General features: G+C 41.0%; 1 protein-coding gene and 1 long non-coding RNA gene across 3 annotated transcripts; one reads left to right on the forward strand and one right to left on the reverse strand.

Moving 5' to 3' along the window:
• Positions 1-6,013: 6,013 nt before the first annotated feature.
• On the reverse strand, positions 6,014-9,905 carry LOC136004887 (uncharacterized). The gene is made up of 2 exons (XR_010608610.1): positions 7,209-9,905; positions 6,014-6,268 (listed from the first exon to the last, which is right to left on the reverse strand). It is a non-coding gene; the product is annotated as an uncharacterized LOC136004887 (long non-coding RNA).
• A 239-nt stretch (positions 9,906-10,144) lies between these two features.
• Positions 10,145-43,527, forward strand: WDR36 (WD repeat domain 36). Of its 2 annotated transcripts, XM_065661829.1 has the most exons (23): positions 10,145-10,323; positions 11,328-11,355; positions 13,791-13,891; positions 14,364-14,481; positions 15,372-15,504; positions 17,150-17,204; positions 18,014-18,146; positions 18,975-19,150; positions 19,733-19,853; positions 21,959-22,024; positions 23,011-23,094; positions 24,115-24,269; positions 24,929-25,043; positions 26,245-26,410; positions 26,695-26,803; positions 27,565-27,644; positions 33,844-33,951; positions 35,115-35,212; positions 36,683-36,825; positions 37,467-37,583; positions 37,816-37,897; positions 40,688-40,875; positions 42,715-43,527. In XM_065661829.1, the coding sequence occupies exons 1-23, from the start codon at positions 10,177-10,179 to the stop codon at positions 42,862-42,864; spliced, it is 2,673 nt and encodes an 890-aa protein (XP_065517901.1). In that variant the 5' UTR covers positions 10,145-10,176; the 3' UTR covers positions 42,865-43,527. The 2 variants fall into 2 exon arrangements, with proteins under 2 accessions (XP_065517901.1, XP_065517903.1); XM_065661831.1 differs by lacking the exons at positions 10,145-10,323; positions 11,328-11,355; positions 13,791-13,891 and having other exon boundaries at positions 14,368-14,481; positions 15,377-15,504.
• Positions 43,528-71,895: the final 28,368 nt, after the last annotated feature.

Below are 71,895 nucleotides of genomic sequence, written 5' to 3' on the forward strand. Positions count from 1 at the left end.
AACATACAAATAGTTATAACTTTAAAATGCCAAAATGATCTGGCTCTAGCTGCTCATTTTTGTTCAGACATTGAACAGACATACGCTTGCATTAGTAAGCAGGCATTTCCCAGTAGCAACCTTTTGGAACCTGCTTATTTAGTCTGTAAGAACAGTGCCCCTCTGTTTAGTTTAACCTAGGAGACCTTGCTCCTATCTGCAGCAGAGACTGACCCCCAGTTCCCTCTTAGTCCTGGTTGCCTATGAGCTGGCACAGGGCAGCTGCCATCAAACAAATATTTGGCTTTTAATTTCCTGTGGGTCAGGACGTTATTGTCCATGGGTAATTCTCAGTAATTCCACATCCCACAACTGCTGTGCCACGGGCAAGGAGGCAGAAAAAATCCCCATGATTTCTCTTTCCTCAACCTACAACCTCCCTCTTTTCTGCTTCATTTTGAGCAGAGCCCCCCCACCTTCACCCCGTGACAGCAGAGGATGCATATGGATGTATTCAGCGGTATGTCACACAGGTGTTCTTGTTACATGGTCACCCATCAGGCTGTGTACAGCACAACGCTGCCATGTGACTCTCATCATGCTTCCCATGGGTTCTAAGGGGTGACATTTCTGTCACTCTGAAGGAAAGAACTTTCTCCCTAGCAGCACCACTTAAGCACATATCTAAATTCAAAGTCTTACTTGCTGGTCTATCCCACTTTCCTGTCTATTCTATTTACCCTGCTTTGAATGCCTGGAACCTCCACACTATAGCTGTCAAGACTCTGCACAGACCTGAGCTCTTCTTTACATAAGCACAGGGTTTACTCTCCCTGCTAAATTAAACTCATCTTGGGTTCAAGATCTGTTTTGATGCCTATACCACACACTATGTTTCTCATCACACAGAATTCATGTGGGAAATGTTTTGCTCCAGCCAAGCATGACTGCACCCAACCAACACAAACTGCAAGTCTGAACTGGTGCTTCCCACTTGGCAGTAGGTATGAAAGTCACAGCATCCCTGTCCTGGTTTAAGCCCAGACAGCAGCTAAGTACCACATAGCTGCTGGCTCACTCCTCCTTCTCCCTCCCTAGTGGGACAGTGAGGAGAAACAGGAAAAAAAATAAAACCCATGGGTTGAGATAAGAAAAGTTTAATAATGAAAATAATTAATAATATAGTAATATTATTATTGAAATAACAAAAAAGAGAGAGGAAAAACAACCCCAAAAACAAATGAACAAAACCCAGCAACAGTGATGCATAGTGTGATTTCTCACTACCCGCTGACCGATACCTAGCCAGAGGCAAGCAGCAATCGGTCCCTTCTGGGTAACTCACCCCAGTTTATATACTGGGCATGACATGCCGTGGTATGGATTACCTCTTTGGCTAGCTTGGCTCAGGTGTCCTGTCTCTGCTTCCTACCAGCTTCTTGTGCCCCTCTTCACCAGCAGAGCGTAAGACTGAGAAGTCCGTGATTGGAGTAAACATTACTTAGCACCAACTGAAAACGTTGTTATCAGTGTTGTTCCCAGGCTGAAAGTCGAAAACACAGCACTGTACCAGCTACTAAGAAGGAGAAAAATGACTGCTACAGTTGAATCCAGGAGGTTTACCTTTTCAGTAATGATAATAGGATACGCACTTTTTACCTGGACTCTCTTTAGCCTCACACAAACTACAGGTTACTTTATCCAATGTAACACTCCAGTGGCTTTTGGGATGGACATATCTTGAAGCATGCTACCAGGCCAGCTAATGAAGGAAGGAGCAGGATGGAGGGTTCTGGCAGGAGAGAAAAGCTCCTTTTCCAGGGCCTAGTTTCCCCAGGAGCAATTGGCAAAGAAGCCACCACCTCTGGAGGGCAGGCACAGCCCCTCACATTGCTACTCAGGGCTCCCAGGGCAGGTGGAAATGCTGCTGCTTTCCCACGTGCAGGATGGCCTCTCTCCTCTGTTGGGCTGGCAAGGGAGGGATGGAGGAAGCTTTGAATACAGGAACGAATAAACAAACAGCTGTGTTTTCAGCATAGATATTCCTCCAACTCTCTCAGGCTGACAAGTAGCGCGGTCCAAAACTGTGTCTTGTAAGGTGCTGCATTGTGCTGTAGCTTCCCTGGACTGTCTTAAGAGCACAGGTCATTTGCAGCACCAGATACAAATTCAAGGCTACAAGACGCAAGGAGCCTCTAACACTATTTGGGATGTTATTCAGGAAGACTTCCAGGTAGAAGGCTTCCTAAGGGGATTGAGTATCCCTGGGATATGCAATAGCTGAGCAGCAGCATCGAGGATTGCACTTCTGAGTGAAGGTGCTTTAAACCAGGAGTAAAGTGAGAGACATCTCCTTAGCTGTTGTTAGCAAGAATTTTCAGTTTCTTTCCCTGAGGCTGTACATCTATTTGTTTCTCTACTTGGAAATCTTTCTTGGAATAATATAACAATATTATTTATACAGAGCAGATTTCTGGCACACTGCTCAATTTGAGAGGGGAAAAGGGGGGAGGAAATCTAGCTAGATGTTCCTTTGATAAAAAATAAAATATATTGTAGCTGGGTACAAAACAGATCAGATGATTATGAAGAGGATTAATTCTGATCATTTCTGCAGCCCCAGAAATACAACAGCTTAATCCTGTTCTGATTTGAACCTTCCTAGTACTGGCTAGACCTCCTCCAAATTTTTACCAAAAAGGCACAAAGACACAAGCTTGTCAATCTTGCACTTCAGACAGGAATGGCAAGATAAGGAGCTGTTTGTGATATTAAGGTTAAAGATGTTCCCCATAGTGAATGTGATACCTTAGTATTATTACTGCTTAATTTAGAGTTCATCTTCTCATTCAGTCACACGTGATTAAAATAATTTAAATAATTTACTTATCTTACTAATTACTGTAAGAAAAAAATCTTAGAAATTTATCTTTTTCTTTACATTACCCTTTATTTACACCTATAAGGTCAAATTCATAGCAGTGTTTGTCTGATTGTATTCCTGTTGAGCAGTATGCAACTAAAATGTTCAGAAACATTCTATAAAATCATCATTGTGCAACATTAAAGTAGCAACAAAGTGCATGGAAGAGCAAATATAGGAGAAGGAACAGAGAACTGTTGTTTTTTTTAAAGATTATCAGTTGTGTATCAGAAAAATGAAATGTTATTTAGCAATCAATGTTTCCAGTTGGATATATGTCATTCTTCAACTTCTCCAGAAATTGTGCATCCAGTGACTGATCAAGGGCAAGGATGTCCTTGCAGTTTCACTGCTTTCAACAGCAGTGAGACTGACTTTCTCAAGAAGCCAGAGTTTTTAATTCACCTTGCTGAATAAGGGCCTCAGGGTTTCTCCCTTGACAAACCACATCATTAATCTAACTGGGTTTCTAGTGAAATAATTCTTGGATAAGAAAAACCCCAGACACTTAGTGAAATATTTCAAACATAGGGAACTGATGTTTCCCGATCTTTTCTAGCTAAGAAGTCATTGACCAACTCAGCTAAATGTGACAGCTTCGAAGCTAGAGTTTGAATGAAAAATTACTTAGGAGCAAAAGCTTAGTTGAGTTTCCTAACCCTGCTTTGGTGATTCAAAAAGTGGTTTCATATGGTCAGGCTTATCCAATCGTAATTATAGACAGTGGATGTTCAATTCTGATGCAAAATTCATTATACTCCAGCAGCACACTGAAGGTTCTTTAGTTATCAGTTTAGAGTGATGTCTTCAATTGTTCAGACTTTGTACGCACAAGGGACTTGACTGAAGTACTTCCATATGCTTCTTTTCAATTTCTCCTTGAACACTACATTTCAAAGTATGGAGGCAGTAAGTTACAGTGTATGTGTATTAAATTTGAGAGAGAATAGTGGAGCTAAGCTGAAGTACTTCTGAAAGAAAGGGGGAAAAAAAAGATGGGAGAACTGTTGTAATGACCATTAACTCAGGAAATGCACGCTACACTTCAAAGAAAGTTGAACATGTTAATAACAACATGAAAGCCTAAGTATCCGGACATCCTTAGATGAGCTAAAAATCCCCAGAATCATGGTGTGGTTCCAACGCTGATATTTTAGTATTTGTGAGGAAAAAAAGCAAAAAGAAGAAAGGAAAAAGAAAAGCAAACCAAACCACAAAATTTTCTGAAATAAAACTTTTAACAAAAAATATATGAAAAAAATGTAAGGTCATTGAGCTACCACTATGCTATCTGTATGAAAGGAATCTCTAAAATCATCTTCATCTTTGCTTAATTGGAGGGATTTTGAGGGTGGCAATCACACCCCCAAGCTGCTACAGGCAGTGGGGTGCCTTATTTGGCTTGGTGCTGTCACCAGAGATTAGAAAGTACTGGGCACCACAGAACTGCGTGGTGGCTTCTGCATCCATGGAAGAGCCAGCAGGGAACCCTTCAGCCACAGCCTGATCCATGAAAATGTAAAACTGAGCAGTATTTGCCCAGGCAGATGGAGGCTCTCCTGGGCGTGTGGCTGCCCGGAAGCCTGGGCAGGTCACAGACAGGCTGTGTGCATCTGCTTTGCCCTGGGCATGCTGCACTAGGCACTGGGGCTGTGATCTGCACAGTATGCCCTGCACACCCTCAACCACTGACCTTCCCATCTCCCCACCTTCCCTCGGGTAATCATCTGTCTCCCCCATCTCTCTTTTCCAAATACATGATTTCATAATTTAAGAAATTCCCAAATCCTACATATCCAAAGTATAATTACATTAAACATCCTCCATACAGTGGCAGGATGTAGCAGCAGTCAGGTATTTTAGGAAGAAATACACTGTGTATGTGTACAAAAAGTGTAAGGTTTGCCTTTCAGCTGCATGTACTAAGATGTAAGAATCAAAAACTGACTCAACAAATATAAGTCAAACTGATGAATTATAATGTCAGTAATACAATAATATTGATTAGAAATGTCTACCAAATTCAGCAACTTCTTGTTGGCAGCTAACTCTTCCTCTCTCACAGTTCAGGCTGGCAGCAGTCCCACGCACACAGATACCATCTTGACCTGCAGCAACATAGCAATAGCTATTTCTCAATCCCATCTTTTTGCTGCTCAAGCACAGCCACAAATGTGAGGTCTTCAAGACAACCAGACAGCAGGAATTAGAGAAGAAAGTAGATGTGCTGTAAGTATAAAGGTCCATCAGAAAAAATGCCTCTTATAATTAATTATTTCTCTTAATGGAAACCACTTCAAATTCCGTCAAACTTGTGCTCAGGTCAAAAGGTACTGTCAGAAGTGAGATCTCACCATTCTTATAACTGAAACAAAATTTTTTAATTGCTACAATTATAAGAACGGACAGATTTTTCTGAATTCCTTAAAGCCCTCCCCTCTCTCTCCCCTTTCCTCCCCCCCCCCTTTCCTTCCCACTTCTCTCTCTCTCCACTCCCACTCTCTCCCTCCCTCCCTCCCCTCTTCCCCCTTCTCCCCCCCCCCCCCCCCCCGCAGTCCATATCTAGGTAATAGAAGCTATATCTCTAACGAAGTTTAAACAGAAAACAAAATTTAAAACATGTTCACCATAATCTGCCAATTCTGAGAATACTGCTGTGTGGGAATTAGAGACCATCAAAGTGGATGACAGACACTTCTTATTCATAAAACTTTTCACATACAACAAAGTCATTATAGGAAAGTAAGTGATTTTTTTTTTTGTTAATAATCTTTCATTTGAACTTACAAGCATGTTTTGAATGTCAAAATATATTCTATAGCTATGTAACTTTCTGGTTCTTTTAAAAACTGTATTTTTCATTTGCTGATCTGATTATATTGCTAGTGTCTGCTGTCAATTTTTTCTACTGCTAACTTCAGAGGCACAACTTCAGAAATAAAAGCATGTGCACATTAAGTGACAGAAAAGAATTTCAACCCAGTGTTATTTGCATTAAACCAAGCTGTACCCTTTACCTGTTCACAAGATTATTACATCAATTTCAACCCAGTGTTATTTGCATTAAACCAAGCTGTACCCTTTACCTGTTCACAAGATTATTACATCCTGTTTAGAAAGGACAAATAAACAGCTTTATTTAACTATTCATAGGTTTGCTATGTCCCGTTTAGTGGAGATAAATGACCAATGGTAAGTAAAAATTAACATATTCCTAGTCCTGAAGTCCTTCCTTAGATCAATATTACATTGAATTCAGAGCAGGAACAACAGGCATTTTGTTGTTTATGTTTCTGGTTTCAGGAGTACAGTAGGACTTTTCTCATGTAACTTCCTCTATCCTAAGGTGCATCTTTGGTTATACAGCTGTAAAACAAGAAAAACAAAGCTAGTTAGAAAAATTGTTTTTTTTACTATCTTACTAAATTTTATGAAGCCTATTAGCAAATTCTGACAACAACAACAACAAAAAAAAAAAAACCACCACAAAACCAAAAAAACCCACACAACAAAAACCAAAAAACACCCGGAGAAAGATGAAGGCACACAGCTTTGCAAATTAAGATAACCCCATCAGCTTCTGGAATACCAGAACAAGCCGTCCTTTAGGAAAATGGAATTTTGTTGATTTGTTTGGCAACTCTGTGAGAGCGATGAAGGTAAGACTGTCTCTCGGGCTAGGCTAATGCTCAGAGCACCTGCGTCTCCATTACTCCAATATCTTTTAAGGCATCAGTTTCAAAACGTCGGGTTTGAGTCGATTAAGATTTGTATACGCACACGCATACACAGTCACAGGTCTCATGACACGCTCTGAACGACCTCCACGCCCGTTCTGCGTCCCGCTGGAACCGGACGGGACGGCGACGGGCGTCTCCTGCTATCCCACTCCGACCCCCCGGGCAGGGTCGCAGGCACCCGGCTAGGCTCAGAGATTAAGGACGGAAAGAAAAGAAAGACGGTGAAAAGGGAGAGGCCCGGGAGAGGGGCGGGAGGCGAACCCTCTCAAGCAGACAGGCACACAGTATTGATGTATATGCTTTGGCTCGTCCCCAGCTCAGCTGGCCCAAAAAGCCCTTTCTCCCGCGGCAGTCCTCTTGGGCTTCCCTTATGACTTATGCCGGAGAAGCACTCCCCGAAAACGAACATGAACTTTCTCTGAAGCTGAGCTTCAGAGCAGCCGGCACAGCCGGCGGGGGGAGGCTTGGCGTACCTCCGCACTGTGAGTCCTGCGCCTCCCAGCTCCCCTGCCCCGCAGCGGCCCCCGGAGCACTTCCGGTGAAACACTCTCGTGGGCAGCGAGTACCTGGTGGGGACCGTGGCGTCGGTGCCGGCCGCCCGCCCTCGGGGAGAGGGTTACGGAGGCTTCTCGGGCAGAGGAAAGCAGCATGTCCATTCCTTCTCTCGCCAGCTCCCTCCTCGTCAGTGCCTGGAGCAGTCTAGATCCCCGCCCCGGACATTTCTCAGTGCCAGGGGCAGCCTGGATCTCTTCCCCGAGCATCCCTCAGTGCCTGGGCAGCCTGAAGCTGGCATCCCGGTCGACAGTGCCGGGTCATCTGGCTGCCCTGTCAGCCAGGCTGTTCCCACAGAACAGCGTGTGTCCCTCGTCTGCACTCCCCGCAACTTGCGCAACCAAAGTGGTTCCTCGGAGGAAGTGGTTTGTAAGGTAAAAAACATTCACTTTCGAGGGGGGGAAATAAAAAGTGTAGGTGACAAGGGGAAAAGAGCATTATCCTCCATCCACTCCTGCACTAGCATGTCAAAGCAGTGCCCTACAGATGCCCCTGCAACCTCAGTACAGAGGGTCTGAGCAACCACCCCTGTGAAGTCCATTTGCAGTTGTCCTGAAGCGTTTTATCTCACCTTTTAAGAGAAAATCGCGTGTTACTGTAATAATTGTCTCCGAAGGTGTCCCCAGTGCAGTTATGGGGAGGGCTATTCACACTTGTCTTACGCAAGATTGGCTGTTGTGGAGCGATCAGGTTTGTTTTGTTTGGGGTTTGGATGCTGCATTTAATTGTTATTCATTACCTCAGCTTTCTTTTCGAACCAGTGACACAACTTCAAGTCTGAAGTTCTGGAAAGAGGTGCATGAGACATCCAAATGAGACCCGGTTATGGAATTGGAAACCTTCATTTCCGTAGGCGTTCAGGTACATATATGAAGCCAGCAACGATCTGAAGCCCAGCAGGAGAAAAACAACGTGTAAAGACACCATGGATACTCATAAGGGTAACCAACCAGTTTTTCTAGTGCTCCAGAAGCACCGGCATCCCAGATCTGTTCTCCGTGCCTTGTAGGGTCACGCAGCGGTGCAGGAGAATTAACTTTTGGCTTTTTCTTACACAGTCTTTTGTGGCTTGATCATCTTTCTTCAGATCGCCGACCTATCACGGGGATACACCTACAATTTCAGCCTCTGTAACCATGACGAGATACAAGAGGATCTCCTAAACGTTTTGGATCCACACATGACCTTTAAAAAAGAGGTTGGTGGTTTCTCTGGTGGCATCGGAGGGAAACTCTGGACGGCACTGCCTCCACGATTTTACCCTTGACCGCCGGCAGCTACTTGCTGAAAATCTCGATTAGCAAGCCGGGAGTTGGCTAGTTTAGTAAAGCGGTGCCTGTGAAACAGGACGGGGAAGTTATCTCCTACTCTCCTCCGGCGACCTTCTTAAAATGTGCTTCGCTGAAGCTGGGACTGGCAGGGACGGAGAGCAGGAGCCCGGGCGGCTGCTGCCAGAGCGCTATCCGATTCTTCCCGGCGCCTTGCAGACCTGTAGGACTGAAAGTCGCTTGTGTAATGATTCACCGACGCTGAAGATGTTGTCACGGTTGCAAAGGTGACGAGCGGTTTAGAAGCTAATGGTCCACACGCTTAGCGGCTCCCGGGACGGCGCACAGTGCGAGCAGCCCCGCAGCGGGCCCGGAGCACCCTGCAGCAGCCCGGCACCGGCTGCCCGCACCGCCGATGCCCGCACCCTGCACGGCCGCGGGGAAGGCGGTAGGGATGTTTGTACCGGGGTGTCCGAGGCGACGGCGACGGCCGTGGCTTTAACAAGCATCCCCTGTTGTTGTTTCCCTCCAGGAGCTACAACTAGATTTTCATACCTGCGAGGACGCGCCATCCCCGCCCGCGGGCCCGCAGCAGTCTGAGGTTCGCCCGGGTGCACGCATCCCCAGGCAGCTACGGGGAAAGAGAGAGAACAGGGGTTTGAGGGAGGGAGGAAGAAGGAGGAAAAGGGTGGGAAAAGGGGGAAAAGGGCTAAAGAGGGAAAAAAGGGGGAGAAGAGAAAGAAAGGGGGGAAAGGGAGAAAAATGTGAGAAAGCGGGGGGAAGGAGGCCAGGATGAGCAGCGACGGTGGGGTCCCGGGAAAGTGCTGGCGGGAGAGGGGTGTGAGGCTGGCGGGGCTGGGTCCGCGGTCCGGGGCGTGACAAGCCGTTTGCCCGCAGGGCTCCCGGCGGGCGGAGAGGGCGGGCCGGCTGCTGGAGTGCGCCCTAGTGAGGGCGCGGGCCTGCGGCGACCGGCCACCACTGTGGCCAAGCACCCTCTACGTCGTGCAGCGGCACTGCCCCGGCTACCGGCTGCCACAGGTGGGTGCGGGACAGCGTCTGGGGTGGCAGGGCCGCCGTGCCGTGGGGAGCGCCGGGGGCAACAAAGGCAGCTCCGCGGCGACGGGCGGCGGTCCGTTAACGCATGTGCGGTGGCAGGGCGGCGCAGTCGGGAGGGCGAGCCGAGGCTCGTGCGACGAGAGCAAGGCACGGGAGCTGATGGCGGTGTGGAGAAGCTACATGAATTTGGGATAGGTGGCTTCGTATGGGGTGGCTTTTTTGGTTTTTTCCTTTCACCGAACTTTGCTGAGTATTTATTGTCCGCCGTTCAGTCGCCGCAACGAAGTCATCCTGCGGGTTATATAATTTACTAAAAGAATGAAATAAACCAAACAACCTGGGTAGCACAGAGGCTGTTCGCACCCCGGGGACCGGTACACCGGGGCTGCCTGGGGCAAAAGGAAAGAGGGAAGAAAGAATAAAATGGAGGAGACGTGGCTGCAGAGAGCGTTTGCAGAGGCGAACGCGGGCAACAAACCGCTGCCTGCCGAGGAGCCCACCCCGCCATGCAAACCCGCGTCAAGGGAGTGCTAAAAGAGAACAGGAAGGGGGCGGCTGACTGCGGGGTGTGTGCGCGCGGCGGAAGCGGGGCGGAGTACAGAGCGGAAGCGGGGAGGATAGTCGGGGGACACGCTTCCGGCGGGAGGACGGCGTGGTGATGGCGTGTGCGGGCAGTGGTTTGTTTGCCGGGTTCCGCGTGCTCGGCCAGTTCAGTGGCCACGTCCCGCACGTCCTGCGCTACCACAGCCGACACCGAGAGTTCTACCTGGCCACGGCCATTGGGCGTAGCGTTCACACTTACAACGTGAGTAGGCGGCCAGCGCTGCCCCGTTCCTTTCATCGGCATCCTGCCGGACAAGACAGTGGCCGGCGCTGGGCCGTGCCGCCGCCTTTTCGCCTTTACGCCGTGAGGAGGCCGCCGGTAGCAGTCCTCGGCGGCGAGCGGCGCTGCCCGCGGGAAGGGAGGGAGGAGGCGAGCTACAGGGCCCAGGGTGGGTGTGCTCGGCCTTCGTGTGGCTGAGGGCCGCCCGCATGCTGAGACTTTCCCCTTGTCGCTGGGTAAAACCGAAGCTCGCCTGTAGTCTGGATAGTTGTGAATTAGGGGGTGGGATTCCTTGGGCAATCTGCTAAATCAATTCTATTAGATTCCATTAGGTCATATGAAAACTCGTAACAGATAAGCATCTTTTAAAGATAAAAGCTCCTGGTGTTAACTCATTTCTTGCTGTACAGTAAAAGCATTTTCAGATACAAACAGGACAAAACAGAATTTAGTGATTATAGCAAACAGGACGGTGCCGGCAGCCTAGATCTTCCTTCATGTGCCTTTCTGGTATGCACTTAGGGTTCACTCAGTCCTGCCAGTCTTGTCCGCAGGCTGAACTAAAACAGTGATGGCTGTCACTAGGCAAAGATGATTGTAACTAAAGCAAATTTATGTGAACAGATGATAACATAATGTGGTGGTAGAAAAAATAAACTAGAATCAGTGATGGTGTGAAAAGAGTTTTTCCTAGCTTTGCAAGGTGTTTAAATATGTGATTAGTTTCCTGTGTGTTAGGGTATAGTATATCAAGAAGCACAGCTTAGTGTTGCTGAATGGTCTTCTGGCAAATGTATTGTCCCACTCGTTTTGACTTGCTGTCTGTGAGTTTTCCTGTAAATGCTGTTAAACTAAGATGGATGATTTTTCTGTCTTGTGAGGCATGCAAATTACTTCTCTAGGTTGGTTCCTGGAGTTTTGAATTTCTGTTTATAGCAAATTCATTGCAACCAATCACTAAAAATTGCCTAACATTTTCATTGCAGGTGAAGAAGCTTGGTATTGTTGCTGTGAGTAAGTAGGCACAAATTGTTCATTCCAGTATTTATTTTTTTAACACATCTGACATTAGCACTTGATTCTCAACTCAGAAATGCAAAACTGATTGTAGTTATGTACTAATATTTGCACAGAAAGATGTTGAAAGGACTTTGAAAAATACCAGATATCCACTTGGAAATAAAACTGCAGTTGCAATTGTAATTAAATTCTCTTAGGGATATACCTTGTGAACCTCCTATCCTTGTCATCTTCTTCCAAGAACACCCCTAGGTCTTAAGGAGTGAGCAGTGAGTAAAGCTAAATTTCAGATCCCTTTTTGTTGTTTTTGTTAAAAAACAACATTATTCATTATTAGAAGGACTTGTTACTGAAGGAAAATTACAGGAACAGAACAGGTGTGGATGGGACTAGAAGTCTTCAGGGGGTGTTAAAAACTGGTTGGACTGCTGGATACAAAGGATATGAATTGACATCCAGTTGGCAACAGAGCATAGGACCCTAGGTGTAAACAGCACGGCCCATATTGTTCAGCACCTTCATCAACAGCCTGAGTTAAGAGTCTATGTGCACTCTTAGTAAAAATCTGCAGACAATACTACATTAGGGGGAGTAGCTGATACCCAGAATGGCACAGCTTCATCCGCGAAGGTGTTGCAAAATGCTAGGCCTAAGCCAACAAAACTGGCCAAGTTCAGCAAGAACAAGTGCAGAATCCTGCACCTGGACAGGACAAGCCAGGAACCGACTGGCTGCATAGCATCATGCTGAAAAGGGCCAGGGGCTTGAATGTGGACCAACAGTGCAGTAACTGAATAAGGCAAGCCATGTACTGGGCTATATTGGGGTGTGGCCAGCAAATCAGGAAAAGTTGTTATTCTCCTGCATTTTGTGCTGGCGAGGCCACGCTTAGAGTACAAAAACCAGTTAGTGTGGTTCTTCCTGTTGCCACTGCACCCCTTTTCTTTCAGGAACTGCATAGTATTGGGGCCTCCAGCACACAGTATGAGAAGAGACATTGAAAGAACTGCATTTGATCAGTCTTGTGAAGGGAAAAATACAGGGCAACCTAGAGGCAGCCTGTTTCCTGAAGGGCAGTTACAAAGATGGCGCTGCTGAATTTGTAGTGGTGATAGTAGACAAACAAGGGGCAACAGGCACAGGTTGCAGCTTGAGAAGGTCACAGTAGCAATTAAGGAAAATGATGCTAAGTGGGAACCGTATTGTAGTGTAGAGCTTTAGCAGTCTGCTTCCCTGAGAACTCAGTTGGGCATACCTGCAGTTAAACCCATGTAGTACTGGTGATAATCCATGTGTTTTGGGGAGGTTGAACTAGATGATTTGCAAAGGTCCCTTCCAGCCAACATTTAGATGATTCAGTTAAGATGCATTCTGTCTTGCAAAGTAAGGTCTTTACTTGTGTATACCACAAAGTTTTATACAGACCTCATAAAGCAGAATATTTTCCATTAACAGAGCATCTGTAAACTTGAAAGTCAGTGACTATCATACAACCAGGACTAGATTTAGAAAACCAGCAGTTACAGCTGTAAACACATTAATGTAACTTCTGTTTTCAGCTTACAAAGGCATAAAAACATTGCATATTCTGTGAAATCCTTTTCAGTGGGCTAGATCCTCTTACAGACATAATAATTTGATTTTTTTTGAGAAATTAAGTTGTTTACGTACAAATTTGTGATACTAAAAATGAACAATGTGATTCTCGTGTAGTGACATTGGTTTACTGGTGTTACATGGTTGGTGCTCTGAACTTCTTAATTGGGATGTGCCTAAAAATGTCTTGGCCTAAGCAGACTTGCATGTGGCTCATGTAGAGTACTGTACATGTGGTCTTATCTTTTGGGACCACATCAGCAGCTTCTCAGTGTGATCTGGAATTTTGACTTTTACCATTTGAGCTAGTAAAGCAGCAGAACACAATAGGTACTCTTTCTGAACCAGTCACAAGATGGGAGTAAGAGGTATTACAGCAGTAAATTCCTGCTCTTTAATCAGGAAATGAGTGAAGTAGTGGGTCAGCAGCTTAACTTAGTAGGCATTGCTAGTGCTGAGACTTTCATTTATTATCTCTGTTCTCAGTCCAAGTAGGCTGTAGGACTCTGACAGTCCACAGAAATGCTATGTTGCCATAACTTCTTTATAAGCCCTCACGAAGCTGGCATGTGCCTTTACTTAGAGTGATAATTCAGTAATTTATGAAGTGTTTTTCAAAAGAACCACCTTATTTATTGATCTGTTGTTGTTCTTGTTGGTGTGATGTTATTTATGGTAAAAGTGCATTAATCTGAAATACGCCTTTCTCTAAGAAATTCAGCCAAACGTTAGGAGAGCTTTCTTTGTGGGTCACCATGCTAAACAAATAAAATCAGGCTTTCTCTTGTTATTAACCTGAAACTTTTTCAAATTTTCTTTTCTTTGATTAACAGGTAATGCTTTGCCACAAGACATTACATGCTTGGCAGCAGACCGCATGTTGATATTTGCTTCCTATGACAATGTTCTCCATGCTTTTGCCAGAAACAAAGAGGTTTTTATTCATTTACTTATTATGTAGTAGTACAAACAGTTATGTTCAAGACAGTTAATTTTCTACAAAAGACATACTTCCATATATGTTTAGTATCTTTTAGACAAACAAAAACTGTAGAAGGAAGAATAAAAAGCTTAAAATAGAATGCAGTTTCTGACCTTTGTTTTATATATTCATTATAATAATAAAGTAGCTACTTAAAGATAAAAAATAATTAGTTGCTGAAAAATAATTCTAAATTCATATGAATTAATTACAATAAAAATAATTAAAATACTTAAAAATATTTTTGTTAACAGTTTCAAATATTAGAGAAAATTATGTTTCTTCCACTTACAGTTGTGTGGTCTTTACATGTATTTTATTTAAACTTGTTGCTGACATGTGTAAGTTGTCCTCAAGTATTACATTAGCATGGCATGCTATCTGAATAGCTTATATTGAAAACGTTTGTAATTTGAAATTGTAGGTGGTTCATACATATGAAGGTCACAAGGCAAGGATACACCTTCTGCAGCCCTTTGGTGATCATGTCATCTCTGTGGATGTTGACAATGTTCTTATTGTTTGGGATACACAGTCAGAAGGTGAGAGATGCTTTATTTTTGTCAGTACTTTGTAGGATAGCATTGGTAACAGTAATGTTAATTTTTTTTTTTTGAATGTGTGTAGTCAGAAGTAGTTTATTCTTTAAAAAGAAAAAATATCCTTCATGATAGTGCTCTTTGAGCGGTAGTCTGAAGTCCTACCTCTTCAATAATTTTTCATTAATGAATGCTGTACCACAGAGGTGCAGGATCTCACTTATAGAGACCCAGTAAGGTTCCATATATATGCAAAAATATATGCTTATATGGAAGTGTCATTTTAGTGTTCCAGTTTCTGGTAAAGAGTGTTGTACAGTAACTTTGGCACCATCTCTGGAATCCTTGACATTTACCAGTCTGGGTAAGACTAAATTCTTACAAATCATCTTATAATTGTGTCAGCATCTTCTCATGCCGTTGTAAAGTGCCTTAGGAAATCGTGCCTTAGTGCCCTGAAATTTTTTCTTCAGAAGTCATTCTCATTGGTGTGACCAGTGTCATTTCCTGGATGCTGGGTCTTGAAAGTGGCTGGAGACAGGCTTTAGAGATTTGAAGTTGCTATGACAAACAAAAGGCATGCTAATCACTTGAGGTGTTTTGCTCAGGCAGGAGCAGTCATCCTTCAGAAAGATACAGATCACTGCAGTTTTGCCAAATCGTTGTGTTAGGTAGGCTTATAGGGAAAAAATATACCTTCAAGCCAACAGATGTTACAGTGTAAAGAAGTTTAGCCTGCGCTGTTATGCATTACCTAATCCTTTAATGCAGGAAACACCAGTAGCATTTGTACAGAGTAAACTTCAGTTCTGCCTTTACATTTGTGAAGGCGTGACAAACATGCGGTTTGGTAGGGGATAGCAACATTAACATTGTTCCTTACTTTTTTGCAGAGCAGTATCTTGAAATGGATTTTGATAAGGCCACTTTTGCAGTTTCTGCAGTTCTGCATCCCAGCACCTATTTGAATAAAATTCTCCTTGGGAGTGAACAAGGGAGCTTGCAGCTGTGGAACTTAAGATCCAAGTAAGATTCTTAATAACTTGGATACAGTTCATGCTCCAAGTATTTTCATATGCAAAAAATAATACTTTTTAAGTACATGGAATCTTTTACTGAGTCCTTTGGCACAGGTTTTCAGTTGGTCTATCTCCAGGAACAGCGACTGTTGCTTCTCCCTGAATTCTGATGACTTTAAAGTTGTGAGGTGTTGACTCTTCCTTCAAAATGTCAGGGATTGTTCAGGATTGGTTTTGTTTGTTTGTTTGTTTTAAATTGGTTTTAAATTATTATTATTTCTTGGAATTGCATAGCTTTCACTTGAAAATAATTAGAATAATAGTAAATGCATGTTCAGGCCTTCTGCCTCCCTTCTTCCAAGCTTAATTGTTTGGTTGTTGTGGGTCCAAGGAAATGCTGCCAGGTACTGTGCAGGTAATTGGTCCTTGTACTCAAAGAAGAGGTGTGTAGGCATGTAGCTGTCTCTGAGCATGTCCCGGTAGAGCACCATCCATAATGGCAGTATTTCGTGCCTTCCATGGTCAGATGTTTTTCTGACTTGTAAAAGTTACAGCTACTGAGAACTTACCGGCATGTTAATGTATGTACTGCAAATAGGTGTTAACTCAGCTTGCGTAGTTCAGTGTTTCAATCTCATAGCTGTAGTCTCTCACTGATACAGCTGCTATTTTTTTTTTTTTGCTTGTTTCATATTCTAATGTTTTGGAGATGCTGTATCTGCTATATAGGAATAACCTAAAAATACAGAAAAGTTAAATGTATTCATAGTACTCTTACATCTTTTCAATGCCTGTCACAGCAACTGAGATGCAATACATCCTAGGTGATGAAAAGTCTTCATTAATGGATTAGTTTCTCTTTTAATTCTGTAAAAACTTATGGGACTTTTACTGCTCTTTTGGCAATGTCGCTGTATTAAGCAGTGTCTATATTTGACTATTTATTTCCTATACAGAGTATGTTATAGATAGGTGTGAGCAAAATTAGGCAAAAAAATAAATAGGAATATCAAGGGGGAAATTTTATGGTCTCTGGCAAGAAAGGAAAGTGAGAGGTGGTAACACGTGGCTGCTGGCAGTCTTTTAAGAATGGCAACCTGTAACTGTGATAATGACACACTTTTCTAATCATGTATGTTCTTAAACACTGTGTCCATAATTTCACCCTTAATAAGTACTGCATGGCTGCCTTGTCAGTGAACAGTCCTGCTTCATGCTTTGGCTGTCACCATTTCTAAAAGAAACAAGGTGCTTATAATATGAGTTAGTGTCTTCATTTAGGGAAGTTAGTCTGCAAGTGAAGGATTTGTTTTTACTAGAAGTTGGACCTGGCTTTATATCATAATGTTAATAATTCTGAAGAGGTGTGTTCAGAGCAGAAATGCATGGGAAGCAACTGGCATAGAAGGGTCTTCCTCTTTATGTTATGTTGTTACGTCATCTTTGTGGTATTAATGCATGGTGCTAACTTTTTCCAATAAAAATTAACCATAAGTTTTATTCTTCACCTTATTTATTAGTATCAGAGTTCTGTAACTTATTTATAAGGACAGAAAGCTTATGTACTTTTCCTGTGAGTGCATATAAAGCAGCCATTTTGTTGTAGGGAAAAAAAAAAGTTGATGTATGTTTCTTCTGTGTTTGTTTTCCAGCAAACTCTTGCATTCCTTTCCAGGATGGCACTTTGCAGTCACTGCCCTTGAACAAGTTAGTATTTTTGGTATCTTATTTTCTTACATAACTTGTCAAGAATAGAAGACAAAATACCATTGTTTAAAATTATAGCAATAAATATGGCTTACATTCTCTCAGGTAATTTTAATAACCCTCTCAAGCATTTTACTCATTGAAGAGGGGTAGACTTGAAGGCTTGTTATCTGCCCTTCCTCAAGCTCTAGTTTTGTTGTATTTAGCATCTGCTCCTAACATCTGTAGTCCATTCACTTGATGTAGTGAATTCACAGAAACAGTTGGTTTGTGAGATGCTTGTGTGTCATATAACTTCTGTTGCACTGGTAGTTTTTTGCTAAATTTAATTTGCTTTGGAGGTTAATAAAATGTAGATTTTGCTGATTTAATGAAAGGTGCTATAATTGTATTTACTGTATATTTTGTATATATATAAATGAATTAAAATTGATTGGTAGCATTGATCAGAGCTCTGAAAATGGTTTGCAGTTATCCTGGATAAAACTTGCAAATACAGGGCTTCTTGCGGGGTGACTGATAGTCTATGAGAACTGAAAATGTAAAGTCGGGTGTTTTTTAAAGGAGTTCCAGCTTCTGGAAAAAGAACTGTTTCATCCAATGGAGACTTGAGCACAAAATCTTGCATCTCCCATTTTTTGTTTAGGTCTGTCATGTGTTCAGTCATGTATTAAGGTGATGTATGTAGAAGTTATTGTGCAAGATGATTTATTTGGTTTTTTACTATTTGTCCTGGACTTAAGGTACATTGTTTCGTAGCAACAAGCCTTTTCTTTTTCATTTCAGTTGCTTTGCTGTTTTTCTTGCAGGCTCCAGCAGTGGATGTTGTTGCAGTTGGTCTTGTATCTGGTCATATCATTATACATAATATTAAGTTTGATGAAACTCTGATGAAATTTCAACAAGACTGGGGTCCCATCACAGCAATATCTTTTCGTACAGGTAAGTTATAGCGTTTTTAGTGAAATTTGTATAAAATTACTAAAACTAAGTGTAAGGTATGAAATTATGTTCTCATGAGCATTTCCGAATGAAGATTTGGGCTGAGAGTTTTAGTATTCAAAGGCTGCAGATAATCCAGAGAAGTTGCCTGTAAGTAAGGGAGATCATGCATCTTCATCAAACTGGCTGTTTTTATAGTATTTTCTTGTGTACTGACTCAGTGCACAGGAAGCATGATGTACAGTACTCTAATTAGATCTTTTCTAATCTCTCTCGTCCTGTCTTTATATTTAGGGAATTTAGTGTAAATTTACTGGATTGTTTTGAACTTTTGTACACATTTTAGTCTTTGAGTACGCTTCTGAAATTTATTTTTGCTGTTAATTGAAAAGCTCAAGAGGATTTAAGAAAGGGACTGATAACTTCCACAGTCGTGACACATTAGCCCTCACATCCTGATGCATGTAGGCTAATAAGCTTGGGGAAGCATCTTGGGTGTAGAGTGACTTTTGAAAATGGTGCAGGTACAATACCTCTTGTGCTTCCAAGCAAAACCTCTAGCATCATCTGCTAGACTTAGACGTATTTGTTGTTAAATGGTTAAAAGAAAAAAAAATCCTGTTTTTATTATCTGTGAACTTTAGTATCTTTTCTGCTTGAAATACTGGAATAATTCACTTAAAACATACTTTTAGAATCTGCTTGAGAGTTTTTTTTTTTCCTCGTGATTGTAGTTTTTCCTTGCATCAGTTTTAAGATGTGAGAAGTCGGCAAGGATGAGCTGAATGTCAGTAAGCAAACCTTTTGAACTTTGTTATTGCTGAGCAGATGGACACCCAGTAATGGGGGCAGGTAGCCCAGTTGGACACATTGCTTTGTGGGATCTAGAAGAGAAGAAGCTAATGTGTCAGATGCAACATGCCCATTCCACAGCAATAGCTGGTATGTCATTTGTCCCTGGAGAGCCACTGCTTGTTACTAATGGTGCTGATAATGCTATACAGGTAAGTTGCAACAGCTGCTCCTATCTGCTGTTACGTTTTTCTGGCAGTCCTCCAAAGTTGGATTGAAGCAGTTGTCAAAAACATACAACAAAACTCAAGATCCTGAAGTTGCTGGCTGTCAGTTGATCTGTAGTAGGGCAGTTTAAATATTTGCTACCATGATGTCAGTGCTTCATTTACTGCTTTGTGATAGCCTTGAAGAACAAAGCTTTGGATCCACTTTTCCAGAGCCATGCTTTCCATCCTGGCATACTATCTTTAAATCTTGATCTGTTTGCTTTTTTGGTTTTGGGTTTTTTTTTTTTAAATGTTCTGAGTCATGAGCAGTTGCTGTTGATAAGTCCCTTGTGCTGCATATCCACTGATGCCATTAGCCTCTGGTGGAGGGACAGAATGAACAGTGGGAAACATTCAGCTGCTGTGGTAGGAAACCTCCAGAGTTTTTTAGGATCAAGGAGGAAAGCCAGTGTGTGAAGTTTGCTTCACCAGCTCCCAGCTAAGCCTATTCCACTGCCAAGAGTCGTAATTACTGGCAGGACAATTTTTATCAGCCTTGTTTTTCTGCTCTTTTTTGGGAGACAGGTGTGGATTTTTGATGGCCCTGGTGGTACAGGACGTGTCTTGAGAAGCCGGATGGGGCATAGTGCACCACCAACAAAAATCAGATACCATGGGCAAAATGGAGAGCAAATTCTTAGTGCAGGTATGGATTCTCATTCTTCAGTCTGATTTCCTGCACGCAAAGCTAATTGTCTTTGTTTTACTAATACAATAGACTATATTTTGTGTTATGTATGTGTATTTATGAAACATAGTAAGTGATCAGTGTAGATGGTATCAGTTATTACTGTATCAAACTGTTTACCAGTTTCCCTAGAGGATTATCAGCAGGTAGGTTGAAGAGTAGTTAGAAGCAGAAAAGATTATGAGCTGGTTTTGTCATCCATTTGCATATGCTTGATGAATCAAAGTTGTTTCATTATCTCCTACGGAGCTATCAGCTGGTCAAAATTAAAACCTATAAGAACAAGGGAAATTCAGTTGTGACCGGGAAAAAACAAGCAGCATAATGCAGTTAGTAACTTAGAGGAGACACTCCACCTTTCCCACTAATTTAAGCAAGCTTTTTGGGTTGCAGTGTCTTTGTAATCTGTTACAGCTCAGTTATGTCTACATACTCTGAATGTTGCTTGTTACCAAGACTTTAACCTAAAAGTGTAAAAATGCATGACTACCCTTCCTTAGAAACTAGCATATTTAAAAATCTATAAATAGATGCCTTTGGAAATTAAGTACTAGATCAGATGATTTTGTGGCCCAGAACCACTTCTGTAATGGAGTAATAGAGACTGTTCATCTAATCTCTGATTTCGCTGAAGTAATGAAATTGTCTGCTTGGGTAACTTCTAAAACATAACATTTTGATGAATGTTACACCTAATACAGCACAACAATGCACTGTACTAAAACTACTTGTGCTAAAATTACTCCCTGGTTTTCCAGCTAGTAATTTGGATTCAATTAACTGCTTATTTGACAGTAATTCAGCTCACACCAAATGAACCATAGGAACAGCAAAGAATTGCTTAGCAAATCCTTACATTTGTTTTAGCCCTTCAGTGCTTTGTTAACTGTACTGAAAAATGAGAACAGAGGCAGCCACTAAAGTGAAAAGGGTCTCGGATTTTGAGATCTGATATATTTGCAGTGCGAGGAGACTTTTCTCTCTACATTCTTTTCTGAACCAGTGGTTAAACTTTACAACAGAAATGAGCTAGCAATACTGTGGATTGCCTTCCAAGTGCCCCTTGTTTCCTTAAAACAGGTATCTCCACAAATTAACTTTGTGAAATTTCACCGGTGTCATTGGCTTTCACTGAGTTTAACATTTCTTCTACTTCCCAGTATATGTGTTATGCCTTACTTCTGTATCGTAGAAGTAAGGAAAGGATGATTGAATAGTATAATTGTTAAATTGCCTTTCAAGTTATTTTAAGTTCACTTTTATTAATTTTTGGTTTCCTTATTTGTTTGGCATGGTAAAAAATGTTTTGTGATTCTTCTGATAAATCATCTCTGCATTTAATTTTATGTGTGTCGTGCAGTTTTATTTTCTCTTAGTTTCTGGTTCTGCCTTGTCCACATTTGCCCCACAAAGTGCATCTGTTTTCCAGTTTCAAATTTGAGCCTTCTGTCCCTTTATTAAATTAAATTCCTATTAGTTCTGTGAGCATTGTTCTCTGGGTAGAGAAGTCCCATTATTGTCCTGGTTTACAGGAAGGATGGACAGCACAGCTTTGACCATTTTTGCTAGGGCTAGCTTACTGACTAACCTAGTTGGAGTTCTTAACCAGCCACAGCATATGTTTGTTTGACAAAACGTAAAGGATGGGATATTGTAGTTGGTGAAGAAGTGTATGGGGTCATGGGAAAGCTTCAGAAGTACTATAGTACAAAACTATATTTGAAGGTTTTGATCATAAAAAACTGGGAACAGCTAGATACTGTGGTGGAGAAAAGAGAGGGATCAGAGAAATACATGGAGATGGTGTCCATGAAAGAGGTGTAATTTTGATCATGTGCAGGACAAAATAGTATGAATGGGATATAGACCATAAGAAAATATACTCCATTACTTCCACTGTTTATAATATGTTTGTATTTTAACTCTGAGCAGGAGTTTCAGGAAATACTTTATTGTGGTGTTTGAGGTTCCTGAGTGCAGATATTCTACTTTACTTGCTCAGTTGACTTATGAGTAAGCAGTTGAGTTTTGCCCATCACTGCTATCTGCTGATATCTTGACAGGTCAAGATGGAACATTGCAGTCCTTTTCAACAGTGCATGAAAAGTTCAATAAAAGTTTAGGACACGGTAAGTATTTCAGTGAAAGTAGATATATTGGTGAAAGAAACCCTGAAAAATATTTGTGTAACCAGGAGCTAAAACATTAGGTAGGCCTTATTTTCATTTTCTGTTGTGTGAAGACTGTTCACCTCAATTGTTCTGCAAACTCAGTCCATCCTGATGTATATAAAGTGTACTCTCAGATTTGTTTATACTTAAAAGTAATTTCTGTAGCTTGACAGTGTATATTCTTTCACTGTGGGAAACATTGGGCATGAGTTTTGTAATAAAAATGTAAAGCAGTAGCTAACATTTCAGCATGTGCAATTACAACTTTTTACCCCATTTCCCTCCTACTCAGTTGACTAAGTTATTAGTTTATTTGTGTTTCTTTAGTTCCTTTGACATAATGTAGAGTTCAGTTTAAAAAACACATCTTCCACACAATGCTGTGTTTGAGGGACATAATTTCTTGTACAGTTCAGAAAATAAAACTCAAAAGACTAAGATTTTTGTTTTCAAATATCTATATATTGATATCTCTATTTATGTTCAGATTTGAATAGACAGATATATATTAATAGATTGTATATATATATCCTTTGACCATAAATCTGAAATTTCTGACTTTGGTTAAACCATGATATTTAGTTATTGAAGGGGCTCAGTGTTATATATAATATATAGTCACATCTTCATGACTGCGGTTTTAGCTGTGAGGGGGGGAACATCTGCCTGAAGATGTCAGCACAAGATTCTGGAACAAATTGATTGAGTAATACATATGTGAATATAATTGGCTAGTCAGTTGCTCAGCATCACATAAATTTTGACAGGAAATCTTATTAATATTCTTAACTCTTCAAGACCTAGGTAACAGCAATACTGAATCAATGTAAGCCAAATTTATATAAGTTTAATAGGAACTTCATATTTGGTAAACAGTCCTTTTTAAACCATTATTCTCAGATCTAGCCATGAGATTGAGACACGTAACTTTTTTTTTTTTTAAGGTTCAATTAACAAAAAGAAATCAAAAAAGAAAGGTCTTAAGCTTGATACAATGGCACTTCCACCAATTACAGTCTTTGCTTCAGGTAAGTAGTCTGTGACATACGGTACAGAGCTGAACATGGCTTCATTTTGTCTTTTAATCCTCAAGAAACTACTGTTTTGAAAGCCTGTGCTGTATCAAGATGAGATTGAGATTCTGTGGCCTCTCATGAGCTGTTGAGTAACAGTTTAAAATGACATTTTACTTTGGAAATTTGTCTGTTATTTTAGAAAAGGGCATTTTATTTCAAATGTCTTAACTGGCTCTTGGCTTGAAAATCTCCAGGATGGGAGACAGGATCTTCTGGTGTACATATTATGCCAGGCTGGAGAACCAGCAGTTAATGGAGGTTGAAGATTTTTGTCCATTGAGGATATCTTAGAGTGGTTGATTTTGATTCCTGAGTTTCTTTATGTGAGTCTTTTTCCAAAGTCAAATTTCTGTCTTTTTAAAGACAAATTACTCTGTTTATTTGTAGTTAAGTATGCAAATATGAACCTAGCTTTCTGAATCAGAATTGCAGTTATCTTTGCTTCATCAGAATTCTTTAAATTAATGACCTCCTGTTCAGGTTTGAAGTCTGTTTTGTCCTAAGTGTAGCTATTATTTTGTCTTTGGAGGATGGTTGATTTTTTTATATGTTGAAAGGTTTGAATTTACAGTTTTGCATAGCTGTTTGACTACATGCTGTATTTATATTTGAAGACTTCAGTAATATAGACTATATGTACTTTGTAAATATGTGGGGTGTGTGTGTGTATATATATATATATATATATATATGCACTTCGTATTCGATCTACCTGATATAAGGTAGTAGAACTACCTTAAATTCTACTTCTACTACTTTAAGGTAAAAATTTTTGTGGTTTTGTTAGCATTTTAGTTACACTAGCAAATGCACAATGGTTTGCCTGGTGGTTTTTCTGAATGGTAGTCTTTTGACTGTCCAAGAAGAACAGTAAATATGAACTATTTTTGCCTAAAGGCAATGAAAAATATCAGAAGAGCTTATTTGACTTTATAATGATTGTTTCTAAAAGGAATATATATTATGTTGCAGAAGTAGCACATCAGAGTGACTGGGATGGTATTGTTGCCTGCCATCAAGGGTATATAACATGTACAACTTGGAACTATCAGAAAACTTCCATGGGAGCTCATAAATTGAAGCCTGAAGAATTTAGCAAACATAAACCTATTGATATATATGCAACAGTAAGTTTATTTAGGATAACGTTTCTTCAGCATTACAGTATATGCTATTTTGTTAGCTATTTGTACAAAAGTAATATTTAGAATGAGAAAGCACAACCTAGACATGCTTTGGTTGATTTGCAAAGTGCTTTCTGCCACCTCATTGTGTCCTACCAGCTGTTCCGTAATGCATATGGTCTTAATAAAAATGCTGCATATGCCTTTTTTTCTTCAAACATGCAGATTAATTGCAGATTTTATTTTCTGATTCAGATAGGTGGTTGGTGTTTACCTTTAATCTGTCATAGTCATACAGAGTTGAGTATGCGCCAGTGATGATAAATGTGCTCTGTGAATGCAGATTGTTGAAGATACTATTTGATATTATTAGATACGACTTCTGATGGATGTCACTAAGGCAGTATTTCGTTTTTCTGCATAAGCATACAGTGCCATATATGTTACTTGTTGACTACCTGTGGATTTTAAGAGCCCCTTTCTCAATTGTTTTGAGGGGTAACCTGTTTTGTTTTGTGCAGTTTTCCTTGAAGTCTAATAAAAACTTACTACACTTGTATTCCTGATATGTTACATACTTTCTCACAGCTTTACTAATTAGATACACATTTAAAGCATTGCTTTCATGGATGTTCTTTTTTTTTTTTTTTCCCCCTCAAAAGGCGGTTGACATTACCTCATGTGGAAACTTTGCTGTAATTGGGCTGTCAACTGGACAGGTAGATGTGTATAACATGCAGTCTGGCATTCACAGAGGGCATTACGGTGAAGAAAGAGGTAAGAATTGCCACACTACAGCGATAGCCTGATGTTCTCTTGTCTAAGATCTCAGCTTTTGAGGTGAATGTGAGAATCTTTTCAGTGTCTCTAATTACCCTACACTGTCCTTTCTTGCACTGTAATCAGAAATAATTTGAAACCTGCTCTGAAGGACAGGATCTGTGCTAGTTTTAGCAGCTCTGATATTAGCTAATTAACACAGAATTGTCAGTTACCAAAATTGTTAGCAGTCTAATGAGATCCTTTGGCCTCAGCTCTTCTTGAAATAATCACATTTCAAGTACTTGGCTTCTTGTTACAAGGTTCTTTCTCTGAGATTTATCCATCTGTTTTGTGCTCCCTGCTTGAAAGTTAAAGAATACTTTACATGCATGTGAAACTGAAATTTTAAGCAAGTCCAGTTCTTTACATAAGCTATTATTTTCAATTACCCGGCTGCAGACTTAGGACTTATTGTAAGTAATAGTGTTCAGACTTTCATTTTAATGGTTACATGTATGCATATTTCATGTGACGTATTCTTACATATGTTTGCTGTTGCTTTGTAGGCTTGCAGTTTGTATTACGGCCATTGTGAATTGTTTTATTATAGAAACAAGAAAAAGTCTTGATGAACCGTTAAAGCTTACGGAGTTTCTAACAGACCTCTAGCATAGCAAACAGAAAGTGGTCATTGTTGCTTGATAGCGGGATGAATTTTTGAAGTTTAGTTACTGGCCAGTAGCGCTAGGCCTAGATGAAAAAATAAAATTGATCCAAAACCAGAGGAGCTATACCTTATCTTTATACTGCAGTTTGAAAATACTTTGTGCCAGAACTAAAGCTATAAATGTTATCTGGAGTGGTTGGGTCTCTTTGGATGCATTTGGTAACTGATTCAAAAAGTCCCTCAAATCTCACATTCACAAAAAGCCCCCCAAACTGAAGGCAGAAATAAAAGCTAATGTTCAGTTTCAGTTACTTGCAACTTGTGTATTGAATTCTATGTGCTTACTTTAAAGCAATTTGGTTTCTATACTGATAAAGTTCTAAGTTCTAATACTCAGTCTTGTCAGGTGGCCTTAGAATTGTTTATCACCTGCTTACTGCTCGTTTAGTGTAGTTAGGCCAAGACAGACATAATTGTGTTTGTCATTCTGGTGATTTCTATGCTGTGTCTAAAATTCGCAACTACAACTTTCTTTTCCCTTGATTGCAGCACATGAGGGAGCCATTAGGGGTGTAGCAGTGGATGGATTAAACCAGCTGACAATCACAGCTGGTAGTGAAGGATTAATTAAATTTTGGAAATTCAAAACTAAAGATCTAGTTTACTCTGCTGATCTTCCGTGTATTCCAAGTGGAATTCTTCTTCACAGGGATAGGTAAGAAACTGAAGCTGTTTCATGTGTATATGGTTTTGCTGTAAGTATACAAGTCTAGGATTTCAACCAAATACTCTAATGAAGTTTAAAATTCTGATGCTTTGAAGTACAGCTGACTACTAGTTGACAAAACGACTACAAACCATTTTATTAGACAGAAGGAATGTAATTGTATTTATCTGATACTATCCTAGGGTAAAAGATTTTTTGAGCAATGTTAAGATGTTGCTTTTAATTTTTGTCTATGAGTATTCACTATCATATGTGCTGATGATTCTTCGCAGTGGTATTCTGGGAATTGCCTTTGATGACTTCAGTATCAGTGTTTTGGATATAGAAACCAGGAAGATTGTCAGGACATTCTCAGGACACCATGGAAGGATTAATGACATGGTAATTGTTAACTCATTTTCTGCAACGTATACAGATACCTCATTAATTTTACAGATGGTGGGTTTCTCTGCATATGTTAAGTCACTGAGTATTATGTTCAGCTGTGAATAATAAACTTGTATTCATCTCTGCAGCAGTTTTGGCTATGGTAGTTTTCAAGTCAAAATGTATAGGGTTCAAATGGCCATGTATTTTTAGTGTGTTTTCAGATTTTACTGTAACTTTACAACAAGCTGATTTTGGTTTTAACAAAAGAAAGCATTAGGAATAATGAAAACAACACTGTGGAGCAAAATTGTGCAAGGCTCTTAACTAAAAATATGGAAATGATGAGCCAGGTAAATAAAAGTGTAAACAGATCTAAGATTACACTGATAATTCCTCATTTTGCATCTTGTAAAGTAAGTGTTCACTGAAATACTTCTTAGCTTCTGATTTAATTCTAAGTGCTAGTAAGTACCTACTTACTTGATTTCTTCGGTTTTATGCTCAGTGGTTTTCATCATTAACATAAAAGCATGGACCAAAGTGCTTTTATTAACAGCCAGGTGTATTCTGTGTCATACATTTAAAACTGTTCCGAAATAGCTTCCATTTTTGTCTTTTTCTTGCTTTTAGGAAGCTGGTGTCAGTTTTCTTTTATGGCCAGGTGATGTTGTACTGGTGTTAGGGAGCAGTCTGATATTGAACTGTGCAAAACAGGACCTCTTGTAAGGGTCTGACATGCCACTTTTGCCACTAAACTGTCTGGTTTATTTTAGACTTTCAGTCCTGATGGTCGTTGGCTAATAACATCATCAATGGACTGTTCCATTAAGACTTGGGACCTTCCCTCTGGATGGTGAGTCAGTTTAAAAACATATAATAGAAATGTATTCTTGTCACCTTTTGGTATGGTTAGTGGCAAAAAGCCTTCTGACTTGATGGTCACCAACCTAAACTATGTGATACTCAAAGTTGTACATGGTGTAAAACTCAGTACCCAGTATATTAGTTCTGTCTTACGCTAGCAATATGTGCCTTTTTCTCGATGTACAGAATAAAAGTGTCCTGAATTTTTCCCTTGTAAGTAGTGCTGTAATCTAAATGGCAAGAGATTGTTTAAGGTGGATAGCTTTGTGATATACTGAACTATTTGTAGAATTATAGAATGGTTTCAGTTAGAAGCAGCCTTCAAAGATCTGGTCCTACCCCACTCTCCTGTGGACAGGTTCATGATACCAGGTTGCTCAAAACCACATGCAACCTGAACTTGAATACTTCAGCAATGGGCCATTCACAGTTTCTCTGGGTGACCTGTTCTAATGTCTCACCACCCTCATTGTAACATTTCTTCCTTATATTCAATCTAAACCTACCTCTCAGTTCAAAACCATTGCCTCTTGTCCTCTCAGGAAAAGGCCTGTTAAAAAGTCTCCCTCGGACTTTCCTGTAAGCCCCCATTAAGTATTGAAAGGCCACAAGAAGGTCTTCCTGGAGCCTTCTGTTCTCCAGGGTAGACAATGCCAACTTTCTCAGCCTTTCCTCATAGGAAACATGTTCCAGTCATCTTACCGTTTTCCTGGACCTGTTAGAACTTCACGTCTGTCTTGTGCTGCAGGCCTCAAATGTGGATGCAGTACTGCAGTTAATTTTGTAAATTGAAGCCTGTTCTCAATTACATTAATTCTAGCCACACAATAAAGCTTTGCTTCAGTAGTATTTTTTTAATTTGTGCATGCTTGCAAGTGACAAAAATACTTTTGTGATCACTGTGAGCAGTGTTCTCCCACAAAGAAATTTGGCCAAGTACTCAAGTAGATACAAGAAGTTCAGAAGCCTAGAAAAAAACAGGCCAAAGAGCAACTTTGAGTTCTGCCAGTGCATTCTTTTAGCAGCACAACAAATAGACTTTTAATAATTTCAAGTAGTGCTACGCACTGTGCAGTTCTGTTCATATCTGGAACTGAATGATTTCATTTGGATTGATTACTGTTGTTGATTCATTTTGGTAACTAATTTTGTATACTGTAAGTTTTCATTTTACTATAAAAAATGTGTTGAATCTACACAAGTGACTTAATTCTCACATGATGAATGATACTAGTCTAAAATGGGGCAAGATGGACAGTAGCTGTCTTCTTTCTAGTACAAATGGGAAGGAAATGATCACTCTGTTACGACTTCATCTTTCTGACTTCTTTCCCTTCCAAAATTATTAACTACGAAATTAACTACAAAAATTGCAACATTAACTATCAAACTTCAGAGATGTTACTTGTCTCTCTCATTTCTTTGATAACACAACATTTTGCAGTAAGAATCCATTCATATGTTGCTTTAACAGTAGTTCTTATTTGCATGTAACACATAAGTAAATGATGTAACACATAAGTAAATGATTTGTCTCTCAGAACTGCCAGAAATTGTGGTCAAGCCAAGATACAAGACAAACTTCACTTTTGAAAGGAATTATGTTTAATTGTTCTTCCCAAATGTAAAGAAAAGGTTTTTTTCAGCACAGTGTATTGAAAAGGAAGAGTCACTTTTAATAAAAAGCCAGATGCTTGGTTTACTTCTACTCTGGTATATTTGCATATAAATACAAGAACCAAATTATAAACTGTGCATTCTAAAGACTCAGCTATGAAGCTATGATATTGTCCTTACAGAAGGCTGGAAAACATGTTTTTACATGACTTAAGTCCTACATTGTGAAAAATACCAACTGACTGTAGTAGACGCCGTACCATTTACTTATTGATCATATGTTTTTATTTGGGAATGGTGATTAACTGTCCTTATTTTAAGTATTCGTTGTGCATGTTTTTTATGTAGGGCTTTTTGAGAATTAGGAAACAATTTGTGCAGAGAAAGTTACAAGGAGGAACTGGCATTATGCAGATTTTTCTTTCTGCACTGCAGCTTGAATAGGCAAATTAAGAAATCAAGGCTACAAGCTGACTGTTTATAGTTTGGATGGAGTACTTGTGACAGAATAGTATAAGAAACATGTTGATATCACGAGCTTAGCAATTTTATACTTCCCATTGTCTCACTTTTGCAATTAAACAGGAAGCGTAAAGGTGAATACTTTCAGCCACTAGGCATTTATGTAGCAATTAACTGTACTCTTTGCATAAAAATTTATGAGCATGTCTTTTTCCTATACTGGATTGACCTTTCCTCTCCACCCTATCTGTAATTTTAATCATCATTTAAATTCAGTAGGTAGAAAAATTTAATTTTGTGTAGCTTAGTTTTTCAGTTGTTCCTTACAGTTGTTTTATTGAGCAGTATTTCTCAGTTACTGGTAAAGATTGTGGTAAGAGGATGGATTTGAAAGTACAGTAAGTAAGTATAGTAAATTTTTTTAGCCATTGTGTGCTGCATGCAAAAGCTGTCATTGTAACTGACACATGTTCTGGCATTTAGGGTTTTAGTGTTTGTATATTTTATATTGGAAGTGATGAATAATGTGACTTTTAGCTGATTAGGTTTTACGTGTAATGTGTGTCTTAATAGCATGCACTCAGAATAAAATATCCCTTTCAGGGGAAAAAAAAAAAAGGCTTTTATTTTTAATATGGTTTCTCAGATCATCACGGGAGTGCTCAAGTACCTAAAAAATACATGCCCACAAGATTTTTACGTTTTAAACTGCTTTGTTACATGAATATTTTTTCTGTGGTTAGTGAACAGAGCTGGGTGGTAGAAAACTAGCTGCTTTTGTTACTTCCTACTTGGCTTTTCATTTTGGTCTGTAAAACAGAACAAAGTATTCAAGCTCTCCGTTTGTTCTTTTTGTTTCTCAGTTAAATAGTTGTCAAACTCAATTGCTTCTTACAGTTTGAAGTAACTGAAATTTATACCCCAACAAAGGAAAAACAGTGCCATAAACCCAGGTTTGAGTGGAAGTCTACTAAGGTGTGCATCATTCTGCTCCGCTAAGAAACACTGGTGTGTCAACTGATTTGGAGGTCACCTGTCATTTTAAAACAGGATCAATACAATCCCCAAACAGTTCTCAGATTTATTTAATAAATAAGAAAGGAATAGGTCAGTAATGCCCCAGTGATTTGCCTGTTATTTTGTGGAAGGCTCTGTTTTCTGTCAGTGTAAATCAGGTTCACTTTGTGCTTTTAAAAACAGCGGCATTTGCATATTTTCACACTGAGAAATTCCCTACAGAACATATATTAACACATTTGTTAATAAAATATGGGTGAGACTTCCCATATTTTCACATTCATGAACTTGCTTTTACTTCTAAATTAAAAACAAGCCCTTTTTCTGATTTCTAAGTGGTTTGTCAATCTTACACCAGAGACAATAACATGAAATTAATAATAGGCATATTAGGACACCATAAGAACTTAAATGGTATTTTAAATGTTATGTTTGAAATCACTAACCTCTATGGATAATAGCTGGTGTTTACAATAAAGAAGACAATATCTTTGATAGGGCTTTGAGCAACCTGGTCTAGTGGAATGTGTCCCTGCCTGTGGCTGGGGGTTGGACCAGATGATCTTTAAGGTCCCTTCCAACCCTAAGCATTCTGTGATTCTGATTCAAGACTTAAGGCATCAGACAGAACTCTGAAATAGTTTATTGTTAAAATAGTCACATAGTGCTCGATATTTTAACTTTCTTTTTATGTGTGGGGTGTTCTCTTGTGTGGTTTTTTTTGTTGTTGTTGTTGGTTTAGGGGAGTGCGTGTGTGTGTATGGTGGGTTTTTTTGTTGTTTTGGGGTTTTTTTGTGTTTTTTTTTTGTGGGTTTTTTTTTTTTTAAGAATCATAGAATAGTTAGGGTTGGAAAGGACGTCAAGATCATCTAGTTCCAGCCCCCTCCCATGGGCAGGGACACCTCACACTAAACCATCTCACCCAAGGCTTCATCCAGCCGGGCCTTGAACGCTGCCAGGGATGGAGCACTCACAGCCTCCCTGGGCAACCTATTCCAGTGCCTCACCACCCTAACAGGAAAGAATGTCCTCCTTATATCCAATCTAAACTTCCCCTGTTTAAGTTTTAACCCATTACCCCTTGTCCTGTCACTACAATTCCTAATGAAGAGTCCCTCCCCAGCATCCCTATAGGCCCCCTTCAGGGACTGGAAGGCTGCTATGAGGTCTCCATGCAGCCTTCTCTTCTCCAGGCTGAACAGCCCCAACTTCCTCAGCCTGTCTTCATACGAGAGGTGCTCCAGTCCCCTGATCATCCTCGTGGCCCTCCTCTGGACTTGTTCCAACAGTTCCATGTCCTTTTTATGTTGAGGACACCAGAACTGCACACAATACTCCAGGTGAGGTCTCACAAGAGCAGAGTAGAGGGGCAGGATCACCTCCTTCGACTTGCTGGTCATGCTCTTTTTGATGCAGCCCAGGATACAGTTGGCTTTCTGGGCTGTGAGTGCACACTGCCGGCTCATGTTCATTTTCTCATCGACCAGTGCCCCCAAGTCCTTCTCCGCAGGGCTCCTCTGAATCAGTTCTTTGCCCAATCTGTAGCTGTGCCTGGGATTGCTTCTACCCAGGTATAGAACCTTGCACTTGTCATGGTTGAACTTCATAAGGTTGGTATCAGCCCACCTCACAAGTGTGTCGGGGTCTCTCTGGATCCCATCCCTTCCCTCCAGTGTATCAACTGAACCACACAGCTTGGCGTCATCGGCAAACTTGCTGGGGTCGCACTCAATCCCACTGTCCATGTCAGCGACGAAGATGTTGAACAAGACCAGTCCCAACACCGATCCCTGAGTGACACCACTTGTTACTGGTCTCCAGCTGGATATCGAGCCATTGACCACAACTCTTTGTGTGCAGCCAGCCAGCCAGTTCTTTATCCACCGAGTGGTCCGTCCATCAAATTGATATCTCTCCAATTTAGAGACAAGGATGTCATGCGGGACAGTGTCAAACGCTTTGCACAAGTCCAGGTAGATGACATCAGCTGCTCTACCGTTGTCCATCAGTTTTGTAGCCCCATCATAGAAAGCCACCAAATCAGTCAGGCAGGATTTCCCCTTAGTGAAGCCATGCTGGCTGTCACCAACCACCTTGTTTTTCATCTGCCTTAGCATGCCTTTCAGGAGAATCTGCTCCAAGATTTTGCCAGGCACAGAGGTGAGACTGACTGGTCTGCAATTCCCCAGGTCTTCCATTTTCCCCTTCTTGCAAATGGGGGTTATATTTCCCTTTTTCCAGTCTTTGGGAACTTCACCTGACTGCCAGGATTTTTCAAATATGATGGACAGTGGCTTAGCAACTTCATTTGCCAGCTCCTTCAGGACCTGTGGATGGATTTCATCAGGTCCCATGGACTTGTGTATGTTCAGATTTTTAAGATGGTCTTGAGCGAGATCCTGTCGTACAGTGGGCCCAGGGTCTTCATTCTCACAGTCCCTGCATCTGCCTTCTAAGACTTTGGTGGTGCGGTTGGAGCCTTTGCCAGTGATGACCGTTGTTTTGGTTTGCTGTTTTTGGGGGGGATTTTTTTGGTGGGGGCTTTTTTTCATCTTTCTGCAATAATGAAAGGAATGATTTATTATGCTGAAGATATGATAATCTCAATGCATTCTTTACTTTAGAAAGATTAAGTCCTATTTTTAACGAAGTGTGTATCAAGTATCTTGAGAGAGGGAATTGACAATTCAAGGCAAAGTATTGAAAGATGAGGTCAGAGCATCATGAGGCTGATTTGAAGTGTGACATTTCTGGCCTATAAATGTTAATATTAGGCATAGGGAGTTGAATGTGGACACATGGTTCATCATATTCTCCACGGAATGTGGATGTCTAAGGACGTAGCATAAGTGTACCAGCTTTAGCTGATTTAGAGAATCTTATGAGGTGAGTGATTTTGTTGCACCGTGCCGTTCGTTTGCTAAGCTTAGTATTTCAGTACTGAGGCATTCCAGTACTTATAATATGCTAATTTGTATACATACTTCCAATATCCTGCTTGCATTCACTCAAATCTGTGCTGTAATTCAGATATGCGTAGATAAATAAGCTCATCTTGCTGAGAATTTCCTTGTTGTGTTTTCTCTCCTTAGCCTCATAGATTGCTTTTTGGTAGACTCCGCAGCTGTGAGCCTTACTATGTCTCCTACGGGAGATTTTCTAGCTTCAGCACATGTGGATGACCTTGGAATTTATTTGTGGTATGTAATATATCTGGTTCTACCCAGAATTTCAGATGTCAGATGCAAAAGAATTCTTTTAATCACCTGTATCACAAATAGGGAATTGTTCTACAAAGTATCATCTCTGGGCTTTTGTCTTTTCTCGTTCTAATTAAGACAGGTGTTTTGTGGTGTTGTGATTCGTAAATCTTGAAGTCTCTTGCAGTTATAAAGACATGTATTTATTTATTTATTATTATTAATGAATAATATGTATTATTTATAAAGATATTCTGATAATTAAATTGTCTTTTCCTAAATGTTTCTTTAGTATTCTAAAGAATTCTTGTTATGCCATTCCTAAAGTTTTTCTTTGACTCTACTGTTACGGTTTTATTTTTTTATTCTATTGGAAACATCAATGCTCATATAGTGTTACTTTCTGAGGGGCTTTTCTTCTTGTCCTGGTATACAATGTTCTGTGAGACTTCTGAGTAGGACTTGTAAGTTGCAATTATTTATGTTTAACGATAAATTACCTCAGATCTGAATTGTGTTTCTGTTCTATTTCCTCCTGACCTGTCTTCAAAGCAGATGACTTGTTAGGCCCAGAACTGAAGTAACACCTCTTTTAAGTGAAATTTTTTTTCTTATTTTTTGCTTTTGATAGATAGGTATTTCAAGCTACATTTGTTGCTTGTGGTTTTGTCTCAGGGGTGTTCAATTGTTAGACCTTTCTGTGCTTAAGTACTTTGTTCTTTTTACATAGCACTTGTTCATATTGACTGAAAAAATAATTTGCCAGAATGACTCTGTGTGTGTTCCAAAAAAAAGTACTATTTTGAAATTCTGTGAAAGCAGCATTTGTGTATTATATTGTACACATTAACTACAAAGCTTTTTAGATCGTTAGTTTTGCAACTTCAAGTAAATGCAGCATGTGGCAATAATTGAAGTAGTAATACTCCATAGTTCCACATTTATTAAATGTTCTTCACAATAATACTTCAGCATAACTTCTGTGTTTCAGACTTTCAGGTGATGTATATTACTGTGCTTCATTTATTGTTTGTCTGGTAGATGAGGAAAACTAATCTTGAATAGAACCTGGTGAATTGCCATAGTGCAGTAAAAATTATGTCTAAAATATTTGTTCCCATTCATTTGAAGATTGTTTTTAAAATGCCTGTCTTACTTTTCAGGTCAAATCGTTCTCTGTATTCACTTGTCTCTTTACGGCCCCTTTCGGCAGATTATGTACCTTCTATGGTGGCACGCCCAACTGCCTGCCCCATTGAAGGTAATCTTCACATGAAAGAGTATTTAATTTTCAATTTGGTACTATATTTCAGATAGAAGATGGTTTGCTTCCTCAGTGAAGACTCACTGTTCCTCTGAAGTGTGGCTGTTGCTTCTTCTACCGTTTTTGGCATATTTAACTCGTATGCTAAATTGTTTACTAAAATCTAGTAATATTTCTGTATTCAGACATAAAAAACTACATTGTGATGATCTCCATCTCTTCAAGGAGATTTTGTAGATATTAAAAACATCTGTGCCATTTAGTGGCTTTCTTTAATCTGACTTGTGTAAATACCTTCCATTTTGACATCTTAAAGGCTAGTTTGAAATTAACATTACTGTTTGGGGGTGTAAAGGGGATTGTTTGTCCACTTAATTCCAGCTTTTTTGTCTGCTTGTAAGCCATATTAATTTCACTGCTGTGTGTTGCCTTTGTTGGCAAGAGAAATGGGTTCAGCTGTCATATAGCTGTGCTAGATAGTCCCAGTGAAAGAAAGGTCTAAAATGCTTTTTAAATATGTTTAATAGAAACAGCTGTGGGCTTGTAGCAGTTTTGAGGGCCTCTAGGTAGAACTCTTGTCTGTCCACATTTAGCAGTGTCTATACATGTAGATGTCCATCTGGAGGAAGAACACACCTTGAGTATTGACTGCCCTAAAGAGCAGAGGACATACTTGGTGATGGCTGTGATGTTAATCACATACTTATTTTAGGTACTTAAATTAGGAAGACAGGATTTCATTCCAAAATGTAGAATGTTTTAATCCTATAACCTGATCCTGGCTGAATGTTTTAATTCATTTTCTACCTTCAGCAAATGTGCAGTTCCTGTTAACATGCTCAGGAGCTTTTAATGGTTTGCATTTCTTTGCTGTGTTAGGCTTTTCTGCCACATTCGTGGTTTCAACCGTGTAATATTTAGCAAAAAGGAAGGGAAAGTAGAGGTGTTTGGTCAAGACCACGTAGGAAGTCTAGAGAAAACCTAATGACAGACTGCACATCTTTTAGTGTCTGTTGTACTTCAGTGTTGAGATCTTCATTTTTATGTGCCACTTCAGTCATACCTATTAACAGGTTGTGAATATTGTGTGTATTTAAATGCAAAGATTTTACAGATTTTTAACTTAGAACTTAAATTGTTTTGTATGTATTTTAAAACACTGTGCGAGATTTTAAAAATAATCCACTTCTGTTTTTACATAATTTCAGCCAAAGCAAACAAATCTTGTTAGTCTTCAAAGTATTTAACCAATTCTGCATTTTAGCTATAATTGTTTGCAGTTTAAATTTAATATTTCATAGGGTTAATATTGTTTCTGTAGCTTTTCAGCTCTTTGTTATGCTAGCACCCATACACACGGCGGTTATGCATGTGTTTTTAAAAAACTGCAGAAGAAAGAGGCATGTTTTGATTTTTAAAAGTAAATGTGAATTATGTATGTTCATAAAAGGTATCTGTTCTTGATAGATGTGGATGTGGCAGGAGATGAAGAAACATGTGATGAAATGATTGAATATGCCTCACCTGAGCAACTGGGATTGCAGCTGGTGACCCTTTCCTCATTACCAGAATCAAGGTGGAAAAATCTCCTTAGTCTTGATATTATCAAGGTAATGGTATTAGGCATGCCAGTACAGATCTGTAGTATTTGGACTGTATTTTTGAGGAAGGAGGTAAGTTAAGGGCTGTTTCTCCTGTAATACAAAACAGACAGTTAAGCATTCTCTTGGATTCTCAAGAAAACTTGAGAAGGCAGCATTCATAATTTTTGCCATTACTCTTTCTGCAACATGCCAAATAGCTGTCTGAAAGCAGATATTTACATGTCAATAGAAGTGCCTGCACAGCTGTGCTAGGTTATGCCTCTAAGTAACTGTTGGGCATTCACATAACTGGGAAAAGAGGAAATATGCAAAAAATAGTAGTATACAGCCAGATATACTTGCCCATGTTCTATGAGCTGCATTTACCTAGTCACAAAATTTGATCCTACTTTTAAGGTATTTTTCAAGATTTTGCAGTAGAAGACTATATAGTGCTTTTCACAATTTCTGGGATTTGGGAGAGGGGCTTTTTTTTTTTCTTTTCTTAAATGATAGCTTCTTATTTAGTGGTAAAATGTTTTACTTATATATTTATTTTTCAGTTAGTCCTTACATTTTTCATAATATTTTAAAAATCTCTTAATTAAAAAAAAATTCTACATGTTCTTAATGTGGTGATGATTTTAATTCAAATACCTGCTTAACAGAAAAAAAATAAACCAAGAGAGCCACCAAAAGTTCCCAAGTCAGCTCCTTTCTTCATCCCAACGGTTTCTGGTCTTATACCCCATTACGTTACTCCAATGGAAGAAAATAATACACAGGTAAAAACAAGAATCTATTAATATAATAGTGCTTATCTAGTGTATTTTAAAAGAAAACATTTATGTTTTTTAATGCTAAGTAAGATCTTAATAAAGACTTCAAAGTACCAGTTTTAACACATTTAGATAATGGTTTATTTCTTAAAGTGTTTTCTTCTGTTGGGGGAAAATAATTGAGATGTAAAAATATGTTTTGCATGTTCACGTGCACTCTTGTACTTTCATGTTCTAGTCAAAGGTAGTAAGCCTTGGAGTACTGGCACAGAAATCTGATTTTTTCATTCATCTTGAAGAAGCCCTGAGAACTAATGAATGTAAGTTAACAAGATATTTCACTAAAAATGTAGATTCTAATAGTATTTTGATACACATTTGCTTTCTAATGCCAGAAGTGTAACGTGTGAGAAAAAAAGTACGCATAGTAGTATAGTAGCAAAGACAAAGAACATGACCTATTGTGTATATAGCTAATATGTAGATAGCCAATGTGTATCAAAGATCTGTTGATAGTCTGACTTGCCTGCAGAATGGAGCCCAGTTCTGGCTGAAACCCATATAGAGAAAGAAGGTAGCGTTTCTAAGATTGATAGACTTGCATTGTGATGATCTTGCCCAGAAAAGGTGCTATGTATTATTTGTATCGTAAGAAAGGAAGGGAGTGATCTGATGAGAGATAGTAACTGGGACATGAAAAACGTAATTTGCCTGCCGAGTTCTGTTTCCATGGGCTACTTCACTAAACATTCTAAAAACTTAAAACTTTGATTGCTTTATAATTCAAATCTTAAGAAATAATTACTATAAAAATAAGCTCTTGGATTTCTTTTAACATTCAGTTAACTTTGAAATTGTCATGTAAATTGACTGTGGAATTTTCATGCTGTTTTCCCTGTTTCAATTGGTGCTGCTGCAGAATTGCTGAAATTGAGCTTTTTTGGAAATGATTGCTAATATAGCTGGCTTGGAAACTTAAATGGGCAGTCACCAGTAGCGTCATGGTTTAAGCCCAGCCAGTAACTCAGAACCATGTAGCCACTTGCTCCCTCACTCCCCTCTTTTTCCTCCCTCACTCCCCTCTTTTTCCTCCCTAACTCCCAGAGGGATGGGGAGAAGAATCCAAAGAATGTAAATCCCACAGGTTGAGATAAGAATGGTCCAGTAACTGAGGTATAATACAAAGCCACTCATACTACCACCAGTAATAATAATGGTAAGGGAAATAACGGGGGGAGCGAATGCAAAACCAAAAAGGGAAAGGAAGAAACACCAATAAACACCAGTGATGCGCTATACAATTTTTCGCCACAAGCTGACCAATACACAGCCTGACCGAAGCAGCAATCTGCCCTTCTGGGTGACTCCCCCTAGTTCATATACTGTGCATGATGTGCTGTGATACGGGATACTTCTTTGGCTAGTTTGGGTCACGCATCCTGTCTCTGCTCCCTCTTGGCTTCTTGTGGCCCCCATCACTGGCAGACCATGAGAGACTGAAAAGTTCTTGATCAGTGTAAATGCTCTTCAGCAAGAACTAAACCATTGGTGTGTTATCAGCACTGTTCTCAGACTAAAGTGGAAACACAGCACTGCACCAGCTACTAAGAAGGAGGAAAATAACTGTTACAGCTGAACCCAGGACAGGTAGCTTGTGCACAAGGCAGTTCTGCTGGGAATTTTTAGACCCCTTAAACTCTTCTGAGATAACCAGCTTACTCAGCTGTATTTAAAGCATTTTTATATGCTGAATGTCATTATCACAAATAAGGTGTGGTGTTACACTGTGGTTTTAGTACTTCAATTGGTAGTATTCTTTTAAGCTGCTTCAGAGCTGCATGGAGAAAAGTGAAACATCGGGTGAATAGTTAAAAACCTATCCAAGCACCTAGAGGCTGGCTGTTCCAGGGTGCAAGTGCATTGCAGTAGTGGTGCAGTGCGCCTTCGTCAGGCCACCTCTGCTGTAAGGAGAGTGTGCTCCGAAGTCCGTGCTGTAATATAATTCCAGCCTTTGTTGATCCTGGCTGAAGAAGCTGCTGGTGAATAACATGGCTCTGTGCTTGCTAGTTTACAAGCATCTCTTCTGATGGTGACTAGGCTGTGCAAGTAAGCAGTGATATACTAGAAGCTATCCTGGTTTGCCATTGGGATGGAGACAGGGTTTTTTTGTACCTCAGATCAGGACTGTGGAACACAGATTAAGCTGGGCACCTTTTCTGTATTGTATGTGTCCCAACTTGATGGTATGTTCCATGTTTAGTTTTTCAGTGTCACAGCACAACAGTTAATTAATACATCTGTTTAGTACTGTTAATATCACAATTACATTTAAAAATAGATAATGATTTTCATAGGAATCAAATACAGATGGAAACAGATTTATACCACCTAAGGAATATTAGCCAATGCCTAATATCATTAGTTACCATGATGTAAGAGTATAAAAAGTTGCTCTTACTAGCAGCTTCTTAGCAAAAGAAATATTAATTAGAAGACATTTAAAAAAATGTGTTTACTAACAGCTGTGTTTACAAGCATTTATATTTTTATCTCTGCATTTTTAAAGAAAATAGATGGAATTCTCAAAGTTCAGGTAGGATTGTAGAAATCCTGAGGAAGAACATTTTGAAGAGGAAAGAGTTTCTAAATTGCATACCTTTCTATCAGGGAAAAGACTGACCTGACCCCACCATAGACAGTATATCTTTTAGGATATATTTTCAGTAACAACCTGAAGTCCCATCTCTTTTGCCAAGAGAGGTAAAATGGCAAGTTATGTGGTTAATGAGAATTCTTTTACAGCTTAGAAGATGGAAATGGGGGAGGAAGGGATGTTATATAAATACGAAGGTGTTACTTATATTTTTCAAGGTAAACTTAAAAATACAATGAAACTTTTATTAGAGATGTGTTTCTCTGTAGTATGTGATAAGACATTAAATCGAAGGCTGGATAGCATTTTGTGCAAAACAAAAAAGGCAACAGTAGAAACTTGAAACTTACTGCTTAAGAATTTTGGAATAAACCTGTCCAGATGAAGGATTTGTAGCATTTGTAAGGTTCTTTCCTGTAGGTGTTACTGGTGATATATTCCTAATGTTTTAACACAGATACAGCTCCACTTAACTTACTGAAAAGCTTGGGACCATCTAATATTGAGATAGAGCTAAGGTGTTTGGCCCCTGAAGGTGGTGGCTCAATGGAGGTGATGCTAAGCTTTTTGAGAATGATTGGGATGATGCTGAACAAGAAGTACAACTTTGAACTTGCTCAGGCATACCTCGCACTATTTTTAAAGGTAACAATTTTCTTACAAAATTTTGTGTTAGTCCTGTTTAAAATGATGTCTGTCCAGTAAAGAATGTAAATTGCCTCCTTGTAAGAATTATCTTATGTGATTTTTGCTGGGGGTAGTTTTAAAACTGCTAAATGAATGTATTGGATAATTTGACAGCTTACCTGGTCACAGTCCAGAGAAACTTGGAAAAAAAACCAAAAGGTGTGAAATGGACCAGACCAGTTTTGTTCTAATATTTGTTACTTAGAATTGGTTTTTGTTTGTAGCATACCTAACTTCTTAATAGCTGCTAATTTATAAGTGACTGTGGGCTATGCCTTAAGTAAGAAAACAATGCAATGTTATAACATTGGGGGTAGTAAAATAGGCATTTTGTTGGATTTATCACTAGATACCACACACCTGACTTACTTTCCATGTCAGTGAGCCGTCTTTCTTCTGTTATTGCTTAAGCACCACAGAAGCAGTGAAATTATTCCGAGGAGCATGGAAATTAGAAAGTTATTGGAATAAAATACAGTAGCAGTTACTCTTAGAGGGAAAGTGGTTCTGCAAAAGATTGAAGCCCTTCTGATGCATAAATGCTTACCTTATCAGGATACTCTGATTTAGGAAGCTGTGGGAAAGCAATTAATTACAGTTTACTAGGAAAACATTGTTATAAACATTCAGGTACATGTAATACTGTGTATTTAACTGAGTATTTCTTAATAGCAGTATTAAGTACGGATTGGTTTTAAAGAGAATGTAATGCTGGACAAATACAACTTGCTCTTTTCCTTTTCTGGGGGGGTTAAATAGACCATGTGGGGCAGCTTCCACAAGAACAAGTACTGCAGCTGAATAGGAGTACATTTCACGTTGAAGTCTTGATACTCATTCACAGTGGCTTTTTTATCATGTCTGTTTATTATTAGTTTGGGTTTTGTGAGTCTCGTCCCTTGGACTGGCTATAATAGTTGCAATATTAAATGCTAGAATTCATTTTTTTGTTTAGTTTCATACAAAATCTGTCTTGCAGGGTAGATTAGTGGACAGCTAGGTAGTTTGCCTCAGAAATGTACTTGGGATCTGAAGTACAGTCAAATAATATAAACTCATGTTGTGACACATGAACACCATTGTCTTTTGCTGTGGGTTCCAAGTGAAACAGCTCTGAACTTAGCAAGACTTCTAGATTTAAATTGTAGCCAGGAAAATAACTATTTTGTCCATTAAGTGCTAATAACATATTGCCTCTCTACAAGACTGAGAGGTTTCTTTTCTTTGTGCTTCACTAAGGTTCCTGTTTATTACCTAGGGAGACATCATCTCCCTGGATCAGTATAAAGCATGCTGGCATCATTCTTCTTGCTTTATGCAACACATAGGAATTAAATATTAAGTAACATTTCATAAATATAATAATTTTTATTATTTTTATATGATTACAATAATAGATAAAATGATACGACGTAAAAACCAGATCAGCCTCAGGGTATCTGCTTAGACTTTCTAGCCTGAAGAGGAATTTATGATGTGGGTTGGAAATAGGCTATGTGATTGACTAGGATAGGTGCAGCAGCAGATCTGTTAAAGCAGTAACTTATTTTGCTTATTAACGTATTAACATTTTGCTGCTTATCTCATCTAATACATAGAGTATTGGAGTAAAATGGCTTGTAAAAGACTAGCAAAAGAGAGTCAGCATTAAATAGAAGGAATTAATTGAAGGCAAAGAGTCCTTCCCTTACTTGGAACATTAATGAAAATAAAGTATTGGAACTGAATGAGGAAATTGATCTTCTAAATTTTTTGTTACCTGTATATTTTTCACTAATTACTTGTCTTCATTTTCAGTTGCATCTTCAGATTCTCTCATCAGAGCCAAACCTTTTGGAAGAAGTATCCAGGTTGTCAAAGCAACTTGAGGAAACTTGGATTCATTTGCGGACTCTCTTCAATCAGAGTCTGTGTGTGTTAACATATACGAAAAGTGTTTTGTTGTAAAATGCTTAAGGTTTTTGTCTGCATAAAATTCCCCTTGGAACAATAGTACAATTTATTACAAAAAATATTGGATTTCAGGAATTATACTATGACTTCTGATGCTGTATTTTATACATCTGTGTATGGCAGAATATTTTAGAATGTGCATAACTGAATTTTTTTTTTTACTCAGAGCAAAATTAGTATGTGCAGCTTAAATATTCATGTTGTATCAGTGTGTGCTGTCAATGAACGAAAGAGCTGGACAGCTATAGGTAATGTAGCTAGTTACTCTATGCTTCCATGACCAAAATGTAAATCAGAATGGAGAAGTGGCTTGCAAAAAAATAAAAGTAGGAATGTAATTTCTGTGCAGGAGACCAAAACCTATATTGTGCTTGGCAAATTATTACTGTCGAGACAAAAATAAAACAAAAAGTCTGGGTTATTAACATTTTATTAACATCAGTTTAAAGCAAATTAGCATAAAAAATGCATTTCTGTGCAGTCAAGAGTGCTTTCCCTATAACATTTGTAAAAACTAGTTTTCTTCTTGCTTTGGCAAACTGTATTCACTGTTTTGCTTCAGACACCTATTTCTAAAAGCAGGGATTTTTAGCTGTATCACAAATGATGTAATTTGAAAAAACACCGAATCCTAAATTAAACAACCAAAAAAACACATTCATTTTTTTATAACCAGGTTTCTTCCTCTAATTTTGGAGGCTAAATTTCTCAGGAAAATTTTGATCCTTTTCTTAAGGTGATCAGAATTAAAGCTTTGAGCTGGGTGAATTTTTACATAAATCAGATGTTCTTTTTATGAATTGATACTGAGGTTTTAAATAATAAGGTTTGGGCAGAGTTTGGGAACTCAGGAATGTGACTGTTTTAAACTTTGCTGTTTGAGAATTCTGCCTCACAGCAGAAGAATCTCCTGGGCAAGGCTGCATTATTTTACATGCTCCAGACACAGAGTAACAGGGTAACCAGTACAAATATATACAGTTTTGATGAGAAAAGCTGAAAGATGTGTTCACTGCATATGGCAGACTGAAACCATAATGCGGTTTGTTGTTCTACATAGGTGATTGTTATTTTGATGTCATCACATTACGTAACTCTTTAGTCATGTATCCTGGAACAGATTATCTACAAACATAGAATTATAGAATGGTTTGGGTTGGAAGGAACCTTAAAGGTCATCCAGTTCCAACCACCTGCCACAGGCAGGAACACCTTCCACTGGACCAGGTTGCTCTAAGCCCCGTCCACCCTGGCCTTGAATGCGGCCAGGGATGAGGCAGCAGCAGCTTCTCTGGGCAATCTGTTCCAGTGCCTCACCACTCTTACAGTAAAGAATTTTCTTATTGTCTAATCTGAATCTCCCCTCTTTCAGTTTAAAGCCATTCCCCCTTTTCCTGTCACTGCAGGCCCTTGTGAAATGACCCTTTCCATATTTCTTGTATCCCCCCTTTATGTATTGGAAGCAGCTCTGAGATCTCCCACGGCCTTCTGTTCTCCAGACTGAACAAGCCCAGCTCTCAGTTTGTCTTTATAGCAGAGGTGCTCCAGCCCTCAGATCATCTTCACAACCTGCTCTGGACTTACTCGAGCAGGTCCACGTCCCTGTTGTGATGGGGACACCAAAACTGCACACAGTACTTCAAGTGAAGTCTCACGAGAGAAGAGTAGAGAGGGAAAATGTCTTCCCTTGACCTGCTAGTCATGCTCCTTTTGATGCAGCCCATCATATGTTTGGCTTTCTGGGCTGCAAGTGCACACTGCTGGCTGATGTTGAGCTTCTTGTCAGCAGACACCCCCAAGACCTCCTCAGGGCTGCTGTCATTCCGTTTTCCACCCAACCTGTGTTTGTGCTTGGAATTGCTTCAACCCAGGTGCAGGACCTTGCACCTGGCTTGGTTGAACTTCATGAAGTTAGTGTTGGCCCACCTCTCAAGCATGTCTGGGTAACATTCCTTCCCTCCAGCGTATCAACTGAGCCACACAGCTTGGTGTTATCGGCAAGGTTGCTGAAGGTATGTCAGTCCCACTGTCCATGTTGCCAACAAAGATGAACAGCACAGGTCCTAGTACTGACCCCTGAAGAACACCAGTCATCACTGATCACTTGGACATTGAGCCATTGACCACAGCTCTTTGACTACAACTATTCAGCCGGTTCCTTATCCACTGAGTGGTCCATCTGTCAAATCCATGCCTTTCCAATTTAGATACAAGGATGTGGGGGGCTATAGGGATGCGGGGGAGGGACTCTTCATTAGGGACTGTAGTGACAGGACAAAGGGTAATGGGTTAAAACTTAAACGGGAAGTTTAAATTGGATATAAGGAGGATGTTCTTCCTTGTTAGGGTGGTGAGGCACTGGAATAGGTTGCCCAGGGAGGTTGTGAATGCTCCATCCCTGGCAGTGTTCAAGGCCAGGTTGGACGAAGCCTTGGGTGAGATGGTTTAGTGTGAGGTGTCCCTGCCCATGGCAGAGGGGTTGGAAGTAGATGATCTTAAGGTCCTTTCCAACCCTAACTATTCTGTGTCATGGAGGACAGTGTCAAATGCCTTGCACGAGGCCAGGTAGGTGACATCAGTCACTCTTCTATCTGCCGATGCCATGGCCACATCATAGAAAGCCACCAAATTTGTTAGGCACGATTTGCCCTTAGTGAAGCCATCTTCGCTGTCACCAATCATCTCCTTACTGTCCATATGCATTAGCATAGTTTCCATGAGTATCTGCATCATGATCTTGCCAGATACTGATTGAGACTGACTTGCCTGTAGTTCCCCAAGTGTTCCTTTTTTCCCCTTTAAAGATGGGGGTTATGTTCCCCATTTTTCCAGTCAGTGGGAATTTCTCTGGACTTCCGCAACTCCTCAAATATGACACATAGTGGCTTACACAATTCATCTGCCGGCTGTTTCAGGACCTGCAGGTGCATCTCATCAGGTCCTATGGACTTCAGGTTCCTTCAGTGATTTCAAACCTGATTACAGTGGGCAGTTCTTCATGCTCCCAGTCCCTACCTTTGCCTGCTGTGACTTGGGCACTGTAGCTGGAGCTCTTGCTGGTTAAGACCAATGCAAAGAAAACCACTGAGTTCCTCATTTTCCATGTCCTGTATAACTAAGCCTCCCATTTATTTTTGGAGAGAGCTTGCATTTTCCCTAATCTTTTATCATCAACCTACAGAAGCTTTTCTTCTTGCCCTTGATGTCCCTGGCCATATTTAATTCTGCCAGAGCTTTACCTTTCCTAACCTGATGCCTGGCTGCTCTATTTCTCTGTATTCCTCTCAGGCTACCCGTCCTTGCTTCCACCCTCTGTAGGCCTCCTTTTTGCGTTGGAGTTTGCCCAGGAGCAACTTGTTCATCTACTTGGGCCTCGTAGCATTCTTGCCTGACTTCTTTCTCAGGATGCATTGCTCCTGAGCTTGGGGGAGGTGATTCTTGACTATTATCCAGCTTTCTTGGGTCCCTTTTCCGTCCAGGGCTCTATCCCATGGTACTCCACCAAGCAGATTCCTCAAGAGGCCAAAGTCTGCTCTTCTGAAGTAGGGCAGTGAGTTTGCTGCCCTAAGGATCTCAAACATCACCATTTCATGGTCACTGCAGACAAGGCTGCCCTCCAGCTTCACATTCCCCATTATCCCCGCCTTTTTTATGAGACAGTTCCAGCATAGCACCTGTTCTTGTTGGTTGCTCTATCACTTAGAGAAGGAAGTTACTATCAACGCATTCCAGAAACTCCCTGCATTGCTTATGCCCTGCTGTATTGTCCCTCCAACATCCTCCAGCCAACCATACACTGGTTGCATCTAAAGGAGCATGGCCAGCAGGTATATAGAGAGGAAAGCGTTTCTCTTGCTTTATTCCACTTGTGAGACCCAGCTTCAGTCCTGCTTTCACCTTGGGGGGCCCCCAGCACAAGAGTGAGTCCAGAGGAGGCCATGAAGATGCTCCAAGGGCTGGAGCACCTCTCCAGAAAGGCAGGCTGAGAGAGTTGGACTGGAGAAGCCTGGGGAAGAGAAAGCTCCTCAGAGACCTTGGAGCAGCTTCCAGTACCTAAAGGGGGGCTACAAGAAATCTGGAGAGGGACCTTTGCAAGGGAATGTAAATTTTTTTTTTTTTTTTCTCATTTTTTCCTTCCTGTCTGCCTTGCGCATTCAGCCCCCAGCAGGCCAGATTTCTCAGTCATGTACATGCAGTGTCCAGTACAGAATACTTCCTGAAACAAGTAGCAATTCCACATGTATCATGAGGTCAGCATGTTTTAGGCTGCTTGAATTTGCAAGAGATGTTGTCAGGGTTATCAGAGGAGGGCAGAGACGATGGGAAGTCAGCTTTTACAGCTTCTCGGTGGTGTTCTGGCTGTTATGGATAAAGACCGTGACTCATTAAAGCTTGAAGAGAACAAGTAAGTATTATAGAAGTTCACAGACTGATGTACCCCTGAGAGTTCTTTGTGAAGTTTACCACTGAGATTTAAGAAAATCCTTTGTACCATAGAATTATTAGATTCTGGTGATACAATTCTCAAGAACCCATTACTCCTGGTTTCTTGAAGAGATCTGAAGCAGTGCCAAATCCCTCAAATTGCAATGTAATATACAATAAACCCCTGAGCTTACAGGTCTCACTGTAACTAATTTAGAAGATCTTAAAGAGTAATTTTTTGAACCAAGGCATTAGAAATAAAAATATGAGCAAGTCAATAGTTGCAGACCTGCCTCAGTAGAAGGAACAGTAGATAGAGAACTTTCCTCTTGGATCAGAGCAAGGTCTCTCAAGGCTAGTGTCCTGTCTCCTGCAAAGGGTCTATGTAACAGGTCAGGTATGAAAGGATCCTTTTGAGCACATCATGCCAGCTTTCAAGGAGTCTGCTATTTAGATACTTCATGACCCAGCTGTCTTCTAACAGTTGTGTTCAATATTGTCTGACAGACCTGTTTGCTCTCTGTGGGTTTATCTAATCTCTTTTAGAACCCATTTATCCCTTCACAACATCCTGTAGTAATGCGACCTACAAGTTAATTAAATACTAAAGGAAATAATTTATTTTCTGTTTGTATACTTGAGATGTGCCATCTTCTAATGCTGCATACCCCTTCTACTTCTTTAATGCAAGAAATAATAATTGTGCTCTAGTTCTTCATGGTTCGCTGCCACAGAGCAGTTGTGAAATGGTTTCTACTTGCAGAGAAGCTACTTCATTTTACTGAGTCAGACGTATGTTTTTTTCACTGACATACAAGAACCTGCTTTGGGCACAGATGTTTTAATCTCTATGCACAACATTTGTTCACAAACCTTGTAATATTTGTAGAGGAGGGCCTTTCTTTCTTTCTTTCGTTCTTTTTGTCTTTCTGTCTTTGTCCTGATGTAATCAGGAGAAAAAAAACACATGCTTTTTCCCAAACAGACCATTCTACTGAGAGCAGAACCAGGAAGCTAATTTTTGCAGGCAATTTCTGTTTAATACTGTTGACATAATATTTGCATCCTGGATTATCTCATTAAATGTGTTAATGCAGTTTGTTATATCATACACGAATGTGTTTCAAGCTTACCTGGAACATTTCAGTCATTTCCTTCTGAAAATAGTCTTTAGATGTTAGTAATACCACACCTCCTTTATTCTTTTGTCTTTTCCTAGTTATCACCACTATTTTAGGAGTGTTTGGTTATTCTTAAAGCTGGTTCCAGTCTTACACCTTCTTGTTCTTAGCCTTTTATGTTGTCCTTTTTTTTTTTTCCAAAACTATGAGCAACTTTTTGCCATTAAGAACTTCTTCAGAAATAAAGAAATAATTTCCACTTGCTAGTGGGTGCAAGTGGGTATTTCATTTGGTACTTCCTGTGTTACTCCTTCACCCAAGACATCAAGGGTGATATCTGGTGATATTTGTCAAAAGTCGTTGATTACAAGTGGTAAGACACATTACAATTGGATTTAATAGATTGGGCTTCACGTTACCTGCAAGAACTTACTTTACCTGATTGGCATTCTAATGGTGTATGCAACAGAGTATGAGGAAATCTGTTAGCTGGATTAAGCAATATAGTTGTGGTTAACCTTAGGTTTTCTTCCAAGGAGGACAGCTACTGAAGATTTTACCATTCTTACCCAAAGCCAAGCCTGTTTCAGGCTAGCTCTGTCTAGGAACTTGCTCTTACAATTCTTCGTGCTACTGTGCATCACCACACTGCTCCCAGCTTCTTCTTAAGTCTGTTACCTGTGCCTATCTGTGTTCCAGCTCCTGCACACAGCAGTCCTGTCAAGTTAGGTCACAGTACTTCCACTGTTTTATTTGACTGTGTTATGTATTCCAGACCTGGAGAAGAGAAGGCTGCATGGAGACCTAATAGCAGCCTTCCAGTATCTGAAGGGGGCCTATAAGGGTGCTGGGGATGGACTATTCATTAGGGACTGTAGTGATAGGACAAGGGGTAATGGGTTAAAACTTAAGGTAAGTTTACACTGGACGTAATGAAGAAATTCTTTACTGTAAGGGTGGTGAGGCACTGGAATGGGTTGCCCAGAGGAGTTGTGAGTACTCCATCCCTGGCAGTGTTCAAGGCAAGGTTGGATGAAGCCTTGGGTGGGATGATTTAGTGTGAGGTGTCCCTGCCCATGGCAGGGGAGTTGGAACTATATGATCTTAAGGTCTTTTCCAACCCTAACTATTCTATGAGTGCTCCATCCCTGGCAGTGTTCAAGGCCAGGTTGGATGAAGCCTTGTGTTGGATGGTTTAGTGAGAGGTGTCCCTGTCCATGGCAGGGGGGTTGGAACTAGATGATCTTGAGGTCCTTTCCAACCCTAACCATTCTATGATTCTATGATTCTGTGATTTGGTACAGGGTTGTTTTGACACCAGACTGGTTAGTTGGACCTTGTTCCCTGAATTTGTTGCTGGCTGGATTCAAAGTCTGAAGAGTGGAAACTTTCTCCTCTTTGAGACACAATAAGCCTTTAATGTAATCTTTACTTTCCATTTTCTTTCAGGCTAAAAATAGAGGTATTACAAGGAAAAACATGTAAATGCAAAGTGAGAGTAAATGGATGTAAATGTTTATGCATTGTTCAGCAGGCAGCACAGACCACTGGCTTGAAGCCCTTGAACACTTAGTATGTGTCACATTTAACTCTTGCTTCTTGAAAAGAAATGTTAGGAAAAGTCTTCAGTCTGTGCACATCATCGTAGTGCAAGTGTCATTGTCCCAGAGTAAGGAAACTTGAAGATAACTTGTTTGTATTAGTAAAAGCCAAAGTATTTGTTGCCATATTTGAACTCTGTTGATGAGCTGTGTTGAAGGAGTTTAGCATTGTTTGAGGAGCATCAATATGTAAGTAGTTTCTCCTTTGGAATGTCGACATCAGCAGATGTTTCTGAGCATGTTATATTAGCATATCAGTTTTTTCAGCACATCACCAGTTGTAAGATTTGTGCTTAAGAATTTCTTGTTTAATGAAAAATTATCTTCTTTAAAAAAATTACCCTTTTAGAAATGAGGAATCCAATCAGTGCCTTGACATTAATGCAAGGAGTTTGCGTTACTTTTTTCATGGGATTGCAGTATGTGTTAAGAGGAGAATAAAATGCTGTTGTTAAATGTCTTTAACACCTATGCTTTTTTTTTAGTGACACTCTCTGGAAGACACCTTTTCTGCACTGATGTGTGTGTGCCTGTTCACAAAACAGCCATGCGTCTAAGTGTAGGTATATACTATTGCCCTGAGTCTGTAGTATGTTAAAAGGCCTGATGTGCTGGCTTTGTGAGTGTTAGCATATGCCAGTGTTAAGGGCCATCCTCCTTGAAGGATCAGACTGCCTGGGCAATTGACAGTTGCTCTAATCACCCATTGAATAAATCAGAATAAGATAGAGTAAAAAATGTATTTGTAGAATCCTCACTCAATTGCTATGTTTGTAAAAGCTATGGAAATAAACTTGAGTACTTAAATTAGATCCAGAGGATTCCTTCTTCCTGTGTTAGCTGTAGCCAAATTGCCCTACAGCTACATAGCTAAGCATCTAGCACTTACTGTCTCTTGAGTTGTCCCATGTTGGTCTCAGAATACCACATGTATTTAGCAACTCATCCCATCCATTAGCACCCCAAACTCTCCTTGATGGTTATTCAGATTCAATTGTCTCAAAAGGATTTTGTAAACTTGGCTCACTAAAGGAGTGGTTATGACATTCCTCCCTTAAAACCAGCAATGTTCCCTAGTACTCTGGAAACATTAAAATCTCTCTGGCATGCCTGGAACTGAAAAGTCATCAACCTGTTGTAGTGCAACATGTCCCTTCCTGTCACATGGGACAAAGTTTAAAGCCCAGGTAAATGTGTTCTCAGAGTGTGCCAGGATACATTTTCTGTTGAGCATAAGATTTGATCACACAGTGTTGTGCAGCTGGTTGTTGTTCACATTTGATATTAAACTTCATATGTGCCCATTGCTTCGGGTTGACGAAAGGGTGAGGGATGACTGCCCCGTTCTTTTTGAATAATTCAGTTTCAACAAGATCGCCATAAGCTATTTCAACAGTGCTTACATCGGTATTAATTGAGATTATTTATTCATGGGGCTAGAATAAACAGCATCATCTGTACAAAAATCCCTGCAGTTCCTTTCATATTGATGGCTGAGGATGACATCCTACTGGTGTATATGGAAAGAGCAGAAATACTTGATGCCATTTTTTGCTTCAGTCTTCACAGGCAGTCTGCTTCTTTTTCTGTGGGTACTAGCATCCTTTCTGAAGGAGAGCGGCTGACAACAATGTGTAAGAAAGGCTTTAGAGCACAATGCGCTTAAGTCATCTTGTGACAATGGGACTGCATGGGACTTATACACAAATCTAGTGTAATAGCATTGCCTATCAGCGTTAAAAAAAAAAAAAATTGATCAAGGAGGTCCCTGACAACTTGATTGAGGCTGTTCTCCCCTTTTTTATAAAAGATGGAGTGGAGGATCTAGGGAAGTACTGGTTGATCAAACTTATCTCAGTCTCCAAAACAATCATGGACCATGTGCTGCATGTACTTTTGGAATCCATCTCCAGCACACAAAGGGCAAGGTGATGAAGAGCAATCACCTGAGAGTAATGAGGGCAAATCATGTTTGACCAAGGTGGTTGTCTTCTAGCAGGAAATGTCTGGTTAGGTGGACAAAGAAAGAGCCATGAATTTAATAATGAAAATTCAGTGCAAGTATAGCACTATGTAATAACTTAATAGTCTATTATCAAACATTGCAAATTGCTACTGTTAAAGTCAACAGGCATGCTGTCAGTTAAGATTTTGCAAATTTTAGTACTTGTTATTACATTCTGCTTGCCATGTACCTTTTGTATTGCTGGGGAGGGACTCCTCATTAGGGACTGTAGTGATAAGACAAGGGGTAATGGGTTCAAACTTATACAGGGGAAATTTAAGTTAGGTATAAGAAAGAAGTTCTTTACTGTAAAGGTGGTGAGACACTGGAATGGGTTGCCCAGGGAAGTTGTGAATGCTCCAACCCTGGTGGTGTTCAAGGCCAGGTTGGACAGACTTGGGTGGGATGGTTTAGTGTGACGTGTCCCTGCTTATGGCAGGGGGGTTGGAACTGGATGATCTTAAGGTCCTTTCCAACCCTAACTATTCTGTGATTCTATAACTGGCTTACGGGTGATACCGGCTCACAGAGGTGTAAATTACTTTTGCAGTAAGCCAGTATCATTTACATTATAGAAATCAATTTAGTCACAATATATTTATGCCCAATGCATTATTATTTTGTTAAATATCCCATAGCAAAAATCTCAATAAATTAGATTCAGCAATGTTGAATAATACTACTGGCATTTGAGAGATTTGCAATGCAATGTAGAAGAATTAGACTGCCAAATGAGTTGAAAATGTTTCAGGTGGACATCTGATAAGAAAGAATATTTTAAATTTGGTGAGTTGCACAACACATTTGACAGTTATACAAGTTCTTGCCTTTTATCCCAAAAGGTTTTATTCTCATGTATCATGAGAATTATATATTATGTCCCCTGCTGCAGCCATAGATCATTCTTCTTTTTATAATAGCTTCTGCAGCCTGACTGTTTTATAACCATTTGGTAACACTATTTTTGCTTGAGCAAAGACCCTTTTCCTAGGGTGCATTTAGTCTGGGAATGGTGAGAGGTCCAAGAAATGCTGTTAATGGTGACTGTAAAAGCTTGTAGCCAGTTGAGAAAGAGACACAAAGTGCAGTTGTCTAAGGGAAAAGGTAGTGTCTAGAAATGGATCCCTGGAGCAAGACTCTGCTGCTTAGGACTGGAGCCAGTAGAAATTTCAAAATTGTAAAAGAAACAGACTGGGATGTAGAGCTGGGGACTTGCTGCAATTAAGTCTTACTCCTTAGCAAGGACAATGCCTGAGGTGTTACAAAGGATCTGTGCAGTCACAAGTGAGAAAGACTGTCAGTCCTCAGGAAGAGGATGAACCCCAGTACAGTGGTACTTAACCTAGAAGAGGATATCCTCTCTAGTGATGCTGTTCCCTTTGCAATACCTCTCACAATAATTAGTGAAAACATCAGAGCAGATATCTCAATACCAGAGCAGGAGTTATGACTGAAAAAAAATGCTTGGAAGAGAGGAACACAGAGCCTCTTTTTACACAAAAGGAACAGGAGACAGTGAAGTAACACAACTGCGTATAGTGATCCTGCCAGGAAGCAAGGATCTGATTGCTGAAAGCTGATAGTAGGTAGAAACCAACATCCACATGTTCCTCCTTTTCCCTGCCTAGAAGTGGAAGCATTGTGGACACACTCTAGGAGCCCTCTTTTCCTTTACAGCAAGATGACTGCAAGATCTTGCCTTTACGCTTGACATAGTTCCTGTGGGAAGTTCTGCTTAGATAGGGTGATTGAGTCCAGAAGTGACCCCAGCTGGCTAATGTTAAACATTATTGTATGCATGATAATGTGCAAGTCGCAAGATGTCTCCTGGCCTGCCTTAGGGAATGATTTCCTTATAAACACAGGAGCTGAAGCTTGAATTCAGCCTCTAAGAGAACAGTAGCTTGTTTTCTATGTAAGTTGGGATTCATGTCTCTGTATTATGATTGCTAGCATCAAGATCTTAAAGGGCAGAAGAAACAAATGATGTAGTGGGCAAATACAAAGATATCTTCAAAGCATTTCCTTGATAAAATTATGTAGAAAATGTACTGATCTCTCCTCAACAGAAGCCTATTAGTGAGATAGACTGAATGTTTCCAAGGGTTGTGAAGATGCTGATTATAGCATACACGTATGAAACAGACTATTTTGACACGACTGAGGAGGTGCTGTTCTGGCCTATGCCATTTCCTTTCATGCTGAAAGGGGAGGCTTCGAAAAATTTACTAACTTATTTCAAGCAGAACCACAGCACAGCTCAGATACTTCTTCCTCAGCTTTTTTATCATCTTGATATGTTGGAGTAGGAAATCCTGGAGACCCAGATCATTACAGGTATTGCCAATAACCTTAACCTTGAACCGTTATCACCCCAACTCCATTTAAGTCTCTGGACTGGGAAACCCAGATGGAACTTCGGGAGTAGCAAAAGTTGGCCCTAGAGGTTGTTATGCAATTTAAGCATGGACTATGACTTCTTTGATGTGCCTTGTCAGTCTGAATAGAAACATAATGAAGTGACTGTGACATCAGATGAAATGGTTCAGATAAGATGACTCTAACCTCATTTGAATTGATCTGGCAAGAGCTGTGGGCTGGTGGCTGAGAGCAGAGCTTTAATGTTAAACTGAATGCTGCTGCTGGAGAAGGAGCCAAACTCAAAATGTGGTGGTTAGAGTACTCTTACCATTTTAATGTGCTTCATCAGCAAGAGGCTGGTTACAACAGCACTCTGAGGTACAGCTTTATACACTAGTCTATGTTTGTTGTGATATAAATACTGTTTTAAATACTGGTTACAGTCCTAAAGGCGATGCTATGATCTGAGTAGCTACTAACATGTGTTAGCTCTCTGCTTTTAATAACTGACAGCCATAAGTGACCTGTCAATTAAAATGACAGATTCCTGTTGATTAGAGATATCTACAGTGAATCTCTAGCCACTGACAAGAAACAGGCTTTTATGCTACCAGTCTGCTGTAATGACGGGAAAAAATATTTTTTGTCATAAGCCATAAATGAATTTTCTGTTGTCTTTAAGATCATGTTATTTTGCAAAAGGATTGGAGTCAAAGCTTTAAATAAGAGAGACTTTTGCAAAGGTCATGAAAACAAGATTGCCAAATCCTTGAATTTTAATCCATCAGGATTGAGAACTACATTCAGAAAAGCTAAGTAATTGGTTTATGCACATTGGAGAATATTAAATTAAGTAATTAATTGCCTGTAAATAGAAAAGTATGTTCCGGTCTCTGCTATTCTGTTGAAATGAGTCTTACATGGCCATAGGCTTTTTGCCTCTCACAAATATTAATCTCACTAAGTACCCGAAATATCTACAGAGAGCAACAGACAAATGACAATAGATTTTAAATCTAATAAAATATAAAATTCTGTGCTTAAGAGAATTATATAATTTTCTTCCTTTACATTTAGATTTTACTTTTTTCCCCAAAGCTAATCTGAAGATCTTCTTAACTATAGCCATCATCCTTCCCAAACCAGAAAAGGAAAGGTTTACTAGAATTAATTGATGACCCTTCCAGTTATTTCTGCCAATCGTGTCTCAATTTCTGTGCAATTATTTTTGCAGTATTCACCCCACTGCTTCCATATATCATATACGTTTTGAGAGCTGAATAAAACATTGTGGACACATATGGTTAATACAGCATTTTCACAAATATGTTCCATATTTCTAAACAAGAATCTCTCTTCACATTGCTTAGTTATGCTTTTCTACTTTAATTAAAAGGGAGGGTATCTTACTAGAATAACAGGATTTTTCCTCAGATTGTGCTAAAATAAATGAAAAAAATGTTCAATTAATGTCTCTAATTTCCACTCTAGGATTCTAACTGTAACAGTTACCCTTTATTAGAGTCTGCTTCTATTCCCATTGGAGACTAACTTGAAAGGCAAGTGCTTCTTTTCTTATTGTTATTTTGTTAGTAACCACTTTCTGAAGAGCTGATTCTCAGTCTGAGCAGCACCTACCCATTTTATAATGTGGGTGGTAATTTCTACTTGCTCAATGGGATGTTCTTTCATCCAGAGACTTAAAGTGCTTGACTTGGATAAATTTAGCTTGACAGCAATTTATGAATATAGGTGTTACCAGAAATGTGTGACTTTTAGGGAAATGGACCTTTAACATAGTACTAGGTAGAAATATCTGTGTGTTGTCATGTAGGAGTGTTCCGTAGAGTAGAGGTTGGGTTCCCACTTACGGCCTCTGGGCCTAAATATTTTGGTGGTAGCTTGCCATGTCTTCCTTTTTTCATCATGCCGTCTTAATAGATCTATCCTCTATCAAGTCAGCAAAAAGATCAGAAATAGTACAGAAGAATTCTAACTCTTGGCTCTTTGCCCTATCAGTATTAGTCCTGTCCTGAGAAAGCTGGAGGAATAGGAGCGATGAAAATCAAGATTTCTGCATTCATGGTAAACTGGATGATGAGAGCAAATCCCATCTTTAAGTTTCCATGTTTTGATCTATGGTTTTGAGATGCTTTCATGAAAGTGCTGCTCAAGCATTTTACCTAAGAGTTACTAATAACTCATCCTACCTTCATCTCTGGCAAAAACTTTCAGGGCTCACCTGTATTAATTCTGATCAGCACTTTTAATTTACAGGGGAAACACAATCACAGAATCATGGTTTGGGTTTGAAAGAACCTTACAGATCATCTATCTCCAATACCTTACTATGGGCAGGGACACCTTCCACTAGAGCAGGCTGCTCAAAGCTCCATCCAACCTGGCGTTCAGCAGCTCCAGTTATGGGGCTGCCACAACTGTCTTGGCAACCTGTTCTACTGCCTCACCCCCCTCATAGTGAAGAATGTTTTCCTGATATCTAATCTAAATCTCCCCTCTTTCAGCTTGAAGCCATCCCCCCTTGTCCTGTCCTTACAGGCTCTTGTAAAATGCCCCTCCAGATTTCTTTAGGCCCCTTTATGTACAAAAAGGCAGCTCAAAGGTTCCCCAGGAGCCTCAGATATAGCTGTCTTAGATTTAAGTATCTTAGAAATACAGTGATATATCACTGTTATGCAAAATAAGTTACCCACCCAGTCAAAGGCTTACAGCCTTGCTTTACATCAACTTAAGCCAATTTACTTCTAGCAAGAATTAGAGAATACTGAATGGTCAAGTCTGGCTCCTACTAAGACCAGTTAGTATAATACTGTTTGTAGATGGCTAGGTAGCAGCCTCTGGGTTTGATTCTACCCAGGAAGAAAATGAATGATGAATTGCTCTGTGAATTCAAATTACTGAAGTCGTGTGAGTCATTGTATTGTCACGTGAGTGCTAACAAATCTAGTCATAATGTTGTTTAAAGCTGTCCCCTCATTTTCTCCTTTTCCACTGTGAAGACTACTATCTGGATAGCTAGCTAAAGTGATAGTAAAGAATGTGTCTCTGTCCCTCAGCCATTTCACTCTTTTTACGTATAAGGAAAGGAAGTTTACATTTAAAGAGCTGGGACAAAGAGCTAACAGTAAGCGCAGCTGTGCATTAGAGCCCACACATCGTATCCTGAAGTTCATATAGTGAAGGGTTGTAAATGTACATGGAGGAGCAACAAAAATGCAAGAAGGCATGTTTTTGCTGTATGCCCAAATTTTTAGTGTGCTTGGTTTTCAAGTTATTCATTATTCATATATCTAGTAGCATGATGCATTACTAAAGTGGCCTGATGTGGATGGATTTTTAGCAAAGAATGGCCACGTTCCCAAGTCAAGCAAGTGCCTACGCTGAGTTCAACATGAACCGAGGATGAAGGAGGATGTGGATAAGGAAGCAAAAGTAACAGTGCAAGCAAGATAAGAAGAAATTGGAATGTGCTAAGGTACAAAATAGTGAACTGTTAGCAAGTTTTAAAGGTTAAGTTCTCAGAAGCTTATTTGATTGTTGCTACTTGCTGTGTGCTGCAAGAACATGTATCAAAGCATAGTATAGTAAGCTATTGTATATGTATCCAATCATCATACAACAAGCTATTGAACATGTATCTAATTATACTACAGTGATCTATTGAAGATGTATGCAAATATTATACAGCGAGCTATTATAAATGTAACTGTAGTTGAGGTGTATTACAAGAAAATGTATAGAATTATAATAAATGTATCCGATTATAATACAGCAAGCTATTGTAAGCCGAGGCGGAGAAACAGTATAAAAAGGATTGATGCTCTAGAATAAGTGGCTTTTGCCTGATCACATTGATCTCTGACTGAGTCCATAATTTTTCTGCGGCAGCCTGACGTTTTCACTGAGTTTCTGGTTTTAGTATAACTATATACAGAACATAACTTCAATCACACATGTACCACATGGCATCATAAACCCCACATCAGACTTACTTGAATCTCTTAGGCCATAGTTGAACACCATATGGAGTTCCAAACTCAGTGGGCTTCAGGATGTGTACATAACTAACTAATTAGATGTGCAAATACTCACTGAGTCAGACCCATCAATCTTCAGAAGTGCCCACACAGCAGGAGATCTTTTTGGCCAAAAGTTTTCTGAGTTGTGATGAACTGGAAAGTCATTTAGGAAAATAAACCATAGGAAAAATCACTTTGGTAAGATCATTATTTATCCAACCTGCTGTCTAAGTTTTGCTTTATGCTGAGATGAAAAATTTGAAAACTTTCTGTAATGATAATAATGGGTCTGTTAGATCTGACCGAAGTAGCCAAAAGCCAAGGAAAAATGAAACACAGTAAGCATATCTGATACTTCCTCTGAAATACTTTCTCCACCTTTACCAATTTGAAATGAATAGACACTGCGAGGCAAAGGTTGTTTCTAACTGTTCTGGTATATTGAACAGTAGATTTGTGTTTTATGTTTTCATCCCCGAGGGATGGGGAGGAGAATCGAAAGAATGTAACTCCCACAGCTTGAGATAAGAACAGCCCAGTAACTAAGGTATAACACAAATCACTACTGCTACCACCAATAATAATAATGATAAGAGAAATAACAAGGGAAGAGAATACGATACCACCCACTGAAATGAGCCTGACCGAGAAGAGAGTGCCCTTCCTGGTAACTCCCAGTTACCTCCCGGGTATGACATGCTGTGGTATGAAACGCCTCTTTGGCTAGTTTGGGTCAGGTGTCCTGTCTCTGCTTCCTCCAGGCTTCCCCTCCTCCCTGGCAGAGCATGAGACTCACAAAGTCCTATGGCCAGTCTAAACATTCGAGCAGTAACTAAAAACATCAGCGTTATCAGCTCTGTTCCCAGGCCAAAAGTCAAAACGCAGTGCTGCACCGGCTACTAAGGAGAAAAAAATGACTGCTACTTCTAAACCCAGGACAGTATCCACCCCTTATTCAATACCATTCACATCATGCTCAGATCCCACATTTTCAATAAACCATCTCTCTTACATATATATACATCCACATGTACACACAGAGAGAAAAAGATCATTTCTTAGTGCATGGACCAATCCCTATAATGCTGCTATGTCCATTCAGTCCATGATGTCCATCTCTTGTAACAGTCTTTCAGGGCAGGAAAGTCTGCGTGCAGTGTTGGATCATTGCCTGCTGATGCTGATTGTTCCTTTACTGCAGAACTCGTCTGGTTCTATCAAAGTTCGTTCTCTGTTGGGATGATGGTTGGAGAGAAGTCAGGGCCAGTGGTTGGTGACCTGAAGACATCTAGTTGATGGACTATAAAAATATTACATAGCAGGCAACAGCATACAATTGAGTTCATTGGCTGTTTTCCGCTAAAATCAAATCCCCCTGAGGTACACATCGATCTTCCCCATCTTCCCGCATTACCCACCAAGTATATCCGGGTCCCTGAGCAAAAGCAATCCCACGGGTGGGTTTGCCTTTACCTGAAGCAGGGATAACCCAGACTGTCTTCCCCAGCAAATTCTTCATGTGCACCACAGGAACTTTGTCCCCCTCTACAATATGTGAAAGTTCTGACTGGGCTGGGCCAGCTGTGTTGGCTGATCCTCTCGTATTGACCAGCCAGGTGGCCTTTCATAAGGGTGTATTCCAATGATTGAAAGTTGTATGTTTCCAGGTATCCGGTGGTTGCTTCCACCATGGGAAGCACATGGCGCTTGCCTTGGTGGGTTGGTGGGAGGGCGATATAGTCAATCTGCCAGGCCTCCCCATATTTATACTTCAGCCATCGTCCTCCATACCAAAGAGGCTTTAACCATTTGGCTTGTTTAATTGCAGCACATGTTTCACACTCATGAATAACCTGGGCAATATTGTCCATTGTTAAGTCCACCCCTCGGACACGGGCCCAACTGTATGTTGCATCTCTGCCCTGATGGCCTGAAGTGTCAAGGGCCCACCAGGTGAAAAATAGTTCACCGTTATGCTGCCAATCTAAGTCCATCTGAGCCACTTCAATCCTAGCAGCTTTAGCCACTTGTTGGTTGTTCTGGTGCTCCTCAGTGGCCTGACTCTTGGGTACCTATGCATCTACATGGCGTACCTTCACCACCAGGTTCTGCACCCAGGCAGCGATATCTTGGCACAGTGCAGCAGCCCAGACGGGTTTACCTCTGTGTTGCCAGTTGCTTTGCTTCCATTGCTGCAACCACCCCCACAGGGCATTTGCCACCATCCATGAGTCAGTATAAAGTACTGGCCACTTTTCTCGTTCAGCAATGTCCAGGGCCAGCTGAATGGCTTTCACCTTGTCAAACTGACTCAATTCACCCTCTCCTCACCAAGTTTCTGCAAACTTGTTGTCGAGGACTCCATACGGCTGCCTTCCATCTCCGATGCTTTCCCACAAAACAGCAGGACCCATCAGTAAACAGGGCACATTGTTTTTCACTTTCTGACTGTTTATTATATGGTGGGGCCTCTTCAGCAAGCACCACCGCCTCCTCTGGTGACATTCCAAAATCTTTGCCCTCTGGCCAGTCCATGATGACTTCCAGAATTTCTGGATGACTGGGATTTCCTATTCGAGCTCGTTGTGTAATTAGTGCAGCCCATTTACTCCATGTAGCATCAGTTGCATGGTGTGTAGAGGAGACCCTGCCTTTGAACAGCCAGCCTAGCACAGGCAACCAGGGTGCCAGGAGGAGCTGTGTTTCAGTGCCAATCACTTCTGCAGCAGCTTGAACCCCTTCATAGGCTGCCAGTATCTCTTTCTCAGTTGGGGTATAGCTGGCCTCAGATCCTTTGTATCCCCGACTCCAAAAGCCGAGGGGTCAACCTCAAGTCTCCTCTGCAGCTTTCTGCCAGAGGCTCCAGGTAGGACTATTCTCCCTGGCAGCGGTGTTGCGCACATTTTTTACATCTGGCCCAGTCTGGACTGGTCCAAGGGCTACTGCATGAACTACCTCTCATTTAAATTGACCAAAGGCTTGTTGTTGTTCAGGTCCCCATTTAAAATCATTCTTCTTACAGGTCACATGATAGAGAAGGCTTAAAATAGAACTGTGGGAATCGCCGGGAGACGAGCTCATCAGATGATGACCAACAAGTCTCGTTTATTGCTAAGCAGATGGATACTTATATACCTTGCTTGCATGTTTATAGTTTGGTTACAGAGAGATCATTGGCTTATAGCTTTTACATGTTACAAGATCATTGGTTCGTAGCTTCTACATGTTACAAGATCATTGGTTTGTAGCTTTTACATGTTACAAGATCATTGGTTTATAGCTTCTACATTTTTGCAGCTACACCGTGCACCCCCCCCACCATCCCCGTCCCAGAGAAAAAAAAGGGTTTTGGGGCAGGAGTTAGCAGGGCTTATTGACAGGGCTTTAAACTAGTTATGAAGGGGGGAGGGGATTTAACTGGGCCTGTTGGGGACAAGCCCAAGAGGAACATGCTAGGGATTGAAGGATGGCGGGCTAAGGAGGATTATCAATCTCTTGTTTCACTTGTGGGAAAGGATAGCTTTTTAGACCCTGTCCTGCAGGGGAAAAAGGGTACTAGGACTGGCTCCCTGAAATGCCTGTACACCAATGCACGCAGCATGGGGAATAAACAGGAGGAGTTAGAAGTCTGTGTGCGGGCTAAAGGTTATGATCTAGTGGCGATTACAGAGACATGGTGGGACAGTTCACATGACTGGAATGTGGTCATGGATGGCTATGTCCTTTTTAGGAAAGATAGGTCAGCAAAGCGAGGTGGTGGAGTTGCTCTTTACGTGAGAGAGCAACTAGAATGTATTGAGTTCTGTCCGGGGTCGGATGAGGAGCAAGTGGAATGTCTGTGGGTACGAATCAAGGGGCTGACTGGCACGGGTGATACAGTTGTGGGGGTCTATTACAGACCTCCTGATCAGGACGAAGGAGTTGATGAGGCTTTCTACAGGCAACTGGAAGTAGCCTCGCGACTACATGCCTTAGTCGTCGTGGGGGACTTTAATTACCCCGATATTTGCTGGAAGACTCACACAGCCAGTCATTCACAGTCTAGGAGGTTCCTCGAGTGCATCGATGATAATTTCTTAATGCAAATGGTGGACGTACCAACTAGGGGAGCAGCGCTGCTAGATTTAGTACTCGCCAACAAGGAGGGTTTGGTTGAAGTGGTGTCGGTCAATGGCAGCCTTGGCTGCAGTGACCATGAAATGGTGGAGTTTAGGATCCTGTGTGGGAGGAATAGAATACCTAGCAAAGCCACAGTTCTGGATTTCCGAAGGGCCAACTTTGGCCTCTTCAGTCAACTGCTAAGGGAAGTCTCATGGGAAAGTGTACTAGGCGGTAAAGGGGCTCAAGATAGTTGGTTAGCATTCAAGGACCGCTTCTTCCAAGCTCAGGATCGGAGCGTCCCAATGAGTAGGAAGTCAGGTAAGGGATCTAGGAGACCGGCGTGGTTAAACAAGGAGCTGCTGGGCAAACTCAAGTGGAAAAGGAGAATCTATGGATTATGGAAGGAGGGGCTGGCCGCTTGGGAGGAATATAGGACAGTTGTTAGAGGATGTAGGGAGGCAATTAGGACAGCTAAGGCCTCCTTGGAACTCAATCTTGCTAGTCGGGTTAAAGACAATAGAAAGGGCTTCTTCAAATACATAGCAAATAAAACTAACACAAGAGGCAATATAGGCCCACTGCTGAACGAAGTGGGTGCCCTGGAGACAGAGGATATAAAGAAGGCAGAGGTGCTGAATGCCTTCTTTGCCTCTGTCTTTACTCCTGCAGACTCTCCCCGAGGGCCCCGGATTTCTATAGCCCCAGAAGGAGTCAGGACAAAGGAGGAGTTTGCTTTGGTAGATGAGGATTGGGTTAGGGATCAGCTATGCAAACTGGACATCTGTAAATCGATGGGTCCGGATGGAATGCACCCACGGGTGCTGAGGGAGCTGGCGGAGGTCATTGCTAGGCCACTTTCCATCATCTTTGGTAAGTCGTGGGAAATGGGCGAGGTGCCTGAGGATTGGCGGATGGCAAAGGTCACACCAATCTATAAGAAGGGCAAGAAGGAGGACCCGGGTAATTATAGACCGGTCAGCCTTACCTCCATCCCTGGAAAGATGATGGAACAACTTATTCTTGACTCCATCACTAGGCATATCAAGGATGAGGGGGTCATTAAGAACAGCCAACATGGTTTTATGAGGGGGAAGTCATGTATGACCAACCTTATAGCCTTCTATGAGGAAGTGACTAGGTGGAGGGATGATGGTAGAGCGGTAGATGTAGTTTTTCTTGATTTCAGTAAGGCATTTGATACTGTCTCCCACAGCATCCTCATAGATAAGCTAAGGAAGTGTGGGCTTGATGATCAAGTAGTGAGGTGGATCGAGAACTGGTTGAAAGGAAGAAGGCAGAGAGTTGTGGTCAATGGCGCAGAATCTAGCTGGAGGTCTGTGACTAGTGGAGTTCCTCAGGGGTCGGTGCTGGGACCGGTGCTGTTTAATATTTTCATCAATGACCTGGATGAGGGAACTGAGTGCACCCTCAGCAAGTTTGCTGATGACACAAAACTGGGAGGAGTGGCTGACACACCAGAAGGCTGTGCTGCCATTCAGCGAGACCTGGACAGGCTGGAGAGTTGGGCGGGGAGAAACTTGATGAAATTTAACAAGGGCAAGTGTAGAGTCTTGCATCTGGGGAAGAACAACCCCATGTACCAGTACAGGTTGGGGGTTGACCTGCTGGAAAGTAGTGAAGGGGAAAGGGACCTGGGGGTCCTGGTGGATAGGAGGATGACCATGAGCCAGCAATGTGCTCTTGTGGCCAAGAAGGCAAATGGCATCTTAGGGTGCATTAGAAAGGGAGTGGTTAGTAGGTCAAGAGAGGTTCTCCTCCCCCTCTACTCAGCCTTGGTGAGGCCGCATCTGGAATATTGCGTCCAGTTCTGGGCCCCTCTGTTCAAGAAGGACAGGGAATTGCTTGAAGGAGTCCAGCGCAGAGCCACAAAGATGATTAAGGGAGTGGAACATCTCCCTTATGAGGAGAGGCTGAGGGAGCTGGGTCTCTTTAGCTTGCAAAAGAGGAGACTGAGGGGTGACCTCATCAATGTTTACAAATATGTGAAGGGTAGGTGTCAGGATGATGGAGCTAGGCTTTTTTCAGTGATATCCAGTGATAGGACAAGGGGCAATGGGTGTAAACTGGAACATAGGAAGTTCCACGTTAACATCAGGAAGAACTTCTTTACTGTAAGAGTGACAGAGCACTGGAACAGGTTGCCCAGGGGGGTTGTGGAGTCTCCTACACTGGAGATATTCAAGGCCCGCCTGGACAAGTTCCTGTGTGATGTACTGTAGGTTACCCTGCTCTTGCAGGGGGGTTGGACTAGATGATCTTTTTAGGTCCCTTCCAACCCTTGGGATTCTGTGATTCTGTGATCCTCCTTCTCATGCACTTATTGTTTAGTGTTCTTGGCTGTGATTGGTCATAGTATGTTGCTGTTTGCCGGTGTCCTTCATTTCCTCATTATCTGGTGTGAGAGGTTTGCACCATGTTCTACACAGATGTCTTGTTTCAGCTCGTTGATGGGAACGTGACCTTTTGACCTTTTTCAACAAGCCAATCCTCCACATAGAACTGTAATTTGGGATGTGCATTCTCCAGAACCCCACAACACCCAAGAAAGCTTGTGTTTCTTTCTTATTAGTTGGTGGAGACATTGCTGTTATCTTGTTGATCACATCTGTGGGCATCTGGTGATGTCCATCTTGCTATTTTATTCCCCAAAATTGAATCTCCTGTGCAGGTCCCTTGACCTTACTCCATTTTATGACAAAACCGGCTTTCATCAGGATTTGGATTATTTTCCTCCCTTTCTCAAAGACTTCTTCCGCTGTATCACCGCACACAATAATGTCATCAATGTACTGCAGGTGTTCTGGAGTTTGCCCCTGTTCCAGTGCAGTCTGGATCAGTCCATGGCAGATGGTAGGGCTGTGTTTCCACCCCTGGGGCAGTCGGTTCCAAGTGAACTGGACACCCCTCCAAGTAAAAGCAAACTGTGGCCTGCACTCTGCTGCCAAAGGAATTGAGAAAAATGCATTGGCAGTATCAATTGTGGCAAACCACTTGGCTGCCTTTGACTCTAGTTCATACTGAAGTTCTAGCATGTCCCGTATGGCAGCACTCAATGGTGGTGTGATTTCATTCAGGCCACAATAGTCTACTGTTAGTCTCCACTCTCCGTTAGACTTTTGCACTGGCCATATGGGGCTATTAAAGGGTGAACAGGTCCTGCTGATCACTCCCTGACTCTCCAGTCTACAAATCAGCTGATGGATAGGAATCAGGGAGTCTCGGTTGGTGTGATATTGCCCTGGTCCACTGTTGTGGTTGCAACTGGCACTTGTTCTTCGACCTTCAGCAGCCCCATAACAGAAGGATCCTCTGAGAGACCAGGCAAGGTGGACAGCTGCTCAGTTTCCTCAGTCTCCCAAGCAGCAATACTAAAAGCCCATCAGTAGCCTTCTGGGTCTTTGAAGTACCCTCTCCTGAGGTAGTCTACTCCGAGGATGCATGGAGCCTCTGGACCAGTCACAATGGGGTGCTTTTGCCATTTCCTCCCAGTCAGGCTGATTTCAGCCTCCAGTACAGTCAACTCTGGGGATCCTCCTGTGACTCCAGAAATATAGAAGGGTTCTACGCCTTGACAGCTTGATGGCATCAGGGTACAATGTGCACCAGTATCTACCAGAGCCTTATACTTCTGTGGGACTGATGTGTCAGGCCATCTGATCCACATAGTCTAGTAAATCCGATTGTCCGCTACCTCCACCTGGCTGGAGGCAGGGCTCCTCTAATAGTCGTCACAACGTTGGACACTTAAGTCATGCTGAAAGGGATTATTCTTCATTATCACAGGAGCTGGAGTGAAATCAGTTCTTCCACACCATCTGGGAACCTGCTCACCAGAGACTGAAGCCACAGCTCTCATGGGATGATCAGTCTCAGCCCTTGCTCCCCTCTTCAATTCACCCACCCATTCCTCCAGAGCTGAGGTAGGTTTTCCATCCCACTTCATCATGTCTTCTCCGTGATCCTGCAGGTAAAACCATAGGGTGGCTTATGGCATATACGTTCTATATCTTCTCTCTCGAACAATAGGACACATTTTGTTAATAGCTGTGACATGTGTTGGTACACATGAGGAGCTGGATAAATCAGATAGATTGTCCCTCAATTTTCTGAGATCCTGGGACAGTTTTTCCAGAGCTGAGATGATGGAAGGAGTGAGGTTGTCTTCAAACTCTTGGAGTTTATGAATCATTTCATCCACTGTTAGTGGTACTATGTCATTCCAGGTTACTGTTGCCAATGAATGGGCATATGATGATGGTGTATTCCATGTAAGTTTTCGCCACATGGTTCGTGTACATTCAACTTCATCTGGGTCTATGGGTATATCCCCATTATTCAGCTAGATGTGATAGATCATCTCTACGATGGCTGATTCCCTCGGAGACTGGATGTCTTTGTCTAAAGTAGTCCACTTGGCCGAACAACTCATAACATCGTCCTTGTATGGAAACCTTTCTTTCACAGCTGCCAAGAACTGCCTCCAAAGACTGAGGGACTTTTTTGCTCTTGCAATTGCTTTGTCAATTCCTCCTTCTCTAGCAAGTGATCCCAGCTGCTTGGCTTCTGTACCTTCTAGTTCATGACCGTCGGTCACACTGTCCCAGCATTGGAGCAGCCAGGTGATGATGTGCTCCCCTGGTTGACGGGTAAAATCTTTTCACATATTCCGTAGCTCAGTTGAAGTCCAAGGTCGAGAAGTTACCTCTTCTCCTTCTTCGTCATGTGATGATGACTCCTGATCAAATGCTGGACCGGGTGGTGAGTACATTGTTTCTTCATCTTGCTTCACCCTTCTTGCCTCTTTTTTGCTTTTTCTCTTGCATACAGGGGCAACCAATATTGGTATGTATTGGTCCTCTGGTTTAGCTGCAGTGATTATCACTGTGGTTTGAGTAGTGAATGTACTTGTCGCTGGAGGTGGTGTAGCTGCTGTGCTCAGAGCTGGGTAGCTGCGCTGTCTGTTGCAGTCGAGTTTGAGAAGCTGCTGTACTTGGTGGTGGGGCAGCTGTGCTATCCATTGCAGCCAAAGTTTGAGCAGCGACTGCACTTGTCACTGGGGGTGGAGTAGCTGCACTGTCTGTTGCTTTGCCCTCAGATCCAGGGATATTTTTTTCCTTTTGAAGGTGCTGGATAGTGTTGAACAAGGCCCTGTAAGCATAGGCCAAGCCCCAGCATTTTGTTATGATTTGTCCGTCTCTGGTATGGCCAGACTGACCACAAACCTTATTAAAGTGTTTTACTAATTCTTCCGGATTTTGCACTTATTCGGTGGTGAAATTCCAAAGTACTGGAGGGGCCCACTGACCTAGATACTTGCCATACTATCCCACATACCCTGCCACTCATGGCTGTCCAGCCTCGGGGAAGATCTCTGGGTCCTCCTAAATCATTGTCTCACCCCAGACAAGGCCCAAACCTGATTCTGTTTGATGCTTGAAATCAGACAAAATGGTCGTGGGCAAAACACACTCTCTATGCGTGCCAACATGGTGATCCCCATCACAATCAGCAAACAGGTCACAACAGTATTAAAAGGCCATACAAAAATTTCAAAACTCTCAAATGATGCTGTAAACGGTCTGGGGAGTGGGGCGTGGGGGGGTGGGGGAATGGGGTGGGGCTGGGAGGGTAAGAGAATGTCTCCTTCACAGGTTGACCACCCAAGAAGGAGAAAACAGATGTGTAATTGCTAAGCACTTCTACTATATACCTCCCAAAGTATAAAGGTGGTAACCACACTGGGAACACAAGCCAGATCAGTTTCACGATCAATGAGTCTATTGTATTACAAGTCATTACCATAAAGTACAATGAAACAAGAACCTTAGCCCAAGGCCCCCAGCCAATAAACACTAACAGAACAAATGCCAGCTGTAAGATACAGTATGTTGAAACTGTGAGATCAAGAGAAACAACTCTGAGAGCCGATAAATCAGCATTGTGATGAGTGACTATTAATCCAAAGCAATGAATGCTTATCCCAAATACGATTAGACACACTCCAGTCAGATCTGTCGTTATCTCAGCCCCTCGTGCCCCATGTTGGGCGCCAAAAAGAACTGTTGTGGTTTAAACCAAGTCAGCCACACTGTTTCTACTCCCCCCCTTCTTTCTTTCCTTCCTGCCCCCCCTGCTCCTGGAGGGATGGGAAGGAGAATCGAAAGAATGTAACTCCCACAGCTTGAGATAAGAACAGCCCAGTAACTAAGGTATAACACAAAACCACTGCTGCTACCACCAATAATAATAATGATAAGGGAAATAACAAGGGAAGAGAATACAACTGCTTACCACCCGCCGACTGATACCCAGCATGACCTAAGCAGTGATCTCCCCCTCTCTGGGTAACGGCCCCCAGTTTATATTCTGGGCATGACGTGCTGTGGTATGGAATACCTCTTTGGCTAGTTTGGGACAGGTATCCTGTCTCTGCTTCCTCTCAGCTTCCCCTCCTCCCTGGCAGAGCATGAGACTCACAAAGGCCTATGGCCAGTCTAAACATTTGAGCAGTAACTAAAAACATCAGTGTTATCAGCTCTGTTCCCAGGCCAAAAGTCAAAAAAGCAGCGCTGCACCGGCTACTAAGAAGGAGAAAAAAATGACTGCTACTGCTAAACCCAAGACAGGCACTCTTATTCAGAAAATCAAAACTAATTTTTTTATGACTTCATGTTTTGAATGCTTTGATAAATAACCATGAAGGCTGATTATTTCTTGAGCTGCAGGCAGCTTAGGATAGCTGTAAACATCAGAGAGTAAGTGTCCTGGGTTCAGCAGTAGCAGTCATTTTTCTCCTTCTTAGTAGCTAGTGCAGTGCTGTGTTTTGATTTTTTGGCCTGGGAACAGTGCTGATAACACCGATGTTTTTAGTTGCTGCTCAAATGTTCGGTCTGGCCAAGGACTTTCTGAGTCTCATGCTCTGCCAGGGAGAAGGGGAAGCTGAGACAGGAAGCAGAGACAGGACACCTGACCCAAACTAGCCAAAGAGGTATTCCATACCATAGCACGTCATGCCCAGGATGTAACGGAGAGTTACCCGGAAGGGCTAGGGACTGCAAGGTTGGACGAGGTATCAGTGGGTGCTCAGCTGGGGGGAGTGGGGGGAGTTATTGGTTGGCTGGTGTTGAGGTGTTGTATTATTTCCTCTTGTTATTTCCTGTATCATTATTATTATTGGTGGTAGCAGTAGTAATTTGTGTTATACCTTAGTTACTGGGCTGTTCTTATCTTAACCCGTGGGAGTTGCATTCTTTTCGATTCTCCTCTCTGTCCCTCCAGGAGCAGGGGGAGGGCAAGAAGGGCGGGGAGTAAGTGGACGAGCTTTGTGGTTGGGTTTAAACCATGACAGTAAGTTACTGGCTGCATCATCCTCTTAGTTAGCTGACAGACTATCAATCTCTAAAGAAAGTACAGGCAAACATTTTGGAATTCCTATCCTGATTTTTAAGTGTATCAAAAAAAAACCCAAAACATTCACAAAGCAGCAATAGAGAGACAAACTGAAGGTAAAAAATTGTTGCTTTCAGATATTTCATGAACTAACAAATACTTCCCCTGGAAAAAAACAAAAATGCTAACTCAGAATGAATCCTAACCTTAACTCCACTAATACTAACCATATCCCTAACCCAGCCTTTTGTTAGTAATATGTCCTATCTTGTCAGACTCCAAAATCTCTATATTATTTAATTGCAGAGAAGAACATTTCAAAATAACATTGTTTTTCCTTGGAAGTTTTATAGTAAACAATGCTTTGGATAAGATCCTGTCCAAAAGGACAGGTATTCAAGTTGTGTAGACCCTGTAAAAGATGGAGGCTGTGCTTTTGTAGGTTCTTTGCAGGGTACGGAGCCATGGGTAGTAATGGTGGATAGCCCTATTTGGGATGTCATGATCAAAGGGTGAGGTGTCCCTGCCTGTAGCAGGGGGGTTGGAACTAGGTGATCTTAAGGTCCTTTCCAATACTAACTATTCTATGATTCTATGATTCTGTCCTTCACTGTAGAGGAGTTAGCTGGCAGCTGGTGAAGCATGTTTGACCATGGACTGTTAACACAGAGTACCTGTGTTGCAATATATGACCCGGTGTTTAACACTTAAACAAGTAGAAAAATCACTGAGGCTATAGTTTACTGTGTTTTCTCTTTTGCATACATGTTTAAATGTTTTTATTATTTAATGGGCTCACTTACAATATTTGAGAACCCAGTGACTTCTGTGGGACTCTGTACAAACCTTAAAAAGCATATTAAATCTTAATGTTCAGGTGCTGTAAAGAGAATGCTGGGTATTGATAAATTATATGTGACATTTATTATGCTAGATTGTGTGTTGTCCCAGAGCTGATAGAAATACAGGCTGTATTTGTTCCCATTCATGGTACTTGTTCTCAGTAGTACTTCAGACTGCTCTCATCTGATCTTTTTGTCTGTATAGCAGTTTGAATTGCCTGAAGTCTCTCCAATTCCCATGATCAGTTCCACTCCTGTAATGTTAAATACACTAGGCAGAGACCACAAGAACGAGCAAAGCTGAAAGAAGTTAAAAACTTGCAGTTAAGGCTGGGGTTGTGGAAAATCAGAATTTTCTTGTGGTGCATGCAAAACTGGAACAGAAAGTTGAAAGCTCTGTTCTCAGATCTGTCACCATCTCTCAGTGCCTATAAATAAATCAGTAGTGTATTTTTGAGTTCCTTCATCAATGAAGCAATGCTCAGTGTGTTACTATTACCAGGAATTCAAGGTAATTTTTTAAAAATGAGCAAAAAAAACAGTGGCAGACTGGAAGGCAACATCCTGCTCAACATGCCAGTATTACTTTGGCACCTAAAGGTTGTGACCTGCTCTATGCTGAAGTATCATATTGTGATTATATATGTCTTGTTAGGACAGCTTCATTTAGCACTCACAAAATCTTTCCAGCGGTTGGCCTCCAATAACTCTCAGAATGATTGAGTAATTTGGATGCCTTCCAAGGCTTCTTCTTTTCCCAGTACAGTGTTTCAGATTGAGTGTGCAGTGGAGAAAAATGTTCGCTAGTGTCCTCGGTTCAGCAGTAGCAGTCATTTTTCTCCTTCTTTGTACCTGGTGCAGTGCTGTGTTTTTGACTTTCAGCCTGGGAACAACGCTGATAACAGTGATGTAAAAACTGTGATGTAACAGTGATGTAACGTTTACTCTGGCCAAGGACTTTGTGAGCCTTATGCTCTGCCAGGGAGAAGGAGAAGCTGAGAGGAAGCAGAGACAGGACACCTGTCCCAAACTAGCCAAAGAGGTATTCCATACCACAGCACGTCATGCCCAGAATATAAACTGGGGGCCGTTACCCAGAGAGGGGGAGATCACTGCTTA

The sequence above is a fragment of the Lathamus discolor genome, chromosome Z, assembly GCF_037157495.1.
Source record: "Lathamus discolor isolate bLatDis1 chromosome Z, bLatDis1.hap1, whole genome shotgun sequence".
Taxonomy (NCBI): Eukaryota; Metazoa; Chordata; class Aves; order Psittaciformes; family Psittacidae; genus Lathamus; species Lathamus discolor.

What these genes read in the sequence shown, in the direction of transcription:
- WDR36 (XM_065661829.1), top strand. Translation starts at nt 10,177, where the DNA reads ATGGCGTGTGCGGGCAGTGGTTTGTTTGCCGGGTTCCGCGTGCTCGGC. An exon ending in GCTTGGTATTGTTGCTGTGA is followed by an intron (nt 11,356 to 13,790) that starts GTAAGTAGGCAC and finishes TTTGATTAACAG; the next exon opens with GTAATGCTTTGCCACAAGAC. An exon ending in TTGGGATACACAGTCAGAAG is followed by an intron (nt 14,482 to 15,371) that starts GTGAGAGATGCT and finishes ACTTTTTTGCAG; the next exon opens with AGCAGTATCTTGAAATGGAT.